Source organism: Hemiscyllium ocellatum, chromosome 15, assembly GCF_020745735.1.
Source record: "Hemiscyllium ocellatum isolate sHemOce1 chromosome 15, sHemOce1.pat.X.cur, whole genome shotgun sequence".
NCBI lineage: Eukaryota > Metazoa > Chordata > Chondrichthyes > Orectolobiformes > Hemiscylliidae > Hemiscyllium > Hemiscyllium ocellatum.
In genome coordinates, this window is record NC_083415.1 from 65,588,654 (window position 1) to 65,660,742 (window position 72,089).

The window sequence follows — 72,089 nt, forward strand, 5'->3', positions numbered from 1 at the left end:
AGCTCGGCGAACAGAACCACTACGACAATGAGTCCTTTTCAAATCTGCCAACATGAACTCTTTCACAGATTGGGAAGATTGCACTTTCTCTGGTCGAAGATGTTACAGATTTCTAACCAAACTCTCTTGAACCTATACTGAACCGTCAGCTGAAGTGACCACTATTTCCAAGACTAATCATCTTGTTAGCTAACTAAATAAAAAAATAAACATATGATCTATCAAGATGGTTTTTATTCTGGGATCTGACTTGTCCAATGATAGAATCAGCTGGGACCTGGATTATTTTGCTCTGTTTGTCTCTCTTCACAAATTGTTTCTCATGTAGAACATACTCACACACAGTTCACAGACAACACACACGCTGTCACGCAGACACACACACATAGATACACACATACCCACACACATACACTAGTTGATAGCCTTTAAATGCCCCGAGACATGAATGCTCAGCTTGTATCTTACCTGCAGTAGGTTAAAAAGGGCCAGGATCTAAAACACAAAAAATTATGCCCAGTAATTGTTTTGCAATACTGAAGAATAGACAGGCTGTCAGTCAACTTGGTGTCTGGTGGTTCAGACATGTTCTGCAATCAGAGGATTTTCAATATTTTACAACTAATTAAATGAATTGTTTTCAAGATATCTGTTTTGTTTTTGGCAATTGTAGATACTGCCTGATTGGATTAAACTACGCCCTAATTCTTCTAATGTTTCTGTGTGTTTCAGTTTGTGATTAAAACATTTATTTCAGTCAATTGATACTGTTCATTACGGTCAGATCACAGCTGCAGTGTCAGCACACACTGTAGGTGGCGATGCTGACTTCATTGTCCTCCAATGGACCAACAGTGCCCCTAACAGGACATCAATGGGACTGCAATCCTTCCAATCAATGGTCAGAAAATAATAAATAAATCTAAGAACTATGAATTTTGAAGATCTGAACCAAAAACAGAAATTGCTGGAGAAACTCAGCAGGTCTGGCATTCTGAAGAAGGTTTACTGGACTGGAAACGCAGAGAGTTGTGAATGCATGGAATGCGTTGCCAGTGGCAGTGGTGGAAGCAGAGTCATTAGGGACATATAAGCGACTGCTGGACATGCTCATGGATAGCCGTGAGTTGAGGGGTGCATAGGTTAAGTTATTATATTTTACATTAGGATTAATCCTCAGCACAACATTGTGGGCCAAAGGGCCTATTCTGTGCTGTACTTTTCTATGTTCTATGAAACGTTAACTGTCTCTTCACAGATGCTGGCAGACCTGCTGAGTTTCTCCAGCAATTTCCCCAGCAACTGTTCATCATGTGAAGAGTTGTGATGAAGAATCACTGGATTCAGAATGTTAACTCTGCTTCCTTTCTGTTGATGCTGCCAGACCTGCTGAGTTTTGTATCTTCCTCATTCGCAGATCTTTGTTTAATTTCACTAAAATAGAACAAACATTGATCTGAAACATTGATGCTGATCCTCCATTACCATCTCAGCAGATTGACTCACCTGGGTAGCAGCCATCTTTATGGTCAGATTTCCGAATCTGGCCTGTGCCAGCTGTTTCTATTGTCGGAAACAGACTTGGAATCAACTGAATGCAAGATCAGTGTCAAAGGACACGATGCTGCTGTTTTTAAGCCCATTGCTGTCACATTCCAGTATTGTAATGTAAACTGTGCGACTTATACAGGTATCCCCCACTTTTCGAAAGTTCGCTTTACCCCACTTAACATTTATGGAAGACCTGAATTAGTACCTGTTCTCACTGACCAAAACAAATCCAAAGAGGATTTTTGCTTTTATGAAAAAAGACGAAGGTTTTCCCCATATAAGCTAATGTTTCTTCACTCTATGAAAGGATTCCTGGGAACACTCTACTTTCGGATAGCTGGGGAAGCTTGTATTTGTTTTGTTTTCATATTATTTATCTAAGTTTGGTTTCTGGTTTACTGAGTTGGCAACCTATGAGTTTTCTGTGTGTCTGATGTTCATAATCAAGAATTAGAATTTTTAGAATTAGAATCCTCACAGTGTACAAACAGGCCCTTTGGCCCAACAAGTCCACACCGACCCTCCGAAGAATAACCCACCCAGACCCATTCCCCTAACATACATTTACCCCTGTCTAATACACATGTAAGTACATTTGTAACCCTGAGAAATTCTTTCAGAACAGTGTTTGAGACTACCCTTGAGAATGAATGGGTTTTAAGACCATAAGACATAGGAGTGGAAGTAAGGCCATTCAGCCCATCGAGTCCACTCCGCCATTCAATCATGGCTGATGGGCATTTCAACTCCATTTACCCGCATTCTCCACGTAGCCCTTAATTCCTCGAGACAACAAGAATCTATCAATCTCTGCCTTGAAGACATTTAGCGTCCCGGCCTCCACTGCACTCTGCGGCAATGAATTCCACAGGCCCACCACTCTCTGGCTGAAGAAATGTCTCCGCATTTCTGTTCTGAATTGCACCCCCTCTAATTCTAAGGCTGTATCCACGGGTCCTAGTCTCCTCACCTACTGGAAACAATTTCCGAGCGTCCACCCTTTCCAAGCCATGTATTATCTTGTACGTCTCTATTAAGTCTCCCCTTAATCTTCTAAACTCTAATGAATACAATCCCAGGATCCTCAGCCATTCCTCATATGTTAGACCAACCATTCCAGGGATCATCCGTGTGAATCTCCGCTGGACACGTTCCAGTGCCAGTATGTCCTTCCTGAGGTGTGTGGACCAAAACTGGACACAGTACTCCAAATGGGGCCTAACCAGAGCTTTATAAAGTCTCAGTAGCACAACGGTGCTTTTATATTCCAACTCTATGTGCCACCAATGGATTATATTGTTTTGGATTATTTAGGTGGTTGGAAGGTCACTGATGTGGTCTTGATGGGTTATAGTTATCCAGGAGTTAGAGCAGGCTTTATTCCTCTAACCTTTCCTGATTAACTATTAAGATAAGTCAGTCAGAACCGACTGAATTCTCTGATCTATCTCCGAGTTGAGGACCTTTGTAAAGCGTTCCAGATGTTGGATAATTGTCCATCAAATGTTTTAGCTTCCCAGATAGTCAGTGTGTCAGGATTTCATGGTATTTATCTTTCAGAGTATGTCACTCTCTCTCTGACTACTTGGAGCTTAGTGGATCTGAGCCATGGGCCGTTGCTATTTTCTCCCATCCTTTCTGTCCCACTAAATAATTCCAGTGTCTTCTGTTGGTAACCAGTAAGGTAAAGGGAATTGACCAGAAACCTCAATTCTGTTGATTGAGTTTCCCTCTCCAGTGAGTTTGTTGACTTTTATTCAGTCACATGATGAGTGTGTCACTGTCTTGGTTGGTATTCACTCCCCACCCTAATTGTCCAGAGTGGCAGGTAAGGGCTAACCACATCACTGTGGGTCTGGAGTAAAGACAAAGATTTCCTTCTCTAAAGACCATTAGCAAACTAAATGGGTTTGTACAACATTCAGCAATGGTTACATGATCACCATGAGACGAGTTTTTTTTATTCCAGAATGTAATTGGATTCACATTTCACCACCTGCCATGGTGGGATTTGAACCACTGTCCCCACAGCAATAGTCTGGGTTCTGGATTGTAATCTAGCATTTCCAGTTTTCTTTCTATGTTCCTGAAGTAGATTGTGGTTTAATTGGAGGTTTCAGTCTGGATTCTGAGCCCAAGATTCAAACACCTAACTTTCTGCCTCGAATTGGTCTTTGTGCAGAGCTCTGCATTGTGCTGCAGTAAGGCCAATTTTCCAAAATAATCATGGTCTTTACAGTCCCAGGTTTTGAAAGTGACTCCAAAAACAAAAAAACATAATGTATACTTTTGTGATGGGTTCAGGCACAGATTTAGCAACCTTCTCTTTTTAAATGAGTTTTCACAGTTATGAATTTTACATTAGGTCAGGAAGGTCTGAAGAGAGAGCAGTGTGTGAATGTGACTGAGTCAAACAAATTAAACTCTTCACAAAATGTCAGCCTGGTTTCACTCGCCATTTAAACTCATGAAACAGACATGAGGAAGGTAAACTACTCCTTGAAAGCCAACTGACAGAAGACAGTTTAGCGTACAGATTGTGCTTTGTAATTATCTTCCATTTTGAAGATTTAAATTGAATTTCTTTGGTAAATTTATACAAATTCACACACAAGAACCTATTGGTTATCTGGAGCTCTCTCCTCCGAATGTCCCTGAGTGCAGAATGTCGAGTGAAATCAGAATATACAGCAGGAAATCGGGGGCAGAAAAGGTTGGAATTATTCAGAAAGCCAGATAGAAACTGTAGAGAGAGAATCAAAGTTCATTGCTATTTGTGTTGGCCCCCTCAGGCCTGAAATGATTGAACTGTGGGTGAGAATATCCACCTTTCTGGTCTAACTAGAATAATCCCCACTGAGTAAACAACAGGACGTTTATTGAATCACTGAAACTGTTTACAGATTTCATGAATATTGCCTTCATCACTACAGAGCCTGAGGTCTGTCTCCATTAAGACCAATTGAAACAGGAGGAGGCCATTCAGCCCCTTGAGCCTCTCCACCATTCAACAGAATCATGGCTGATCAGACCTTCCTCATGTTCACTTTCCTGTCCATTCCCTGTAACTCTTCATTCCCTGACTGATCAAGAATCTATCTCAGCCTTAAATACACACGGACTCTGCCCCCACAGCTCTCCCTGTGGCAAGGAGTTCCAAAGACTCACAACCCTCTGAGAGAAGGAATCTCTCCTCTTCTGAGTCTTAAATTGGTCCCCCTTTATTCTGAGACTGTACCCCCTGGTCGTAAACTCTCCCATGAGGAAAAACATCCTCTCAGCATTGACCCTGCCAAGCCCCGTCAGAATCCGATACGTTTCAATGAGATCACCTCTTATTCTTCTAATCTCCAGGGATTAATCTTTGCTCATAAGACAATCCCACCCACACCGAGGATCATCCTAGTGAACCTTCTCTGAACGGCCTCCAGTAAAATGATATCTTTGGTAAATAAGGGACCAAATTTGCTCACGTATTCCAGAAACAAAATCAGAAATTGCTGGAAAAAATTCAACAAGTTTGACAGCATCTATGGGTGAAATCAGAGTTGACATTTTGGGTCCAGTGTTTAGATTCGAGTGGTGCTGGAAAAGCACAGCAAGTCAGGCAGCATCCAAGGAGCAGGAGAATCAACGTTGATTTTCCTCCTTCTTGGATGCTGCCTGACCGGCTATGCTTTTCCAGCACCACTCTGATCTAAACTCGGGTTTCCAGTATCTGCAGTCTTTACCTTTGCCCATTCTGGGTCCAGTTGATGCTTATTCGGTTCTGACCACTGTCTTCTCTCCAAAGATGCTGCCAGATCCACTGAGTTTTCCCAGCGATGTTTGCTTCAGATTTCCAGCATATGTCGTTCTTTGTTTTTGCACAGTATTCCTGATGTGGTCTCACCAGCACTTGGTCCAGTTGTATTAAGATTTCCCTACTCTTATACTCGAACCCCTTCGAAATAAGGGCCAACATTCCATCAGCCTTCCTGATTATCTCTTCCTTTACTCTCTCCAATTCTCCATGATATCAATACAGTGCAATGGTGCTTACTGCTGTGTCATTCTCTGAAGTATTCTTATGTGTTGGGGTTTGCTATTGGCAGCCAATTGAAGTATCTGTTTCTGTTGGAGCCTTTTTTTTATCTTGAAGATCTGGAGTTGAATTTTCTTTGTTGGCACCATTTAGATATAGCACCGGCCACCACTATTCACTGAGTTGTGTCAGAGGCCATTATTGTCACCATGTTGGATGTACAGAGGGATCTGGGTGTTCATGTACACCATTCAATGAAAACAGACAGTCAGGAGCAAGGAGCAATGAGGAAAGCAAATGGTAAGTTGGTCTTCATTGCAAGATGATTTGAGTTGTGAAGTGAGAATGTGAGAATGAAAGAACAGGAGTAGGTCACTCTCTCCTTTGAATCTGCTCCACCATTCAGTAAGGTCATGGCTAATCTGATTTAACCCTCAACTCTACGTTCCTGTATTTCCCCAATAATCTATTATCCCCTGGGTCATCAAGAGTCTATCTCTCTCTGCCTTACAAATATATAAAGGTGCTGCATCCGCTGCCTTTTGAGGAGGGGACTCACAACCCTCTGAGAGAAAACCATTCTCCTTTTCTGCTTGAAGTGGATGTTACCTTATTTTGATTCTCTGACCCCATGTTCTAGAGTCTCCCACAAGAAGAAACATCCTTTCCACATCCAACCATTAAAGACCCATCAGGATCTAATCTGTTTCAATTAGGTTACCTCTGACTCCTCTCAACTCCAGAGGATACATGCCTAGCCTGTCCAGCCTTTCCTCATAAAGCAATGCCTCATTCCACAGATTAGTCTAATAAACCTTCTCTGAACTGATTCCAATAACATCCTTCTGTAAGTTCAATGACCAGTCCTGTACACCATGCTCCAGATGTGGTCTCACCAATGCCCTGTATAACTGAAATATAACCTCCCTAATTGACATTCAATTCCCCTTACAGTAAAACATAATATCCTACTAGTTTTCCTGATGACTTGCTGTACCTGCAGACTAACCTTCTGTGAAACATGCACTGGGACACCCAGCTCCCTCTGTATCTCAGAGTTTCACCACTTCTCACTGTTTAGGTAAGACTCTTCTTTGTATTCTTTTTGTCAAAATGGACAATTTCACACTTTCCCACAAAGTACTCCATTTGCTAGATCTTTGTCCACCCACTGACCTGATCGCCATCCCTCGGTAGGCTCCTTATGACCTCTTCTCAACTCACTCTCTGACCTACCTTTCTGCCATCATCCAAGTGAGCTTCCAGACCTTTGGTGTTTCCATGCCGTACTGTAGCTATCCCGGGTCTTGGTGAGACCACACCCGGGGTATTGTAGGTAGTTTTGGTCTCTCGACTTCAGAAAGGCTATACCCACCACAGAGGGAATGCAATGGAGGTTCACCAGGCTGATACCAAGGATGGCAGGACTGTCCCATGAGGAGAGATTGGTGCGACTGGGCCTGTACTCACTAGAGATTAGAGAAATAAAAAGGGATCGATAAAAAGATTGACAAGTTTTTAGATTTTAAAAGCATGAAGGAATATGGGGAGAAAGCAGCAACAAGGCATTGAGATAGAGGATTAGCCATGATCATAGTGAATGGGAAACCAAGCTGAAAGGGTCAACTGGCCCCTCCCTGCATTTAGTTTCTATATTTCTATGTTGTTATTGAGCATGTTTTCTGCGTTATCTCCTTCAAACCCAAAGTGATCTAGCATGAATGAGGAACGCCATTTAACTATCGCTGGTTTAACTAGAAGAGTTTTATTGAGCTCATAATTGTCCATTAACAACAGCCTTCTAATTACAATTTGTGGGCGGCACGGTGGCACAGTGGTTAGCACTGCTGCCTCACAGCACCAGAGACCCGGGTTCAATTCCCGCCTCAGGCGACTGACTGTGTGGCGTTTGCACGTTCTCCCCGTGTCTGTGTGGGTTTCCTCTGGGTGCTCCAGTTTCCTCCCACAGTCCAAAGATGTGCAGGCCAGGTGAATTGGCCATGCTAAATTGCCCGTAGTGTTACGTTAGGGGTAAATGTAGGGGCATGGGTGGGTTGCGCTTCAGCGGGTCAGTGTGGACTTGTTGGGCCGAAGGGCCTGTTTCCACACTGTAATTAATCTAATCTACAATTTAATTGCAACCGTAGCTTTATATCTTGGCTCCTTTTAAGTTGAACGCATTCTTATGGGAGGATGAGTTACAGAGATATTAGGTCAGCCAGCACATATTTCAGAGAAAGAACTACATTTTAAGGAGTTTTTTTAAAGCTGGAGAGACATCATTGTCTAAGGAGGGAATTCGAGAGTTCAGGAACTGAAACCAGGGATAGGTCAATATAAAGAGGTGATGGTGAATACAGCAAAGGTATCTCAGAGACTGTGGTGTTGGAGGAGATTGCACAGATAGGAAGTGGTGAGGTCATGTGGGGATAGGATGCACAGAGGTGCTATGGGGAGTTACTAGTCTAGTAATATAATTGCAAGTCTGTTAATCCAGAGATGGTGGCAATGTTCTGGGAATCTGAGTCCAAGTCTTAGTTAGCTGGTGGAATCTGGATTCAATTTTTAAAAAGATCCAGAATTAAGAGTCTTATGATGACAATGAAACTGTTGCTGGAGAAATAGCCATTTGGTTTATGAATGTCTTTAAGGAAGGAATCTGCCATCCTCATCTGGTCTGGCCTACATGTGACAGCAATGTGTTTAAGTTTCAACTGTCCTCTGGGCAACTAGTGATAGACAATAAACATTGGCCTAACCAGTGAGATTCACATGCCATGAATGAATAAAAATGAGCAATAATGAGATTTTACAAGTTGAAATGTTGTTTAACTAGGGGCTAATGTATCTCGATGTGGGACTTACCTTGAGTTCTCAACACAAGCAGCAGAGTTTTGAAGACCTTTACTTTATAGGAGGGAGAGTCTGGGAGACTGGGAAAAGCGAGGCCTGCAGATGCTGGGAATCAGAGTCAACAAGTGTGAAAAGCACAGCAGATCAGGCAGCATCCAAGGAGCAGGAGAGTCAACGTTTCGGGCATAAGCCCTTCATTAGGAATGCTCCTTGGATACTGCCTGATTGGCTATGCTTTTCCAGCACCGCATTTTTCGAGTTTGGGAGACCAGTCAGGAGTGCAACAGAAATATCACACCTCGAGGCAACACAGGCACAGTGAGGGTTTGAGCAGCAGATGAGCCTTGGCTGGTGTTAGAGTTGGACAATATTACCGAGGTGGAAATGGACAGCATGGGGATGACTGCTGGAAAACCCAGCTCAGGCTGAGATGTGACTCTGTCTTGCCTCTCAGGTGGATTCCAGGATTTTATTGCAAAAAAGAGGATGTGACATCTCACTGGCGTCCAGGCCAGTTTTATCCCTCAACCAGCATCATCTAAAACACATTACCTGGCTATTTGCACATTAATGTTCATGGGACCTTGCTGTGCACAAAATGGCTGTCACATTTCCTGTATCTCAACAACGATGGCACTTTGAAACTATTCTGAAGTTGTGAAAAACTGCAAAATACAAATGTGAATCCAAAAAAGTCTGGTTGAAGACTTGTGAAATGTGAATCCTTCTATTTTCTTTCCCAAAGGATTCAAAGCAGAGGAGTTGGTGCTACAGCAGTAAAGTCTGTTGGTCACTAAGCTCAAATCCTGGGCTGAAAATCTGGGGAAATGGGTTCGTACATTATTACAACTGTACAGCACAGAAACAGTCCCTTCAGTCCAACACATCTGTGCTGACCAGATATCCAAAATTAATCTAGTCCCACTTGCCAGCACTTGGCCCCTATCTCTCTAAATGCCACCTATCCAGGTGCCTTTAAAATGTTGTCATTGTACCAGCCTCCACCACTTCCTCTGGCAGCTCATTCCATACACATACCACCCTCTGTGTGAAAAAGTTGCCCCTTAGGTCTCTTTTATATCTTTCCCCTCTCACCCTAAACCAATGCCCTCTAGTTCTGGACTCTCCACCCCAAGGAAAAAAACTTTGTCTAAACCATCTTATTCATGCCCTCATGATTATATAAACCTCTATAAGGTCACCCCTCAGTCTCCAACATTCCAGGGAAAACAGCCCCAGCCTGTTCAGCCTCTCCCTATAGCTCAAATCCTCCAAACTTGGCACCTGCTTGTAAATAATTTCTGAACCTTTTCAAGTTTAACAATATCTTTTCTGTAGCAGGGAGACCTGAATTCAACGCAGTATTCCAAAAGTCTCCTTGTACGACCTCAACATGACATCCCAACTCCTATATTCAATGCATTGACCAATGAAGGCAAGTATACCAAACACCTTCCTCATTATCCTGTCGACCTGAGACTCCACTTTCAAGGAATTTTCAAGGAAGCTGTGCCCCTAAATGTCTTTGTTCGTCAACACTCCCTTGGACCTTACCATTAAGTGTATACATCCTGCCTGATTTGCCTTTCCAAAATGTAGGACATCACATTTATCTAAATTAAACTTCATCTGCCACTCCCTGGCCCAACTGGCCCATCTGATCAAAGTCCCACTGTACTTTGAGATAATCCTCTTCACTGTCCATTACATCACCAACTTGAGTGTCATTTGCAAACTTACTAACCATACCTATATTCACATCCAAATCATTGATATAAATGATGAAAAGCTGTTCAAATCTCACCACAGTATCTGGTGGGATTTAAATTCAGTTTCAGTCAACAGCCTGGAGCTGAAAGTTGCAGTGCCATGAGTATGAGTTGGTTATGAATTGTCATAATTGCCCACATGGCTCACTGATTCCCTTTTGGGAAGAAATCTGTACATTTACTTGATCAGATTCCAGTCCACAGCAAGGTGTTACCCTCTGAAATGGCCCTAGCGAACCATTCAATCCAATCTCAACAAAAGATGAGCAATAAACAAATCACCCTGTCCCCTGAAGGAATAAAGAAAGCATTGTACATGAACAGCCTTTTAAAAGTCAGTGCATCCTCCAGGGGGCAGTCTCCCTCCATACGAACAATAAATGTAACAGCGTTAGGGAAGTTAAATCCTTTATGCTGTTCCATGTTTGGATACCAGTTCCTTTGACCTTCCAGGTCACGCGAAAATGTCAAATAACTAAAAACTTATTAATGACTTAGTGATAATATTGCAAGGACATCAAGGAGGAGGAGCACCAGCTCAGTTGAGAGCTGGGAACATTCTCCTTCAAATGAAGATTTAGTAGGAGTGTTTTAAATCCTGAAGAATATAAAATAAAGCTAACAGGGAAAAGGATATAAAATAATGTTAGCAGGGTGAAGGATATAAAATAACAAATAACATTAATAGGGTGAAGAATACAAAATAACATTAATAGGGTGAAGAATACAAAATAACATTAACGGGGTAAAACTGTTTTCAGTGTCAGGAAAATTGCTATTGCTAAGAAAATTGACAAAAGGAAACAGTAGTCACTTTTTTTTATACAGTCAATGGTCTATCATTTGTCAGTAAGGCTGGTTAAGGCAAAGTTATGAAATGTTTTAAAGGATGACTGAATAAGTACTTGAAGGGAAAAGCTTTTACAAGGTTTTGGGAGCATGCAGAGAATGAGATTAACTGAATCTTTGTTTTTGCAGATAGCCAGTACAGGTATGATGGGTGCAATGACCTTCTGTGTACAGTGAGACAGGGGAGATAGGTGTAATTAGTAATGCAGAGGCCAGGATAATTCTCTGAGATGTTCAGTTCCAGCCAAGCTGGTGGGATTTATATTCAATGAATAAACCTAGATTTGAAAGCTAATCTCAGTGAAGATGACCATGAAAGTATTATCAATTGTTAAAACCCATTTGGTTTTCACTCATTTCCCTAATGGGTAGAAATCTGCCTTCCTACCCAGTCTGTCCTGCACGTGGTTCCAGACAAGCATCGACGTGGTGGAGTGGACGACCCTCCAAAATAGCCCAAAAGAGTCACTCAGTTCAAGGATAACTAGCAAAAGTCAACAAATGGCAACATTGCTGACAACCACTTCCTAAGAAAAAACCTTTTAAAAATATTCTATGAAGTATTTTTTTTTACTCATGGGCTCTGGGTGCCATTGTTAGGAAATCAATTATTGCCCACCCCTCAGGGTCCTTCCGCTGAGATATTTCACAGGGCAGTCTGCTGTGGGCCGCAATGCTCTGGGCCTGGAGTCACATGTAGGCCAGACCAGGGAACATTGGCAGATTTCCTTCCCTGAAGGACATTAGTGAACCAGATGGGGTTTTTAATGGAAATCAACAATGGTTTCATGGATCATCATTAGACCAACTCCTATTTATTGAATTCACATTTCACCATCTGCCATGGGGTTAGATTCAAAACAATATCCATAAAACTATCAGGCGTGGGAGCAGAATTAGAACATTCAGCTCATTGAGTCTGCTCTGCCATTCAATCATGGCTGAATTGTTTCTCAACCCCATTGTCCTGGCTTTTTCCCATAACCTTTGATCCCCTGACTAATCAAGAACCTATCAATCTTTGTCTTTAATGCTCAGAACATCAGCCTGAGGTTCTGGGTTACTGATCCTGTAATCGTGCCACACAACCTCCTTAGGAAGACATTCAAATCAACTTGCTGAAACTACTGAGTTGGACAGTACAGTTATTAATGTGGGAGTAGCAACTTACAAAGAAACATTGACGGAAAAATTAAGTGGACAAAACTACGAATGAAGGAATTCAGTGTGGGAATGTGAGATCATCCACTTTGGAGCCTATGACTTCACCTGACAAAGGAGCAACGCTCCGAAAACTTGTGATCTCAAATAATCCTGTTGGACTATAACCTGGTGTCGTGTGAGTTCTGACTTGATCCTAAGATAGATCAACCAGGTACTTTCCAAACAAAGAGAAGCTGAGAACAATCAGAATGGAATGATTGAGGTAGACAAGTCATTCAAAAACTTGATGGAATATTGATCTTTACCTCAAGGGTCTGAAATAGGAAGAGGAATTCAGCAGAGATATTTGGGACTCCTAGTGCATAAAACACAAAAAGTAAGCATCTAAGTTCAGTGACAAATAGGGAAGGCAAATGGAATATTGACTTTTATTTCAAAGGAAATGGTATAAAAGCACAGGAAGGTCTCACTAAAACTGTGCCAGGCACCAAGTCAGATCACAGCTGGGATACTGTGAACAGTTTGGTAACTTTAACAATGGAAGGATATGCTGACATTAGATACAGGCCGGAGAAAGTAGATAGCAGGGATGGAGGGACTGCCTGCCGAGGAGAGGTTGAGCAAGTTGGGATTGTACGTGGAGTTTAGAGGAATGGGAGGGAACCTTGTTGAAGGCACAAGGCTTACAGGGACCTTCGGGGGTAAATATGGGGAGTTTGTTTCCTCTTGTGGGGGAGTTGGACCAGAGGGCGTAATCTCAGAGTAGTGTGTTACACACTTAAGGCAGAGATGATGAGGAATTTCTTCTCTCTGAGATTAGTCAATCTGTGAAATGCTTTACTATGAGGACTGTTGAGACTGGGTCATTCAGTATGTTTAAACTGAGATGGACAGATTTTTAATCAGGAAGGGAATCGAGGGTTACAGGGAGAAGGTAGGAAAGGGGAGGGTTATCAAATCAGCCCCAATCTCGCTGAGTGATGGAGGAGACTCGATGGGTTGAATGACTTACTTCTGCTCCTATATCGTATAGTCTGCTGGAGGACAAGATGTTTTAGTTGTACAGAGCTTTGTCAGCCCCATATAACTGGTTTCAGATTGGGGTCCCACACTCCAGAAGGAGATATTGGCTTGAGAGGGGGTGCAATGCAGATTCCCAAGCACACTTTGGATTGTGGTTAGAACATAGAACACAGAACATTATAGCACAGTACAGGCCCTGTGGTCCTCGATGTTGCACTGGCCTGTGAAACCAATCTGAAGCCCATCTATCCTACACTATTCCATTTTCATTCATATGTTTATCCAATGACCATTTAAATGCCCTTAAAGTTGGCGACTCTTCTACTGTTGCAGGCAGGACATTCTACACCCTTACTACTCACTGAGTGAAGAAAATACCTCTGATATCTGTCCTATATCTATCAGCCCTCAATTTAAAGCTATATCCCCTCGTACTAGCCATCAACATGCAAGGAAAAAGGTGCTCACTGTCCACCCAATCTAATCGTCTGATCACCTTGCATGTCCGTATTAAGTCACCTCTTAACCTTCTTCTCTCTAATGAAAACAGCCTCAAGTCCCTTAGCCTTTCCTCATAAGACCTTCCCTCCATATCAGGCAACATCCTAGCAAATCTCCTCTGAACCCTTTCCAAAACTTCCACATCCTTCCTATAACGTGGTGACCAGAACTGTACACAATAGTCCAAGTGTGGCTGCACCAGAGCTTTGTGTAGCTGCAACATGACCTCATGGCTCCGAAAATCAATCCCTCTACCAATAAAAGCCAACAAACCATATGCTTTAGGTAAAAACAAGGACTGCAGAGGCTGGAAACCAGAGTCTAGATTAGAGTGACCTGCTGTGCTTTTCCAGCACCACTCTAATCTAGACGCTGTATGCTTTAACAACCCTATCAACCTGGGTGGCAACTTTCAGGGATCCGTGTACATGGACACCGAGATCTCTCTGCTCATCTACACGACCAAGAATCTTACCATTAGCCCAGTACTCTGCACTCCTGTTACACCTTCCAAAGTGAATCACCTCACACTTTTCCACATTAAACACCATTTATCACCTCTCAGCCCAGCTCTGCAGCTTGTCTATGTCTCTTTTTAACCTGCAACATGCTTCCACACTGTCCTTAACTCCACTGACTTAAATTATAAAAATAACAAACAGCCATGGCCCCAAAACAGATCCTTGCATTACCTCACTAGTTACTGAACTCCAGGATGAACATTTCCCATCAACCACCCTCTGTCTTCTTTCAGCTAGCCAATTTCTGATCCAAACCGCTAAATCACCCTCAATCCCATACCTCCATATTTTCTGCAATAGCCTATCATAGGGAACCTTATCAAACACCTTACTGAAATCCATATACACCACATCACCCACTTCACCCTCATCCGCCTGTTTGTTCACTTCTCGAAGAACTCACTAAGGTTTGTGAGGCACAACCCATCCCTCACAAAACTGTGTTGACTATCCCTAATCAACTTATTCATTTCTAGATTATTATAAATCCTATCTCGTATAATCCTTCCCAATACTTTACACACAACCAAGGTAAGCCTCACTGGTCTACAATTACCAGGGTTGTCTCTACAGCCCTTCTTGAACAAGGGAACAATGTTTGCTATTTCCAGTCTTTTGGCATTGTTCCTGTAGACAATGATGACATAAAGATCACAGCCAAAGGCTCAGGAATCTCCGCCCTGTCTTCCCAGAGAATCCTGGGATAAATCCCATCTGGCCCATGGGACTTACCTATTTACATGTATTGGATGGTGTTGGTGAGTTTTTTGCAGCAATGGCTGGAATGCAGGGTCAGTGGTCACTGAGAGAGTATTAGGCGATAGAGGTACCTAGCAGTCAGGAGGCTTCCCTTTGTGACTCTCACATCAATAAAATGAAGGATGCTTCACAACTGGGAACGGGCTGGCTGGATGTTCACTTCCTATTTGATCCCAGGTTTGTTTCTGTCCATACTTCCTAATTAGAACAGAGAACAGTACAGCACAGGAACAGGCCCTTCGGCCCACAATGCTGTGGCAAACATACTGCCAAGTTAAACTAATCCCTTCTGCCTGCCCTTGGTCCATATCTCTCCATTCTCTGCATATTCATTTGCTTGTCTAAATGTCTCTTAAATGGTCTTATTGTGCATGCCTCCAGCACCAACCCTGATAGCACACTCCACACTCCTACCCCTCTCTTGTAAAAAACTTGCCCCTCACATCTTGTTTGAACTTTCCCCCCTCACCTTAAATGCATGTCCCCTAGTATTCACATTTCAATTCTGGGAAAAAGATTCTGACCATCAACCCTATCTATGCCTCTTATGATTTTATAAACTTCCATCAAGTGTCCCCTCAGCCTCCACCGTTCCAGAGAAAAATAACCTGAGTTTTTCTAGCCAATCCTCATAGCTGATTTGCTCTAATCCAGGCAGCATCCTGATAAATGTCTTCTGCACCTTGTCCAAAGCCTCCCCATCCTTCCTGTAATATGGTGACCAGAATTGAACACAATATTCCAAGTGGGGCCTAACCAAAGTCTTATGAAGCTGCACCATGTCATCCATGACATGAAAGGGTGGACGCCAGGAAATTGTTTCCGTTAGGCGGGGAGACTAGGACCCGTGGACACAGCCTTAAAATTAAAGGGGGTAAATTCAGAACAGAAATGCGGAGACATTTCTTTAGCCAGAGAGTGGTGGGCCTGTGGAATTCATTGCCGCAGAGTGCAGTGGAGGCCGGGACGCTAAATATCTTCAAGGCAGAGATTGATAGATTCTTGTTGTCTCAAGGAATTAATGGCTACGGGGAGAATGCGGGTAAGTGGAGTTGAAATGCCCATCAGCCATGATTGAATGGCGGAGTGGATTCGATGGGCCGAAAGGCCTTACTTCCACTCCTATGTCTTATGGTCTTATCCTGACTCTTGTACTCAATTCCCCGACCAATAAAGGCAAGCATGCCATACACCTTCTTTACCACCCTGTCTCCTTGTGGGGCCACTTTCAGGGAGCTATGAACTTGAACCCCAAGATCCCTCTGTACATCAATGCTGTTCCGGGTCCTGCCGTTAATTGTATAATGACAGTTTTGTACACCCTTCCACCACGACCCTCTGCCTTTTACAGGATGTCAGCCTTCTCCACCGACCATGGCCCACCTGTGACTGAAACTGCATTGTGGTTATTCTGCATCAACTGGATTATTCAATGGTCTCTCCTGAGACACCAACTCCCTTTAGGTTTCAGCTTATCACTGCTGCCCCTCCAACTTCCTCCAACTCCCATTCCCCTGATCTCCCGGTCTGGTTACACCTCAACCTACAGATTCCCTTTCCCAAACCTTCCCCACTGCCTATCGCTCTCCATTATTGTCAGTTCTAGTGGTCCCAGACTATTCTTAGTACTGTTGTATTGACAAATAATATTGACCAAGTCGGCTGAGGTAGGGTGAAAACAATTCCTTTTATTAGCAAACTTAACAACAGTGACAGCATCTAACAGAAATTAGGCTATAAGGCTATTGGAGAGCAAGATTGTGATCATAGGTTGCTACATCATTCCCTGTGCTGATGTAAACTGTTTTCTCTGTCTGTGTCACACTGTAACTCCATGTACCCAGGCCTCTTCCAGCTCCCCTGTGTTATTTAAAACAGTTAGTGTCTGAAAGGATTACCTGTCATGATAAGATAAACTCCACACATCAGGCGATAATGGACTGGTGCTGGGAGGAGATAACCAATTCTGTGCTAAATCCACGTCAGTTCTGACAAAGCCTCACTAGACACATGCCATTGACTCTATTTCGCTCTCCACAGCTGCTGCAGGACCTGCTGAGTTTCTCCAGCACTTTCTATTTTTGTTTCAGATCTGCAGTTCTTTGTTTGATTTCATCAAGCTGCTAATTGTAATGTGTAATTACTCTTAAGTTAAGAATCTTGGAATCATAGAATCCCTATAGAGCAGAAAGAGGCCATTTGGCCCATCGAGTCTGAGGTTGCAGAAGAAATGTTATGCTACTCAGGTGTACATAACTAGCTGAAAATGTGTTGCTGGTTAAAACACAGCAGGTCAGGCAGCATCCAAGGAATAGGAAATTCGACGTTTCGGGCATAAGCCCTTTATCAGGATTATGCCCGAAACGTCGAATTTCCTGGTCCTTGGATGCTGCCTGACCTGCTGTGTTTTAACCAGCAACACATTTTCAACTGTGATCTCCAGCATCTGCAGACCTCATTTTTTACTTGTACATAACTAGCTACTGAGTCTTAAAAATACAGGTGAACATATAAAATGGGAGCAGAAGTAGACCATTCTGCCCCTCATACCTGCCCTTCCATTCATGGAAGATCTGTTGATGCTTTGAATTCCACATCCCCATCTACCCCCAAAACCTCTTCACACCTTAATGCTGAGCCCGGTATCACTGCTGCAATGTTCCAGTGAAGCTCAACGCAAACTGAAGGAACAGCGTCTCATCTTCCAACTAGGCACGTTACAGCCTGCCGGTCTCAACATTGAATTCAACAACTTCAGATCATTTTATTTAATTTATTTTATTTATTTTATTTTATATTTTTTTTCACTGTTCTGTACCTCTTATTTCTTGATTGTCTCTCTTTCTCTCACTCCCCACTCTCTCATCAACTTTTTCCTCTTCTCCTCCTCCTTTGCGACCCCTCTCCCCTGCTTTCCATTTTGCCTCTGCTTCACCCATCCCCCCCATCCCCACATCTTTTGGCACATAGCACTGGCTTCAGCCTTGGTCATTCACAGCTCCTACTCTCCCTATAATCTCTCTATGCACTGTCATTATCACCTCTTTATTGCTACCTTTGCCCTTTGCTTCTGGGACCATGACTCACCTTCTCCCAGCCGAGTATAAACACCTCCCTATTTCTCCCCTTTTTTTCAGCTTTGACAAAATGTCAGTGAGACTCGAAACATCAGCTCTTTTCTCTCCTTACAGATGCTGTCAGACCTGGTGAGATTTTCCAGCATTTTCTCTTTTGGCTTCAGATTCCAGCATCCGCAGTAATTTGCTTTTATCCACAAGTTAGATATCATTCTTCCAGTTAAAGGAATCAAAGGTTATGGGGGAGAAAACGGGAACAGGGGACTGAGTTGGATGATCAGCTATGATTGTATCGACTGGGAGAGCAGGTTCAAAGGGCCGAATGGCCTACTCCTGCTCCTGGTTTCTACATTTCTATATATTTAGTTAAAAATGGATTATTTGTTCTTTGTTGTCAGGGTTTTCATAAAAGTGTAAGGCCATTCAGCCAACTGATTCACACTGGATAAGTCCCCTCCCACCACTTGGTTTCTCACTCTATCAATATATACACCAATCCTTTTTTCCATTGTGTTTTTATTCAATATATCTACTTTATTCACTTCAACTACTTACTGTGATATTCAGTTCCACATTCTCACCACTCTCTGAGTAAGGAAGTTTCTCCTGAATAGATTTTTTGGTGATTATGTTTTATTGTGGTCTTCTTTCTGCTCCTGCCCACGAGTGGCAACAACTTTACCGTGTCTAAGCCATTGAGTCCTTTTGTAATCTTAAAGGTTGTTTCTTTTGGCCTTCACCTTTCCAAGGATGTGGAAGTGGGGGTGTTGGCCTGGGGTGGACAAAGTCAGAAGTTACACGACACCAGGTTATAGTCCAACAGGTTTGTTTGAAATCACAAGTGCCTGATATAAAGTCCAGTGAGCCTTTGTCAAGTGAAGCAGTGCTTCGAAAGCCTGTGATTTCAAACAATCTGTTGGACTATAACCTGGTATCATGTGATTTCTGATTTTGTAAAGGAAGTCCTGATCGTTTTAACCTTTCAGTTCAACTTGTGTATGTTTTAACAGTTGTGATATAACAGTAATGTCATCTAATATTTACAGAAGAGTAAAATGATATTTCTCTTGCCCAGACAATTCTTATCTTCCTTAATATAGTTTCCAACAACTGGGAAGTGATGGGCAGGTGGAGACGTGGGTCAAAGTAACAGTCCCATCACTCCCATCGAAGTGGTCTATCTTGCCATGGGTTTGTTGATGTCTTTCATTCTCACAGCATTCCCGCCATCCAAGGAGGCAGGAAGAGGCCCAGCGTTCCCAGTACGCAAATTAAAATAAAAATCCACAGGAAGATACGGTCAATCACCATGCCAACGTACTTCCAGTCTTCCTTCACCTGAAAACCAGAGAACATCATCAATCCTGAGTAAAAGGGCAAACCACAAGGAACACAAGAGATTACTGCCTTGGGAAGGAGGCTTTGGGACAAACCGTGAGAACCCCATCCTGACCTGCCCGATCTCAGCAGTGACAACACTTGCTATGACTCAACACAAAACAGGAGCAAGGTGAACATTGAACCGTAGGAAATAAATAGTCCAGTTTCAACTGAGCGACCTATCACTGAACACAGAATATTTCATTCAACCAATAAGGGATCATCTTTTCAACTAGTTAGGAAGGTTTAAGCTCACTTGGCAAGGGTGTGAAAACCAGGAGATAATAATAGTTACACCACATATACAGAATACCGGGTGAGATGGATAAGCCTAGGGTAGGAAATAGGATCAAGAGTGTGTTGCTGGAAAAGCACAGCGGGTCTGGCAGCATCCGAGAAGTAGGAGAATCAATGTTTCAGACCAGAGCCCTTCATCAGGAATCATCCTGCCTGACATGCTGTGCTTTTCCAGCGCCACACTCTTGACTCTGATCTCCAGCATCTGCAGTCCTAACTTTCTCCTAGGGTAGGAAATAGCAAATTATCAGTGAGTTCTGCAGAATTGAGAGTGTACTACAGTCACTGTGATAGATGCACAGAGTGTGCTGAGACCATAAACCGTCTAAGCAGCCCATCTGCTCTGCCAGGCAATGAGATCATGGCTGTGATAATATTCAGCTGCATTTTGCTGACAATTTCCTAAAGCCCCTTGATTCCTTTCCAGACTAAAGACTCTCTCTCTAAGCCTTAAATAAACTGAACAGCCCAGCTTTAACAACCCTCTGTGGTAAAGAATTTCAAAAATTCACCACTTCCTGAAAGAAGTCATTCTCTTTATCGCTGTGCAATTACGTTTTGGAACACATTGGTCAATAAGAGTTTACAGACCCAGATTGCCAGGTATAAATATGAAGCTATGGCAATCATGGAGCTGCGACTCAAAGATTAGATTAGATTACTTACAGTGTGGAAACAGGCCCTTCGGCCCAACAAGTCCACACCGACCCGCCGAAACGCCACCCACCCATACATTTACCCCTTACTTAACACTACAGGCAATTTAGCATGGCCAATTCACCTGACCCACACATCTTTGTGACTGCGGGAGGAAACCGGAGCACCCGGAGGAAACCCACGCAGACACGGGGAGAACGTGCAAACTCCACACAGTCAGTCGCCTGAGGCAGGAATTGAACCCAGGTCCCTGGCGCTGTGAGGCAGCAGCGCTAACCACTGTGCCACCGTGCCGCCTGCAAAGATAAAGTGGACTGGGTGTTAAATACCAAGAGACAGGGAATGTTCCAGAAAGGTCAAGGACAGAATCAGTATGGCTTTGGTTAAGAAATAAAAAAGGTACAATCATATTGCCCACTGCAGTCTAGGAGCTACTGACGAGTGAGAAATGTACAGAGGAACCAAACTGCAAATATATTGCAGAGAGATGTAAAATTATAGAATGGGGGCACTTTAATTATTTGCATGTAATCTGGGCTAGCAGTAGAATAAAGGGAGAGAAGGGAAGGAGCTCCTGGACTGCATATCTCCAATTCAACAATAAAGGCGATATTGATTCATGGGAATGAAATGGGGGGAGTGTTTAGAAGACAACGATCTTTATATTGCAAGGTCTGTAAAAAGACAAAGAACTATCCAGATTAAGAATAGTTAACAGAGGGGAAAGTCAACTCCAGAAAGGAACCAGCCTCGGTACATTGTACCACAGGTTGGCAGCAAACAAGGAGCTAAATGAAATACAACCTTTAAAGAAATGAGAGTTCAGGTGCAGCCAAGGAAAATTCTCTGGAAGGAGAATGGCAAAGCAAACAGATCCAACAATCCAGATGAGTAAAAGTAGAAGGGTTAAAATGGAGATGAATATAATGCTTTTGTCAGATGTCTGGCAGGAAGCAAAGCAAAATGCTGCAGATGCTGGAGATCTGAAATAAAAACAGAAAGGCATAGAGACCATCAGAAAGTCTAGCAGGTTCTGTGGAGGCAAATAGTGTTAATGTTTTGAGTCCAATATGGCTTTACTTCAGGTGGTTAAAGTTGATCAGGAGGATGATAGCCTGTGTATACCTACAGGTGATTAGGCACTAACACTGGGAGGGATATGCCCAATGAAACTGAGGGAAAAGAGAATTATAGTTTGTAGAGGTACTGGCTATAATCCCTCAGTCCTGCGTTGACTTAGATCGATGACACAGCACTGGGGAACAACAAAGTTTACATCTTTGTTCAAAAATAGTGTGAAGTTGAGTCAAGCAACTACAGGCCAATCAGATTAACCTGGCCAATGGAGAAACATCTAGAAATATTAATTTGGGACAACACCAAAAGTCACTTAAGCAAATATGGTTTTATTAAGGACATCCAGAAAGGAGTTGTTCAGGACTAATGATGTCTAGTTAAATTACTTGAGAGTTTTTTGTTAGAGGAATGCTGTGGATGTGGTGCATGTGGACTGCCTAAAGATATTTTTTATTTATTTGTGGGATGTGGGTAATGCTATTTATTGCCCGTCCCCAGTCGCCCCTTGAGAGGGCGGGGGTGAGCTGTACTGTGCTATAATGTTCTATGCTCTACCCACAAATTTCATTAAGTGCTTCTTCTCAGTGCTGGTGCTGTGCCCCACAAAACCTTTCCACCTTGATCACTCACACAATTGAGAGCTTTGACTTTGTCAACTTTGAATAACCAATGCAGGTTTCTCATCAAACACTCCATTTCTTCAAGTTTCACAAAGTAAACCGTTTTTCTAACTGAAGCAGCTTGTTTCCTTAACTGATCTGAACAAGCTCCTTTCTCGGGGGAGAAAACAATACCTGCATCTAAGTTTAGTCGAGTTTTGTTTTGGATTAGATTACTTACAGTGTGGAAACAGGCCCTTCGGCCCAACAAGTCCACACCGACCTGCCGAAACGCAAACCACCCATACCCCTACCTAACATTACGGGCAATTTTAGCATGGCCAATTCACCTGACCCGCACATCTTTGGACTGTGGGAGGAAACCAGAGCACCCGGAGGAAACCCACGCAGACACGGGGAGAACGTGCAAACTCCACACAGTCAGTCGCCTGAGGCGGGAATTGAACCAGGGTCTCTGGCGCTGTGAGGCAGCAGTGCTAACCACTGTGCCACCGTGCCGCCCACATTACCTTAGATTCCCTATCCAGGCCCATTTCCCTCTGACTGATGTACCTAACACTACGGGCTACTTAGCATAGACAGTTGCCTAAGCTGGAAGTGGACCTGGGACCCTAGTGCTGTGAGACAGCAGGGCTAGCCACTGTGCGACCCTTACACTGATGTTTCTATCAGGTTATCTCAGTTTCTTTCAAGTCATCCAAATGCTTTCCAACTCTGTGTTTTTCTACATTAAAATCAATCCTTGCTTATTCTAAACACAAAAGCAAGCTAATGTCTTTCAATATTTTCTGCTCCTGCCACAATCCTGCTCAAAATAAACTTCCATTAACACTCCTGGAGGCCAGGAGAAAGTGAGGACTGCAGATGCTGGAGATCAGAGCTGAAAAATGTGTTGCTGGAAAAGCGCAGAATCCAAGGAGCAGGAGAATCGACGCTTCGAGCATAAGCCCTTCTTCAGGAATCTCCTGGAGGCCATACAGGTTTAAAATGGTGGATCTGAGAAGAGTGACTGAGGTAATTTTTAAAGCTCAATCAAAAAAATTAACAATCATCACATATGACTAGTTTGAAATTAAAACTCTAAAAGAATTGACATTTACGTATAGAAATCACACACTTTTCATGACAATAGAGGAAAGATGTATGAGAGTGGTTTCAGGGATGAGGAACATCAGTTATATGTATAGATTGGTGTCCATAGAGAAGAGAAAGCCGTGACAAGATTTTATAAGATGTTTTAAGATTGAGGGATGAGGACAGAGTAGAGGAAAACAGTTTCTGGATCAGTGGAGCTGGAAGAGCACAGCAGTTCAGGCAGCATCTCTTGCTGTGCTCTTCCAGCACCACTGATCCAGAATCTGGTTTCCAGCATCTGCAGTCCTTGTTTTTACCTAGAGGAAAACAGTCCCTGGTCACAAAGGAATTGAGAACCTGAGAGTCATGATAGGACGGGCACAGATTTGAGATAATTTACAAAAGCAAATTAATTGATGACACCAAAATTGGAGGTGTAGTGGACAGTAAAGTAGGTTATCTCAGAGTACAAAGGGACCTTGATCAGATGGGCAAGGAATAGCAGATGGAGTTTAATTTATGTGAGGCACTTCATTTTGGAAAGGCAAATCAGAGCAAGATTTATACACCTAGAGCCTGGGGAAGTGTTGCCGAATAAAAAGTGCCTTGAAAGTAGAGTCGCAGGTAGATAGGATAGTGAAGAAGGCATTTGATATGCTTTCCTTTATTGGTCAGAGCAGTGAGTATAGGAGTTAGGAGCCTATTTTGCTCTGAAAAAAGACATTGGTGAGGCCACTTTTAGAACACTGCATTTAAATATGACCTCCCTGTGATTGGAAGAATTAGATTAGATTACTTACATTGTGGAAACAGGCCCTTTGGCCCAACAAGTCCACACCGACCCTCAACCCACCCAGACCCATTCCCCTACATTTACTGCTTCACCTAACACTACGAGCAATTTAGCATGGCCAATTCATCTAACCTGCACATCTTTGGACTGTGGGAGGAAACCAGAGAAAACCCACACAGGCAAATTCCACACAGTCAGTCGCCTGAGGTGGGAATTGGACCCAGGTCTCTGGCGCTGTGAGGTAGCAGTGCTAACCACTGTGCCACCGTGCCGCCCACAAATTGTTGTGGAAGTTGAAAGGATTCAGAAAAGATTTGCAAGAATGTTGCTGGGGTTGGAATGTTTGAACTCTAGGGAGAGGTGGCATAGACTGGGGCTATTTTCCCTGGAGTTTCGGAGGCTGAGGAGTGACCTTATAGAAGTTTTTAGAAAATCATGAGGGGCATGGATAGGATAACTGGACAAGGTCTTTTCCCTGGGGTAGTGGAGTCCAAGACTGGAGGGCATAGTTTTAAGGTGAGAGGGGAAAGATTTAAAAGGGACCCGAGGGGCAACATTTTCACACTGAGGTGATGTGTGTATGAAATGAGCTGCCAGAGGAAGTGGCGGAGGCTGGTACAATTATAGCATTTAAAAGGCATTTGGATGGGTATATGAATAGGAAGGGTTCAGAGGAATCTGATACAAAAGCTGGCAAATGAGACTAGATTAATTTAGGATATCTGGTTGGCAAGGACAAGTTGTACTGAAGGATCTGTTTTCATGCTGTAATTGATGACAGAAGGAAAACATTGTGGTGATTGAGATCTGTAATGCTCTGCCGAAGAGGATGATGGAGGCACGTCAAATCGAGAGGGATTCAAGAGGAAATTGGATTATTATTGGAAAATGAGGGGAGATGGTCAGTGGCGAGACCTTCAGTGTGTTGCTAGTTCTGAGGGCTGGTATGAATAGAATAGAATAGCCCTTATTGTCACTTGAACGAGTTCAATGAAAAATTTGTAATGCTGCCCCTCACGCCACCTTATACCTCCTGTACCATGTAACCATTCTGTTGATACAGCGAATAATCACTGTCCCGAGGATAATCTGTTGAACTGATTCTTTAACCACAACACTGGTGGATAATAATTCACACAGCAGCCACACCAAAGGCAAACTCTAGCAATGTAGCAACTCTGCTGAAAGTGGTATAAGAGAATTACTATAGAATTACTCCCTTAATGCAATGATAAATCTTTCGGTTTGTAATTATACATTATGTCTGTGGCACCAATCTTGTACAAATTTAGCACACAGTCCTCTGTAGTAAATTTCAGACATTGATTGGTCATTTTACCTCTTTTAAATCCTCCTTGTTTAATGAAACAACCTTAATATTACACTGAATGTTGCTGGCTCTCGAAAATCCAGTAAGAACTGAGGGGAAACACTGTTAGTCAGTGAAGGGTGGCAACCCATTTCCACAAGGAATATTTGAGGTGAACGGTGTTGATAAATATAAGAGAAAGATAAATACAAAAGACAGACAGATGTAGAAGGTTATGCTGATGGGTTGAGAGGTGATCTCATTGAAACATACAGGATTCTTAAGAGGCTTGACAGGATAAACGCTGAGATGGTACTCCCCGTCATGGGAGAGTGTAGGACCAGAGGGCACTGTCTCTATAAGAATAAAGAGGTGCCAATTTAAGACTGAGATGGGGAGGAATTCCTTCTCTCAGAGGGTTATGAATATTTGGAATTCCTTGCCACAGACAGCTGTGGGGATAGAGTCCTTTACAGATTTAAGGCTGAGATTGATAGATTCTTGATCGGCCAGGGAATCAAGGAGAAAGGGCAGGAAAGTGAATGTGAGGAATGTTGTCAGATCAGCCAGGATCGTAGTAAATTGGGGAGGGGCCGAATGGCCTACTACTGTTTCTATTTCCTATGGCCTTGAGATGAAGAGGGTGGAAAAAGACTTGTACAGAGTAGAATCCTCAGCGCAGACCAACTGGATCAAATGGTTCATTTCTGTGTCACAGATACTATATAGAACTTTGTCAGACTTTGTGATATGATTCACAAACTCTGCTTTTAACCTTGAGAACCATAGGTATTGTACAGGTCAGAGTACTGCTGAACTACAGGGAGCAACGCAATATCTTGGTCATTATATTACAGTCACCTTACAGCACAACACAAACATTTTTAAAAATCCATTCACAGGATGTGGGCATCACTAGCTAGGCCCAGCATTTATTACCCATCCCTAATTACCCAGAGGGCAGTTAAGAGTCAGCCACGTTGCTGTGGGTCTGGAGTCACGTGTAGGCCACACCAGGTAAGGATGGCTGTTTCCTTCCCTAAAGGACATGATTGAACCAGATAGGTTTTTTTTCCTGGCAATCAACATCATTAGACTCTTAACTACATTTTTAAAAATTGAATGCAAACGTCACCATCTGCCATGGTGGGTTTCAAATCCAGGTCCCCAGAAGATTACCTGGCTCTCAGGATTAACAGTTCACAGTGGTATTACCACTAGACTATCATCTGAATTCTTTGCTAAAGTCAGATAGAACTGAACTGCCATCAATGCTCATTGTTCAATGTTCTGATCCAACAGACGCTTTGTCTCAAATTTGATCTGATGTAAGGTATCTGTACAAAAATTCTGTGTGGGTCACCTTTGAGAAGGGAGACTATTTCTGGAGACTGGATAATGCATATGGCCTCTGCTACACCAGGCTTTATGTCAGCTCATTATATTCGGCTTAGGAAATGCTTCAATCCCTACTGGAGGGCACAGAGGGCATTCGATTCTGCCTGGTCATGACAATCAGCATTTTCTGATACATTATATCTTGCTCAATGCTGTCTAAATATACTTTCCAACTGCTGTAGGAATTCAATATATTTCTCAGCCCATTTAGCATAACAACTCTCACCTTAAAAAGGGTAGATTGATCTTGGAGGAGTATAACATAGGTTTACAAGAATGATACCTGGGCATCAGGAGTTATGTTATGAGGAGAGATTGTACAAATTAGGCCAGTTTTCTCCAGATTTTAGAAGGTTATGGGGTGATCCAATTGAAGCTTTCAAGACGTTAACAAGACTGGATGGATATATAATTTAGGGATTCTAGAACTAGGGATGTAAACTGAGAATGAGGGCCAGAGCATTCAGGAGAGATGTTAGGAAGCATTCTACACACACAGGGTGGGAGAGATTTGGAATTCTCTTCCACAAATGGCAGTGGATGCTGGAGTAGTTGATAATTGTAAATTGGAGATAGATGAGTCTTTTTTGTTCAGCAAAGATTTTAAGGGATATGAGCCAAAGGCAGGTCTATGGCGTGAGCTCATTGAAGGGTGGGACAGGCACGAGGGGCAGAACTCCTGTTCCTATCTCCTATCGTCGCTTGGCCTTGGTGTCATTTGCTCTTGGTTGTGAATAGGTTGCGAAGGGCATAATGTCACATTTGACGTTTGGGTGAATTTAGTTCAAGATTTATGGGCGGCACGGTGGCACAGTGGTTAGCACTGCTGCCTCACAGCGCCTGTAGACCCGGGTTCAATTCCCGACTCAGGCGACTGACTGTGTGGAGTTTGCACGTTCTCCCCGTGTCTGCGTGGGTTTCCTCCGGGTGCTCCGGTTTCCTCCCACAGTCACAAAGATGTGCGGGTCAGGTGAATTGGCCATGCTAAATTGCCCATAGTGTTAGGTAAGGGGTAAATGTAGGGGTATGGGTGGGTTGCGCTTCGGCGGGTCGGTGTGGACTTGTTGGGCCGAAGGGCCTGTTTCCACACTAAGTCTAATCTAAAATTACATCAAATGATTAATCTGGAAATGTGATATCGTCACTGACAAGGGAGAACAAAGCATGAGCTAAGAAATTAAAATTTTATCCAAGGATTAACATTTGAGAAGTGGGCTTAAACACTGAACATTTTAAGATGGTGTTTTCCATAATTTGTTTGCAGATCCCTCAGATAAAGATTAAGAGACAGTTCATCAGACATCAGACTTGATATAGTTCTATACTAACGATGTCCTTCAGAGCTAAGTTGTCAACCTTGATGTGGATCTGTGTAATGTAGCACTTTGTGACCAAGTTCATTGTCCCTGACAGGCTCAGACTGACAAAGGCAGGATGACAAGTTGACAGCAGATTGTTTCAGAGCATTTTTATTCATGGAACTTGCCTGTTGCCGTGAATTAAATCAAAATGCTCTTTTACTCACACTGCCTTTACACTTCCTGTTGTGCTGCTCCCATAACTAACAGGAATGTGATGGAACCCCAATAACACAGGTTCAGGCACAAATCAAGGGGGAGAGCCAAGAACACTCAGGGACCAAAATGTGTCCCTGTCCAAATAGACCTCTCCCACGGAAAAACCATCAAGGTTACAGAAAGAGAAAGACTTGCATTTATATAGCACCTTTCATGATGTCAGGAGGTCACAAAATGCTTTATGTTCAAAAACATAATCACTATCAAATGTTGTGACCAATTTCTCCACCAGGTCCCACAAAAATGTGATATAGACCAGATTATTTATCTGTTAGTGACGTTTGTTGAGAGATAAATATCAATCAGAACACGACGGAGAGCTCCATGCTTTTCTCAAATAGTGGCCTCTGGGAGTGTGTACATAACTTTAACTCTTCATCTGTTTGATAGTTCCTCTGACAGTGACGCACTCGATCCGCACTGCACTTGAGTAATTACCTGGAAGATGTGCTCAGTTCTCTGGAGTGATGAAAAATAAGATGTTCTCCTCAATACTAAGTCTCTTGTGACTTTCATCTAACCCCATCAATATTTCCCTTTTGCTTCCTTCTCCCTCATGAGCTTCTCTAGCTTGCCCTTTAATGGTTCAATCTTATTCAACTCACCCACACCCTGGCAAGTTCCACGTTTTCATGGCTGAAGTTTCTCCTGATTCCTTACTGGGATGCTGCACAGAATCATAACATTGTTACAGTGCCAAAGGAGGCCCTTCAGTCCATTGCATCTGCGCTGGCTCTCTGATTGAGCGTTATGGCCTAGAGTCAATCTCTTGCCTTTTCCCTGTGACCTTGTTCATTGTTTCAATTTAAATAATTATCCAATGCCCTCTTAAATGCCTCAGTGGAACCCACCTCCACCTGATTTCCGCACCACTCATTGTGTGAATTTTTTTTGTCACATTGCATTTACTTCTTTTACCAATTACTTTAAATCTGTGTTCTCTCATTCTCAATCTTTTTACAAGCAGAAATAGTTTCTCCCTATTTATTCTGTCCAGGCCCTTCACAATTTTAAAAACTTCTGTCAAACCTCCTCTTGCCCTCTCTGTATTACTCCAATCTTTCGTCATTATTGAAGCTTCTGCTCCCTGCAATCACTTCCATTAACCTTTTCCTTCATTCACTCATAGGACGCAGGTGTCACTGGCTGGGCCCAGCATTTATTACCCATCTCTAGTTGCCCCTTGAGAAGGTGAGAGTGAGTTGCAGACTGTGTGCTGTAGGTAGATCCACATTGCCCTGAGGAAGGGAATTCCAGGTTTGTGACCCAGTAACGCTGAAGGAACAGGAATATATTTCCAAATCAGAATGGAGAGTGGTATGAAGAACTTGGAGGGAGTAGTGATCCCATTTACCTACTCTCTGTATTCTTCTGGATTGAAATGGTTGGGGTTTGGAAGGTGCTGTCTGAGGTGAATTTCTGCAGTGCATCTTGTAGATAGCACACACTGCTTCTGCTGAGCATCAGTGGAGGAGGGAGTGGATGTTTGTGGGTATCAGTCAAGCAGGCTGCTTTGTCCTGGATGGTGTTGAGCTTCTTGAGTGTTGTTGGAGCTGCCCCCATCCAGGCAAGTGGGGAGTACTCCATCACACTCCTGACTTGTGCCTTGTCGATGGTGGACAGGCTTTAGGGAGTCAGGAACGAAGTTAAACACTTCAGGATTCTGGCACTCTCTCTTCTATCTCATTTCTGAAATCTGGAGAGTAGAACTGGGCACCATACTGAGCTTAGTTCTGATTAAAGTCCAATTCTTCATGAATGCCTTATAGTTCTGGCCCCTTATTTTTTAAAGATTTGTGAGTGAATACCCTGAGACCCTGCTGTTTGTCTTATCACATTTAATCTTATCTTCTAAACAACATGTGCCCTCCTTTTTGCTGCCAGCAATATAGATGACCTCCTGTCAATACTGAAAGTCATTTCTGTTTACATACCATTCTGTCATCATAAAATGTTTTTGTTATTGTGTTATTGATAAGGTTTGATTAGAATGTGAATGACAAGAAAAAACTGACTGAATCTATGTCTATATTGAAGTTCAATAACATAACTACTTACAAGGAAATCAGCATCCTCTGCCCGTAAGTGGTTTGCAATGTAATGAATACTTTCCACTGCCAATTTCACAGCTGGGGTTAATGTCGCTTTCTTCTGCTCTCTGCGCTTGGCCACTTTTGACTCTCGCTTTGTGCCTGAGGCTGTTCTCTTGACCTTGTTCCCATGTTTGCCTCTACACAAAGATGGAGCTGACTGGGGTGTATTTCCATTCTCATGGCATTGCTGAGTCTCTCTGGGTTGTCCATTCGAGCAGGGTAGATCCTCATGTAGATGGCTGTACTGGATTCTGCGGGACCTACAGTGGATATTGGTCTCTGGCGAGTCATCCTGCCTGCAAATGTATTGAGGACTCAATGACCTCCCTTTGGGCTGTTCCTTGATACGGTGGTGAGGGAGGTTGGTGGGTGAAGAACATGGATAGTGAGGTTGGGACTGGTCCTCCTGGCAGGATTGTGATGGGCACTGTGCTTTGGGCTTGCCCTGGTCTTCCTGAAGATAACACAGAGTCGTCAGTGATGTGTTAGTATCTGATTGTTGGTCTGATCCTTGGGCCAAGATTTGGTTTTGCTCTTCCTTACCTTTGGGAGGGTACATCGGAAAGCTCGAGGCTTCATGTATTGGCATGATCAGTTCATTACAGTTTGTGATCACAGCCATTGGCCGTTGCATGAAGAGAACGTGAGGAAGAAAATCCAGAAAGAATCTTCGGACCCACCCTGGCATGGTGTGTGTGTGGGGGGAGCGATGGTGGACATTCAACACAAACACCGTGATAATAATGGATAGTGTGACAAATATCATTGTGAAGAGAAGGTATTCCCCAATCAGAGGGATGACGAGGGATGTGGATGGAATAATCTCCGTTATAAGGAGTAGGAAGACAGTCAGAGAAAGTAACACAGAGATACAAAGTGTGATCTTTTCCCCACAATCTGAGGGGAGGTAAAAGACCAACACTGTTAAACATGATATAAGCAAACAGGGAATGATGAGGTTGATGGTGTAGAACAGAGGGAGACGCCTTATCAGGAAGGAGTAGGTAATATCTGAGTAGACTTCACGACAACATTCGTACTTTTTGATGTTGTAATTCCCAACTGCACTGATAATGACCCATTCCCCACTTTCCCAGTAGTCCTGCTGGTCTACATGCCTGGCCATGCTGACCAGGTCTATCTTGGCTTTGTCAAATGTCCATGATCCAAATTTCATGGTACAGTTCTGCTGGTCAAACGGGAAGAAAGTCACGTCAATACTGCAGGAGCTCTTGTAGATGGCAGGAGGAGTCCACTTGATCCTGCCACTGTGGAACAGGTGGGCCTTGGTCAAGTGGGTGATGGCAAAGTCTCCGTCGGCACTGCAAGTAAAGAGAACTAGGACTGAGATTTTTCTTAATTTTTCTTTAGATATGATTTCTGTTATTAACATATGTGTCAGAGTATGGCAACTTAAACACTTTTCACTGTAGTTTTTATAAAAATACAAGTGACAATAAATTACTATTCAATTCTATTCTCGTACCTTTCCCACAAAACAATCTGAGCTAGTGCTGAAAGCAAAAAGCAGAATGTTTTAAGAGAAATACCAGGGGAGATAGAATAGAATCCATACAGTAAGGAAGCAGGCCATTCAGCCCATCATATTCACACCGACACTCCGAAGCATCCTACCTAGACCCATCCCATTCCTGTAACCTTGTATTTCCTCTGGCCAATTCACCATAACCTGCACATCTTTGGACTGTGGGAGGAAACTGGGGGACCCGGAGGAAACCCACACAGACACGGGGAGAATGTGCAAACTCCACACAGATAGTTGTTCAAGAGTGTAATTGAATCTGGGTTCCTCTCCTAACCACTGAGCCATCATGCTGCCCAATGAAAGAACCCAGATTCTGGATTACAGTGGTGCTGGAAGAGCACAGCAGTTCAGGCAGCATCCGAGGAGCGGGAAAATTGACGTTTCAGGCAAAAGCCCTTCATCAGGAATACAAGCAGAGTGCCTGAAGGGTGCAGAGATAAATGAGAGGATGGTGGGGGTGGGGAGAAAGTAGCATAGAGTTTTCAGGAACCCAGTCATGGAGTTACATAAATGACATAAAACATGGCCCATTTGGTCCAACCAAGTTGGTGTTTTCCTCCATTCAAGCAATAACTGTTTCCTAATCCCACATACTCACTCCACTCCTATGTTCCTCTCTTTTGGAACATAGTAACATTAGCAGCAGGAAGAGTCCACTCAGCCTGTCCTGCTAGTCAATTAGCTAATGGCTGCTATGCACCTGAACCCTGGTTACCCCACCTATACTGCATGTCGCCCAATACCTTTAACAGGCCAAACCATGTACCACTGTGGGTGGAAAACTCCAGTATCTACAGGGAAGGAGAACATCGAGGTTTTCCATTGTCCTTTGTATAAAAGAGTGCTTCCTGATTTCACCCCAGCATTGTGTCCTCTGGCTTCATAAATCAAGGGCATCATGGACTCTATTCTCTGCTCAGTGAAATAGTTTCTTCACATCAATTCTATTAAATCCTTTCAACATCTTAAAACTTTTTATTAGATTATGCCTCAATCTCCCGTAGTCAATGGAGTACAAAATAGTTTTATGCAACCTGTTCTCCCTAACTAACTTCACCGGCTGAAGGAGCAGTGCGCTGAAAGCTTGTGATTTCGAATCAACCTTTTGGACTATCACCTGGTGTCGTGTGACTTCTGACCTTGTCCACCCCAGTCTAACATTGGCACCTCCATCACCTAGCTGTCTAGACCTTGTTATTCTTCTGGATGGAATGATAAGATTTTCTGCCTCTGTTACATTTTTGCTTTTAGCCTTTCTTTATAGAAATCAGGAATTACAATAACAAATATGTATCACAGAAGGAGTCTCTTCAGCCCATTGTGTCCATACTAGCTCCTTGAAAGAGTAATATAATCAGTCTCATTCCCCTGTCATTTCCATGACACTATCAGCTTTACTGTTTGAACTTGTTTATCTAATTTCATTTCTGCAAGTTGCTAGTGAAAAGGTTCCTATGTCCTCGCCCTCACAGCTCACTGAGCGAAAGGCTGAACTGTTATAGATGATATTTCAGTTGAATTATTCCTGAAATGTTTGTGTCACTTTCTGAGAGCTCAAGTTCTCGGGATCTAATGTTGGGAAAGGTTTTGTTGCCATTTAGGAAATCCTCAAGTCATTCAGGTTGTCATGGTGATTTACTCCTAAGAATTATATGTAAATCCATGGGTTGGTCTTTACACTGGGTGTGTTTTACTGGGTAGAATGGATGGAAATGGAATTGGGGGATGTGCAGGTATTATTGATATTTAAATCAATAATTAGGATCAATACAATTTGTTAACCTCAATTCACCCCAAGACTACTCTATAGTACAGCAGTGTGGGCTGCTGGGGGGAGAGAGCAGCCCAGTTTTAGAAAGGTTTTGCAAAGGTTATGAAGGAAGGTGGGGTTACTATCTTTGGCAGGTCTCTATACATCAGGGGCTTCCTCACCCTGACATTAGTAATTCCCATTTGATCCTGCCCCTCATCTGCACATTAGTAACCATAACTATTTCTCTCCACATTGACTTTGAAACCCACCCCTCTTATGCCTGCCTCCGAGGTTCCCAAACTCTGTCCACCCAATGGCCCTGACCAACAGGATGCAGAATCCACTGGGGCCTTTGCCCTGGGCCCTGCTGCAGTCCCGGCAACCACCACTGCAATGTGCTACACCACTAAAAAATAGCCAAGTTCAGTACCCATGGGGATGGCCTCAACAGGGACCTTGGGTTCATGTCACACTACAGGTGACCCCACTGTACCCCCCACACACACACAGACACATACACTCCCACACACAGACACTCCCACACACACACACAGACACTCCCACACACGCATGTGCACACACATACACACGTGCACACACATACACACACACACACTCAGGCAGACTCTCATATGCTCACACATACATTCCCGCACACAGCCTCTCACAGACCTATACCCCTTTACACTCACATACACACACTCTCTCACAGACACTAATTACCTGCCCCCCCCACCACACACAGACACACACCCAACCACATGCACACATACACATGTAAGTCTGTGGGATGAATTTGTACTTGCAAAATTACATGTTACTTTGCTCAAAAACTGCATTAATCCATGTAAGATTCTGTAAATCTGTTTTTCAGATTAGAATCAGTCTGACTATCGTGGGACAGACAGCCCACAGGGAAGCTCACACCTTCAATACAAAGTTAAAATTCACAACACCAGGTTATAGTCCAACAGATTTAATTGGAAGCTAGTGGTGCTTCCAATTAAACCTGTTGGACTATAACCTGGTGTTATGTGATTTTTAACTTTGTCCACCCCAGTCCAACACCGGCATCTCCAAATCATGACCTTCAATACATTATCTGTGCCGACATGATACCAATTGTTATAGTTCACTTGAGAATGCAACTTCTAAAATAAAGTTTTGTGATTTACAGATGAAAGAACTGAATCCAACATGGTCATTCTAAAAGATGAGAGATTTAACAAACAATCCAGGTCTTTTTCAATATATAATTTCAGTTACATCACACTGTAAATTCTGTGTCTTACAGTCTTATTCTCCACAACCTCCTGATGAAGGAGCGTTGCTCCGAAAGCTAGTGCTTCCAAATAAACCTGTTGGACTATAATCTGGTGTTGGGTGATTTTTAACTTTGTATGAAGTGCTGGCACTGTTGGGGACTGCCTGCCCTTCCAGCCAATCAGATTGGCTGGCTAATCCAAGGAAGCAGGGTTCCTGGGGCAGCTCTGCATTAATTTAAAAACTGAAAGAACTGAAGATGCTGTAAATCAGAAACAAACACAGAAATTGCTGGAAAAGCTCAGCAGGTCTGGCAGCACCTGTGAAGAAAAATCAGAGTTAACCTTTCGGATCCAGAGACCCTCCCTCAGAATTGATGGTAGTTGGGAAAATGTCAGTTTATCTGCAGAAGATCAGATGGGGGAAGGGGGTAAGGAGTAAACGATAGGTGGGGATAGAGTCCAGAGAGAGAGAAGGACAGTTGGACAAACAAAGGAGTTGGTTTATCTCTCCAACTGTTCTTCTCTATCTTTGGGCTCTATCCCTATCTATTGTTTACTCCTCATCCCTTGCCCCCACACGATCTTCTGCAGATAAACTGACATTTTCCTAACTGTCACCAGTCTGAGGAAGGGTCTCTGGACCCCGATACGTTAACTCTGATTTCTCTTCACAGGTGCTGTCAGACCTGCTGAGCTTTTCCAGCAGCTTCTGGTTTAGTTTCTGCATTAATTTAGTCGCCTGCAGCACATTATGCCTGGCACAGGGGACTAATTCCAATCCACCACCTTTCTACTATCACCTTTGGAAAGATTATTGCACCTAATCCAGAGCTTCAACTTATACTATGTATAAATGTATACGGTACTGCAAGTGTGGTCTAAATTCAGATTTGATATAATTCGCCTTTCAATTCTAATGTTTACATATGAACTCCAGCTCTCCCTTAGCCTTGGTGGGCGGCACAGTGGCTCAGTGGTTAGCACTGCTGCCTCACAGCGCCAGAGACCTGGGTTCAATTCCCGCCTCAGGCGACTGACTGTGTGGAGTTTGCACGTTCTCCCCGTGTCTGTGTGGGGATGCTCTGGTTTCCTCCCACAGTCCAAAGATGTGTGGGTCAGGTGAATTGGTGATGCTAAATTGCCCATAGTGTTAGGTAAGGGGTAAATGTAGGGGTAGGGGTCTGGGTGGGTTGCGCTTCGGCGGGTCGGTGTGGGCTTGTTGGGCCGAAGGGCCTGTTTCCACACTGTAAGTAATCTAATCTAATCTTATTGAGCCTTTAATTTTAGGGATTCTTGTATCCCAATAATTAACAGCAAACAAGGTCAATACATTCATTTGGTGTGACCCACTTGTTGTAGAGGACAATATCAGGTCTCCAGAGAAACTCCGAGGGGACTCTAATTGAGGTGACATTCCCATATTCCAAGGGATTCCAACGAAGTTTAAAATCATGCCATTCCTGAAAATCAAGAGAAAAGGTAAGATATTGGACAAATAAAACATGGGGACTTTTCATAGAAACCAGTGAGACAAAACAATCAAAGTTGATTTTTTTACCAAAACTTACCTGTTTGATCCAGACATTAGTGGTCATCATTTGATTCTTTTCATCCTGTGTAGGAAGCAAACAGCATTACTTTTTTTATAAATTAACTGATTAATTTGCACAACGTCTTATTTTGATGCAGGAACATAATGGAACATCCTGGGGAGCTCTGACATTCAGTCACAATGTTAGGTCAGGTGTCCAAAAGCCTAGTCAGGATTGCCATAGTGGATGGAAGGGAGTTACAGAGGTGGAGAGTGGAGGATATTCCAGAGTTTAGCAATTATTGTAACTGGGAATATACAAAAGACCAGAATTAGATGAGTGTGGATATCGGAGAGGATCGTGGGTTGGGGAAATCAGTGCGAGATCATGGTGAGATTTCAGAGCAAGCTTGTGTCTTCTGCAAAGCATTGAAAGAACCTGGAAACTAGGGAAATGGAAAACAGAAGGTCATGGGAAGCAAAGGGGTCCCTTCATCTGGTGGAGTTGAATCATATTTCACCAGTACTTTTTCCTCCATCTATTACACCCATATTTGTTTATTTGTTTGTCTGTAAGTGTGTGTATGTGAATGTATGTTAGAGCACGTATGTCAGTATGTGTGAATATAAGTCTGTATATCTATGTGTAAAAAGTGAGGTCTGCAGATGCTGGAGATCAGAGCTGAAAATGTGTTGCTGGTTAAAGCACAGCAGGTCAGGCAGCATCCAAGGAACAGGAAATTCGACGTTTCGGGCCAGAGCCCTTCATCAGGAATCATGATTCCTGATGAAGGGCTCTGGCCCGAAACGTCGAATTTCCTGTTCCTTGGATGCTGCCTGACCTGCTGTATATCTATGTGTGTCTGTCTGTGGATGTCTGTGCATGCGTTTCTGTGCATGTGTTTGTGTGTATGTGCGTATGCATTTGTGTATGTGCATGAGAGTATGTGTGTGTGCTTGAGAGAGTATGAAAGAGTGTGTGCTTGTATGTGTGTGCAAGAGCATGTGTGTGTGTGTGTGTGTATTTGTGAGTGTGTTTGTGTACGTGTATATGTATATATGTTTCTGTGTATGAGTATTGTGTGTGTGTATGTGTATTTGTGAGTGCATTTCTGTACGTGTATATGTGTATATGTTTCTGTATGTATGAGTATTGTGTGTGTGCGAGTGTGTTTGTGTATGTGTAAACGTGTGCGTGTATATGTGCATATGTTTCTGTGTGTATGAGTATTGTATGTGTGTGTCAGAGTTTCGGCTGTAGAGTTATCTGTTGACGATTCATATTTTGTTTTCCGGATTTCTTTGTAATAAAAAGTAGTTCTTGTTAAGTACAGAAACCTTGTCGAGGTTTTTTAAAGAAACTCTCCAAAACAGTCACTAAGAAAATTCCTTAACCTTCCATCATGGAAACCTGAAATCTATTGAGATATTTTCTGTTCTTCACACCATTCCTGGGCCACAATATTGTAATCAGGATTGGCACCAAATCATAGAACTCAAAGAGCAGAGTCCAATACACTGCAGCATTCAACACCAAACAAAGGAATATTAAAGCAGGTTAACACAGAAATACTAGACAAAAACTGAAAGAAGTACAGATACTGGAAATCTGAACCAAAAACTGAAATTGCTGGAAAAGCTCAACAGGTCTAGCAGTGTCTGTGCAGAGAAATCAGAGTTCATGTTTTGGTTCCAGTGACTTTTCGAGCTGGGAAATCCTTGGTTGTGGAAGAAGGTGGACACTTCGGAGGGTCCTTTGTCGAAGTTGGCATCATCAGACCCTTCTGAAGAAGAGTGATGCGACCAGAAACATTAACCCTGATTTCACTTCATGAATGCTGCCAAACCTGCTGAGATTTTCCAGCAATTTCTGGTTCTGTAACAACAAAACATAGTACAGTGAGTGAGAAACTCCAACATTGACTTTCAGGGCAATGATCGAATTAAAAATTCAACCCTGAATAACACAGACACAGCAGGTAATTCTGGTTTCACTTGGGAGTCGGTGAGTCAAAAGTTAAGAGTCTACTTTATTTATCCTCTAGAAAAATAGTTTTGGATCAAAAATACTAGAAAATGTTCAATATTTATGTACTTGGACTGTTTCCAGTTGTTGATTCTGGGTAGGGTGGTTTGAATGATATTTCTTGACATTGACTTTGTTACACGTTACTTTGGTAATTGTTTCACGTGTACCTTAACTTAACTGTTATCTCTTTCCGTGTCTTTTAACACAATATCTCTCTGTATGTAACAATATAACATTGCTTAATATCGTGGGTAAAGTATTAGAGGTTAGTTAACAAAGTTGAATCGGTGAGACCACCATTGCTGGACACTCTAATTTCTTGCACGTACCACATCCACAAGTTGTGCAATCGACAAGCCAAAATGGACGAGCACAGTGTCAGAGGAGTTGATCACGGGTCGGGACAGTTTATTGTAGCCAGTGAAGAGAGTTTTCAGCAGCCGTTCCTCAGCCTGAGCCTGAGATTCCAGCTTACAACAAACTGGGGGAAGGAAAAAACACCAGAAAAGTTCAGTTGTTACAGACCTCAGCTCTGCACAGAGAATAAGGCAGAACTAGCAGGAGGGGACGCTGGGTCAATGGATAATTTTAAAGCTGAACTGAATAAATTCTTGATGCAAGAGGGAGTCAAAGGTAGAGGAGAAAGTGAAGATCATGAACAGATCAGTCATGATCTTACGGAATGCTGTAGCAGGCTCAAGGGGCTGAATGGCCTCCTCTTGTTGCTAATTCATCAGTTCATATACATGTATTTTAGCTGCTGTGTCCTAGTAGATGAGTCAGAAAGCTTGTGTGGGATTAAAGTTAGAAACTGTCCCAGGGACAGATTATGAATGGACATTCTTAAATACCTTTCTGTCCTGCCCCTTCCTATCCTTGGGATATCCTTCAACCCTACAGAATAATAATAATAATAATAATAATAATAATAACAATACAGACCTGCCTGATGTGTCACAGACCCCTCCCTCCCCAACCCCTGGAGTTGTTTCCCTCAACAGCTTCGATCTTCCAGGCTGTTAGTTTATTTAGCTTGGGGCTCATTTTCCTCACAACACCTCTCGAGAGGACCATGGAAGTTTAACTATTCTCCATTTTACAAGTAGTTGGTCTCTTGGTGGTTGACACAGATTTCCGCTGAGCTGTGGTTCCCCCGCTGGGATTACACTGAATGGCTGCAGGCTTCTCAACCACCTGATCTTCAATTTAAAACAAACTACATTCTCCCAACTTAAAATGCATAGCATTAACAAAAGACTTTAACGTAAAGGGGATGTGATGGCCTGGTGGTGTTATTGCAGGTCTGTTCACCCAGAGACTGAGGTTCAAATCCCAATGATATCAGACAGTGGAATTTGAATTCAATAACAATCTGGAGAGTGTCAGGGGGACATCCCATCTGGGTCACTGATGTCCTTCACTAAGTGCCATCCTTACCTAGTCTGGCCTACATGTGACTCCAGACCCACAGCTGCCCTCTCGACAATGAGGCAATTGTCAAGATTAGCGTGGTGCTGGAAAAGCACAGCAGGTCAGGCAGCATCCAAGGAGCAGGAAAATCGACGTTTCAGGCAAAAGCTCTTCATCAGGAATGAGGCGGGGAGCCTCCGGGGTGGAGATAAATGGACTGCCCACCACCTCCCCGCCTCATTCCTGATGAAGGGCTTTTGCCCGAAAGATTGATTTTCCTGCTCCTCGGATGCTGCCTGACCTGCTGTGCTTTTCCAGCACCACTCTAACCTTGACTCTGATCTCCAGTATCTGCAGTCCTCACTTTCGCGTAATGAGGTAATAGATGCTGGCCTAGCCAGTGACCCTCTTCATCCCATGAATGAATAAATTGTTTATTCTAAAAAAAGGCATTAATCTCAACACTGGAGCTTCCTCTCTCTGGTCTTTGATGAGAACTGAGCACTCATTTAAATAATGCTGAGGTCATTTATCTGAGAGGGCAAGTGAGTAGCCAAAAGGTAATATTGTACAAGGGGTTCTGATTTTTGACCACCTACACTTACAACATGATCCTACACAGGGGGTAAGAACACATTCCTGCAGATGCTGGAATCTGCTGGAGATCACAGCGGGTCAGACAGCATCCATGGAGGGCAAGCAAGCTAATGTTTTGAATCTAGCTTGACTCTTCATCAGGGCTGAAGTGAAGTATGGACAGGACAGCAGTTATACTATAGTTCGGCAGGGGGCTGGTGAGGATGATGGGTGCCGGGCGATGGGAATGTGAGAATAGCAGAACAATGGTGGGTCCCTACCAGACTGGACAGGACAGTGAGTGGGATGGGGGAGCAAGCTGATAGAAATCAGTCCCAATTTGTTGAACTCAATATTAAATCCAAAAGGTTGTAAAGTGCCTGGTCTGAAGAGGAGATATTGTTCCATCCAGTTTGGGATGTGAGAATAGTTTGAGCAACCCCCAAGATACCAACATTTCTTGCTTGCAAGTGGTTCCTTTCCATTGTCTTGCATCGTGTTCTAACTTGTGGTTCACAGCCCGGGCACCCTCAGGAGCAGAGCTATCAATCTGATTGATGTGCTCATGTCTTGCCCATTCCACGATCCAGGTTAACTCACTTGGGACACGGGTTCTATCCCACCCGGGCCAACTTAGAAACTTGTAAAAACTCAATCAATGAATCTGGAATTGAGAGCTTGCCCATGAGAAACCACTGAGGGTTGTAAAACCCACCCTGGTTCAGGGGTACAACTGGGGGATTTGTTTGAGAGCGGGTGGGGTTGTTGGGATAATGATAAGGATCAGTTCGGGTTCCCCATCACAATCTGAACTGAACCGCATGCAGACAGCTCATCAGGGACAGTGGCTGTGGGAAGCATCTCGAGTTCGGGACTTAGAAAGTTCGTTCAGTTTGAGGGAACCGACAGAATTCGGCGTTTGTAGCTGAGAGATCCGTTTGGCTGCTTACTGGGGTCAGTGAGAGGGTGAAACAGTCTGAAGGTAATCCCCACCACGGGGGGCTGTTTATCACATCAAAGGGCAGAAACTCATTAAAACGTAACTTTAAAAAAAGACCAAGACAGCAAATTGGGACAGGTAATATAGTCAGAGTATGAGAGTGAGGGAGAGAGCAGACTGGGAGAGAGTGAGTGTTATAGAGAGAGAGAGAGAGCAGACTGGGAGAGAGTGAGTGTTAGAGAGAGTGTGAGAGAGCGCAGACTGGGAGAGAGTGAGTGTTATAGATAGAGAGAGCAGACTGGGAGAGAGTGAGTGTTAGAGAGTGTGTGAGAGAGAGCAGACTGGGAGAGAGTGAGTGTTAGAGAGAGTGTGAGAGAGAGCAGACTGGGAGAGAGTGAGTGTTATAGATAGAGAGAGAGAGAGAGCAGACTGGGAGAGAGTGAGTGTTATAGATAGAGAGAGAGAGAGAGAGCAGACTGGGAGAGAGTGAGTGTTATAGAGAGAGAGCAGACTGGGAGAGAGTGAGTGTTAGAGAGAGTGTGAGAGAGAGCAGACTGGGAGAGAGTGAGTGTTATAGAGAGAGAGCAGACTGGGAGAGAGTGAGTGTTATAGAGAGAGAGCAGACTGGGAGAGAGTGAGTGTTAGAGAGAGTGTGAGAGAGAGCAGACTGGGAGAGAGTGAATGTTATAGAGAGAGAGACAGCAGACTGGGAGAGAGAGAGAGTGTTAGAGAGTGTGAGAGTGAGGGATCCGCTCTCTGGGGTTCCGGCCTGGGCTGTGGGGTGTGGGCTGTGGGGTGAGAGCTGTGGGGTGTGGGCTGTGGGGTGAGAGCTGTGGGGTGAGAGCTGTGGGGTGAGGGCTGAGGGGTGAGGGCTGTGGGGTGAGAGCTGTGGGGTGAGGGCTGAGGGGTGAGGGCTGTGGGGTGAGGGCTGTGGGGTGAGGGCTGAGGGCTGAGGGCTGTGCTGATGGAGAGGATGGCTCCGGGATGTCCCCTCCCTGAGTCAGTGAGACCTTACCTGGACACAGCAGGAGCAGCAGGACAGAGTCACCCAACAGAAACGGCTTCATACCGGAGGCAGGTCCCTTGCCTACCCCCCCTCAGCGCTGCCTCCTTTCCCCCTCTCCCTGCTCTCTGTCCCCCGGGAATATCCAGCTCATTCCTGGCTAACCCACAGCTGGAAGTGAGCCGCTCCTCCGTCTCTCTCACCCTCACCCTCACTGTCCCCCTCTCTCTCTGTCTATTTCTCCCTGCCCCTCTCCTTCTCTCTCCTCTCTCTCTTTCTATCCCTCTCAGTCTCTGCGTCTATCCCTGTCTCCCTCTCGTTTTCTCTCTTCCTCTCTCTGTATCTTTCTCTACACTTGTCTTTCCCTTTCTGTCTGTTACTCTGTCTCTCCCTCTATCCCTGGCTCTCTCCTTCTGTCTCTCTTACTTTCTCTGCTTCTCTCTCTCTCTCTCTGTGTCTTCTCTCGCTGCTCTGAGTTATCCCAGTCTCTGAGAGGAAACGCCTCCTTTCCCATCAGGGTCTGGTCCTCTGTCTGTGATAGCCCCAGTCTCAGTGAGTCATTGCCCGGGGAAAACGTCAGCAGCGGGAGGGGGGCGGGAAGAAGGGGGACAGGGAGGGTGGGGAAGGGGGGACAGGGAGAGAAGAAGGAGAGTGGGGAGAGATGGAGGGGGGAGGGTGGTGAGTGAGGGAGAAGAGAGGGAGAAGGGGAACAGGGAGGGTGGGGAAGGGGGGACAGGGAGAGAAGAAGGAGAGTGGGAGGAGATGGACGGGGGGGTGAGTGAGAGAGAGGAGAGGGGGAACAGGGAGAGGAAAGGGGAGAGAATAGGGAAAGGGGGAGGAGAGAGAGAGGGAAGGAAGGAGGGGAGAGCAGGGGTAATGGAATGAGAGGGGAAGAGAGAGGGAGGGGGAGGAAAGGGGAGGGTGGGAAGGGGGGGTTAGGGGGGTGGTGGAGAGGGCTATCCTGGGGCCAGCAGCACTGAGCCCAACTCCCTCGAAGTCTCTGAGTCCCTGGTTGGGCCTGTGTGAGGTCACATTAACACAAAGAGCTGAAGCACAGCAAACCATCAGCAAGGGCACCCTCCCCGGGAGGATCTCTCTGTCTCTCAGGGTACCCGGAGCTGAGGGAGGGCTCTTGAAAAGGACATTATCCTCGAGTGGCTAAACTGATTCACTGTCGGTCTGCACAACTGTGGGTAAGCCTCCATATTCCCTCGTCTCCTGCTTCCAAAGATAGTGCAACAATACACAAACTGGGTAAGTGAAGAGTCACAACCGAATTACTGTGTCTGGTCATGGGCAATGCACCAGAGATCTCAAGGATCTCTGTGACCCCTGTGATCTTAAAGCACTGATGAGGCAGGAATTGGAAGATTTCGATGTGGTGACACTGAGTGAGGTCAGGGTGGTGAGTGGTATGCAGGGCAGCTTGCAGGTGCGTCTGCTGCCTTTCTCCTGATGGCTGGTGCTACTTGCAAATCCACCAGCTCACATCACCATGAGTGGAAGCAGCAACAGTGTTGTTTTATAAGCAAGATGTGTGTCACCGGTTAAACAATGCAATGTAAGGTCTGATATTCAGCCATGTTGGAGCTGGAAGGAAAGGAACTGGCAGAATATGGAGCTGAACATGAGCTTGAAGCTGTCCAGGTGAGAATCAACCATCACCTCCCTGCTGTCTCACGGAAAGCAGCACCATTCTTCCCAATAATTCACATCAGTTTGTTGGCAAAAGTGTGTGGGTGTAGGCCCTTGCGTGATCCTGTGAACATTCTGCCATGCCAATGGTTATCAGATGAGAATGCTTGTGAGTATGAGCACAGAAAACTGCCCACCCAGTGAGCTCTTATTTAGAGAGTGGAATTCACAAAGTACACTTCCTGACCTGTTTTATCATTCTTATATTCCCCACGAGATGTGGCAGACTGAGTTGACCAGGTCTGGGTTGATAAGAAGTTTGTTTTGTCAATGTTTAAGGACAGGACAAGCTTCTTTGATGTAGAATTGAAGAGGTCAAGAGTAGCCTTGACACTGCAATCATCTGCAAAATGTTTATCTGTGGTGGTCAGTTTAATTTTGACAAGAACACAACTGAGGTTAAAGAGGTTTTCCCCGAGGCCAGATTTCCAGTTAAACCAAGGATAAAGATCAAAGACACTCGATAGAAATGTAACTGTATTGACAGGGATGATTTGCAGGAGTTTCCTATTGATTGTTCAGAATATGATTGTTCAAGCTGAGCCCACACAAGGTCACGGTGAGGCACAGCAGCAGCAGAGAAAAGGAGGGATGGTCTACTCTCCCGCTCACATTGTTCTGGAACATACTGCCCCATGTATCCAATCATTTGTGAGTCAACAATTCGATTGTTCAGTCACAAGACCCACAGCAGATAGTCACAATGCTGAGTAGATATCATCCTCAAATCAGGGGACAGCCAATGACCATATAGTCTTCATCTCAGTCTATTTGTCCTGAGTCTTATCTATTTCACCTTGAATTGTATAATCTCACTAATCCAATATCTCATTCCTTCATCCCTGCCTCTCCTTCCCTCTCATTCAGTTCTTTTATCATGGAATCCACACAGTGGTGAAAGCAGGCTGTGAAAATCAGTGAATTCACACCGCAGACCAATCCCATCCTGACCCACCCCACTCCCCTATCCCTGTAACCCTGCATTTCTCATGGCTAATCCACTTGGACAGATTTTAACTGTCCCTTATTTTCTCCCTCACCCACTCTATCCTTGCTCCTCTTTCAGGTACTGGTAATTTGTGACTTAACAATGGTTTCTCCGATTGACAAACACGCTCACTCTTTCAAGGTCCTTTGCTAAAACCCCAATGGTCCTGATAATTTGTAACCCTATTTAAGAATGTTGAGTTTGTGAAAGGTAGTTGGGGTGATGCTTCTCCAGTAATTCAGCCACTTTCAGCTCAATCAATAAAGTCTTGAAATAAAACAGAATGTGAGAGGGAGTTTGTCAAAGTTTATATCATTTCAGGGGTTAAATGTGCTTGAAAGAATGAGATCTCATCTAAGTCTCTTGATAAAAATACAGATTTACTTATCCAATAATTAACTTCAGAGAAAGTTTCCAGTTAGTTAAATCTCTGATAACTGTTGCATTTTGTAAATGACTCAGCCCCTTTCCTCTTAAACTTAGGCTCTTTGATTTTAATTCAATTATTATAACAAAGATATAAAACCTGTGTTTATATCATACCTTAAGTAACATTCATGCCACACAAAGGACAGGCAATGACCATCTCCAGTCAGAGAGAAACTATTAACATTCATGAATCACCCACTATCAATATCCTTACCATTGACAAGAAACAGAACAACTGGACTCACCACAGAAACACAGTGATGACAAAAACAAGTCAGAGGCTAGGAATCCTAAAGTGAGAAACTCGCCTCCAGACTCCCAAAGCTCATCCACCATTTACCCGGCATGAGTTGCCTGTTTTGGGGGGTTTTAGCTAGAAAGAAAGGTTGGAGACTGGGTTTGTTTTCACTGGAATGCAGGAGGTTGAGGGTGACCTGATAGAAGGTTATAAGATTGTGAATGGTGTGGATAGAGTCGGATGTATGAGGCTTTTTTCCAGGGCGGAGGGGTCAATTACTAAGGGACGCAGGTTCAAGGTGCGGGCGGAGTCGGGGGGAAGCTTAAAATAGATGTGCGAGGCAAGTATTTCATACAATGGGTGGTGAGTGCCTGGAACATGCTGCCAGAGGAAGGGGTGGAAGCAGACACAATAATAGCATTCAAGAAGCACCTGGACAAACACATGAATAGGAAGGGAATAGAGGGATAGGGATCCTGTAAGTGAAGACAGTTTTAGTGTGGAAGGGCAAAATGTGTCAACACAGGCTTGGAGGGCCGAAGTGTCTGTTCCTGTGCTGTAATGTTCTTTGATCTTTGTCAGAAAGGAGTTGGAATGCTCCCCCCTTGCCTGGATGGGGGCAGCTCCAGCAACACTTAAGAAGCTCAACACCATCCAGGAGAGAGCAGCCACACCCTTAAGTATTCAGTTGGTCCATCATCAGGAGCAGTAGGGTGCGCCATCTATAAGATGTACTGCAGAAATTTTCAAAAAATCCTCAGACAGTATTTTCCAAACCCATGACCACTTCCATCTAGAAGGACAAGGGCAGCAGATACATGGGAACACCACTCCCTGCAAGGTTCCCTCCAAGCCACTCACCATCCTGACTTGGAAATACATAATCGTTTCTTCAATGTCACTGGGTCAGAATCGTGTAACCCCCGTGATGTTGATAGTGCAGGTTTCATCATTTGTAATGCCACGGGGCAATGATTAGATTCTCCCTTGTTGGGGATAGTCATTACATGGTGAAAATTTTCTTTACCTCTCGAGAGAGACAGAAGAAGCAAAGTTCAAGAAGTGGTGAACAGACAATCTCTGGGAGAAATCTGAATGTTGAGATGGAGAGTGGACTGAAGTAGATGAAGGATTTCATGTTTTTGAATTCCTATGAAACATTACGTTAGTGTAGGAAAATCTCTGATAACCTTTGATTTTAAAAGTAAGAGGTTGAAGGTAAATGCATGATGAACACAAACTTAATCTGAAATGATAGAAGTGTAACATTCGCACAATTATTCGATGTTCCACATTCTTCCTCAGACAAATCTTGTCCAATCATTGTATTTCTTTGTACATTTGGACTATTTGAATACTTCAAATTGCATTAAACACAGCCTGAAAAATCTTTCTCGATAATTGTTTCAGTCGCAGTGATGCCTTTCAGAACTGCCAACCTCAATAAGCTAATGCTAATGACAAAAAAAATGCATTTTCTTCTGCCAACCTTCCTTCTTCAGCTACATTTCTGATGGTTTCCATTCAGTTATATTTAAGCATGAATAGAAAGACTTATCTCTTGGCCAAGTCATTGCTATTCAATAGTTCAAATCCACAGAATACTTAATGGACTCACAAACTCTTAACATTCACCTGTACCTGTGTTTTTGTTTTTGCTGCTGTTTACCTATAATTTACTATCTCTGCTACTTAACTCCGTGATCTGCCTGTATTGCTCGCAAGACAAAGCTTTTCACTGTGCCTTGGTACACGTGACAATAAATTCAATTCAATTCAGTAAATGTGATTACTGCTCCTTGATGTATTGCCTATTATTGATATCTGCTCCCTTATTCCAGACAATCAGCTTCAGGCTGTAATCTGCTCTCACAGCTCCACAGTAATCAGACCTGCCACATTTAAACATCATTATTCATTTGTCTCCATTCTGTGTTTATGCTCATTTTGCCAATCTCTCTCTCTCTCTCTCTCTCTGTCTCACACACACACACACTCTCCTCAGTTGATCTCCTGGTGCACATTGTTCACTCCATTCATTGTCAACACTTCCTTGATTTTAAGGTCAGTTGAGTTCAGTAATCTTCACTCTGTTGGTTGCATTCTGTCTTCAAAGTGAAAAGTTTAGGAGTCCATTTTCCTGAAAGACACATTGGTGTGGATGGTCCCCATGATGTGGAAGTGCTGGTGTTGGCCTGGAGTGGACAAGGTCAGAAGCTTTCAGAGTGTGACCCCCTTTGTCACCTGAACTGACGGTTGGACCATAAGCTGGTGTGATCTGACCTCTGACCTTGGCATGGAGATAGGGCTATACAGGCAGAGATTCAGGGTAGATTTTCATTTTAGATCAGAGTGGTTCTGGAAAAGCACAGCAGGTCAGGCAGCATCCGAGGAGCAGGAAAACCAATGTTTCGGGTAAAAGCCCTTCATCAGAAATGCTCTGATAAAGGGCTTTTGCCCGAAACATTGATTTTCCTGCTCCCCGGATGCTGCCTGACCTGCTGTGGTTTTCCAGCACCACTCTGATCTAAACTCTGGTTTCCAGCCTCTGTAGTCCTCATTTTCACCGAGTAGATTTTCATTTTGACCTCTGCTTGTGAGTTAACCTGGACCCTTGCACCTCATATATATTCTTGGTGATCTGTTGACCTTTCTTTCCCCTCTACAAAGGCCCCAAAGACACCATTGAGATCCCTGATCCCTGCCATTCATCTAGGAAAGAGTGACCCTCTCCAAGCCACGATGATGTTCCTGCTGACAGACCCTGGCAAGTCCTGCCCTTTCAGCAGGTCCCAAGGCTGATAACAAATTGCACATCCCCCAACTGTTCTCTGATCTCTGACGCAACTCTTCAGCTATTGTCTGGTCAGGTTGGCCAATCCCCGCTTTGGAATCTAAGCCCAATGTTGGGTTGGTGCAGTGCTAGCATAGCACAGGACAAACAGACAGGTCAAAACAATGACTGCAGATGCTGGAAACCAGATTCTGGATCAGTGGTGCTGGAAGAGCACAGCAGTTCAGGCAGCATTCAACGAGCAGCGAAATCGACGTTTCGGGCAAAAGCCCTTCATGGCTTTTGCCCGAAACGTCAATTTCGCTGCTCGTTGGATGCTGCCTGAACTGCTGTGCTCTTTCAGCACCACTAATCCAGGAAAAACAGACAGTCTTTCGAAACAGGACAGATCCCACCACTCAGAAAACGTCACTTATACCTTTTTAAGCTCTTCAATAAAGCATATCCAATACAGCTACTTGCTTTATCCACTGTGTGGTAAGGTGGGCCAGTGGTTAGCACTGCTGCCTCACAGCACCAGGGACCTGGGTTTGATTCCAGCCCCAGGCAACTGTCTGTGTGGAGTTTGTGCATCCTTCCCGTATCTGTGTAGGTTTTGTCCCACAGTCCAGATGTGCAGGCTACATTGTTTGGCTATGCTAAATTGCCCATAGTGCCCAGGGGTATACAGGCTAGGTGAATTATGAGGTTATATGGATAGGGTGGGGTTCTGGGTAGAATGGTCTTCAGAGGATAGGTTGGTGCAGGCTCAATGGGCTGAATAGCCTCTTTCCACACTGTAGGGATTTTACATTCTCCCAGACTCTCTCCTTATGACATTTTGTTTTGTAGGTTCTCAATTTGAAAGTGAAAGTCAAACCTGGTTCAGAGAATGTTTAAAAATAACTGAATGGAAGCTGTCAGAAATCTAGCTGTAAAAAGAAGATCAGATGAAGAATGTGAGCTCTGATTATAGCAACAACTTACATTTATGTAGCACCTTTCATGTCAGAAAATAACCTAGGCTCTTCACAGGTGTTTATCAGACAACATTTGAAACCACCGTGAGCCACGCAAGGAGACTCAGGGACAGGTGACCAAAGGCTTGGTTAAAAGACAGTAAATTCCAGAACTGGGCAAGGCTGCTTGTGGGATCTAGCTGTGCATAAGCTGACTGTCATGCCCTGGCACTTCAAAGTGATGTATTGTGCAGTGCCTTGAGATGTGGCTGAGTGCTGTGATATGCACATTGTATAATTAGAAGCCTCTATACGTTTAGCGATGAGTCTTCATATCCATCTTTTCACTGTTGTTGGACTTTGTTACAATCTCACCTGACTTCCCTTGACTGCAGCTTATGAGATATTTACCTCACTGAAAGCTGCTCAGTTTTCCTCATGACTGTTTAAAATATTTTAACAGGCATAATTTTCAACATGCTCCAGGGACTCCTTGATTCAAGGCAAGAACAACAACAGAGACACAGAGAGAAGGCCAAGAAGAAACTGAGAAGTTACTGCAGCTAGAGGATGGATAAGACTGGAACTGAGTGAGAGCTGTTTCCCCCACTCCACAGCCTTAGCCCCACCCCCGTATGGGTGATGGTGGAGATAGATTGTAGCAAGATGAAGCATTATTATTCATTATTTATCAAATGCAAATCACCAGAAACAAGCAATTGTCTCATTGACAAGTGCAAAGCCCACATCTTTTTACATTTGATTGTGGGCTAACATGGAAAAAGGACTATTATAATAACCAAAAGAAGGAATTGCTGCACTTTGAAAACAAGTTACTAGAACTTATTGTGAGTTGTGTTTACACAGCTGCTTAGGAAGCATTGCCAACTGAGATGTAAGACATCACTGCACCAGGGAGGTAGGCACAGGGTGAGATTCACCCGGCAACTGATTGCTGATTGATTTGTGCAATTGTGACCCAGTTGTAGTTTCCAGAAGTTATCAACATGACAACGATTCTCTAAGTATCACCTGGGCAGATGAACAGCCAGAACGTTTATAATGGAGAGGGAGAAGCATCTGGAATGCTGAAGGAGAAAGTTCGGTCTCTGCCTCGATACAGTAAAACTAACTGACGTCTGAAGGAAACCAGCTATTTTCTTCCACCAGTTGCTGTCAGCTGATGTCTTTAACCAGTAACTAAGAGGCTTTATAATTAGAGTGCCAATCATCCAATGTCTCCTGGAAATAATTGAATGAAGCCCAAAAGGAGATTGGAAAATAGAAAGACTTGGGAAGTAAAAGGAGACTGGTGCTTTAAACTGTATCCCCATCAGTGTATTTTTTTTTCTCCACCTTTTTTTTGTGTGTTCAGTCTTTACAGAGGCCTAGTCACCCACAAAGGGCCAGGCCTAGTCACCCACAAAGGGCCAGGCCTAGTCACCCACAAAGGGCCAGGCCTATCCACAGGAACAGCTTCTCTGGAACGGTGCATTTTCTCAGAGGGGCTCAGTCCAAACTCCAAAAAAATAAAAACACATGCAAAAAAAAAACAAAAGCAGAGTGCATGGACTAAACCCTACCACAAAATCAACATTGTCCTTTCCTCAAAGTGAAAGAGAAAAGAGTAACACATAGTGAAACAACAGTTCCCTAATGAGGACTGAGTTACACCGAAACACATTGATTGTTCAAGTCAGCCAGTTTAAAAATCAGCCCTCAATAAAAAGGAATACTAGTTAACAAACTGGCGATATGGTTCAGCCAGTTCAAGAATCAGGTTTCCTCTAGAAACAAACAGAAACCAATAGCATCAGTACACACTGGATGTGGGCAGTCAGTCCCCTCCGTACCACAAAATGGAGAGTCCTTAACCCTGATCCAGCTCCCTCAGAGCCAGCTCTCAGAGTGAACAGAACCTCTGACACTCCTGTTTCTGTCTGTCAGCCAGGGCTCCCTGATTGGACCAGGTTAACAGCCCCATTCAGGGAACACATACTCTCTGAGATCCAGCTGGCTGACCTTGTTACAATCACTACAAGTGTGCTCTGTTAACTTGATTCCATCAGACACATAAATAGGGGACTTTGTGAACTTTGATTAAATCATTAACTTTAATGCTGACCCCCATAGTAAAGATGATCGAGAATCAGACTCGTTTCCATGACATCGTCCTGCCATTGGGCTTTTTGAGGGGACACTCTCAGGTAAAGTCTTATCTGAAAAGTGCATCAGGTAGTTGCTTTGAGGTCCCAGTGATTGGGTTTGACTGCTCAGAGGCCCCAGCTAGGCCTGAACTTGTCTAACAAGGACCACTGTTGCCGTGGTAGCTCAAGCCTTCAACTTGACAATGGGGTTTGTCGCAAAGAGGATGAACTCTGTGGGAAATGTTTGCTGGGCCTCTTGTTGAGATATTTGTACTGCTGATAGTCACATGTGAGGTGCTGGAAGACTAGAGGTTGGCTAACGTGGTGTCACTGCTTAAGAAAGGTAGTAAGGACAAGCCAGGGAACTATAGACCAGTGAGCCTTGACTTCGGTGGTGGGTAAATTTGGAGAGAATCCTGAGGGACAGGATGTACATGTATTTGAAAAGGCAAGGAGTGATTAGGGATAGTCAACATGGCTTTGTGTGTAGGAAATCATGTCTCACAAACTTGATTGAGTTTATTAAAGCAGTAACAAAGAGGATTGATGAGGGCAGAGCAGTAGACGTGATCTATATGGACTTTAGTAAGGTGTTCGACAAGGTTCCCCATGAGAGACTGATTAGCAAGGTTAGATCTCACGGAATACAAGGATAATTAACCGTTTGGATACAGAACTGGCTCAAAGGTAGAAGGCAGAGGGTGGTGGTGAATGGTTGTTTTTCAGACTGGAGGCCTGTGACCAGTGGAGTGCCACAAGGATCGGTGCTGGGTCCTGTACTTTTTGTCATTTATGTAAATGATTTGGGTGTGAGCATAAGAGGTATAGTTAGAAAGTTTGCAGATGACACCAAAATTAGAGGTGTAGTGGACAACGAAGAGGGTTACCTCAGATTACAACAGGATCTTGATTAGATAGGCCAATGGGCTGAGAAGTGGCAGATGGAGATTAATTTAGATAAATGTGAGCTGCTGCATTTTGGGAAAGCAAATCTTAGCAGGACTCATACAGTTAATGGTAAGGTCCTAGGGAGTGTTGCTGAACAAAGAGACCTTGGCATGCAGGTTCATAGCTCTTTGAAAATAGAGTCACAGGTAGATTAGATGAGATTCCCAACAGTGCGGACACTGACCCTTCAGCCCAACCGACCCTCTGAAGAGTAACCCATCCAGACCCATTTCCCTCTGACTAAGGCACCTAACACTATGGGCAATTTAGCATGGCCAATTCACCTGACCTGCACATCTTTGGATTGTGGAAGGAAATCCATGCAGACACAGAGAGAATGTGCAAACTCCACATAGACAGTCACTGGAATTGAACTCATGTCCCTGGTGCTGTGAGGGAGCAGTGCTAACCACTGTGCCACCCCCTGTAGATAGGATAGTGAAGAAGGTGTTTGGTATGCTTTCCTTTATTGGTCAGAGTATTGAGTACAGGAGTTGGGAGGTCATGTTGCAGCTGTACAGGACATTGGTTAGACCACTAATGGATTATTGTGTGCAATTCTGGTTTCCTTCCTATCGGAAGGATGTTGTGAAACTGGAAAGGGTTCAGAAAAGATTTACAAGGATGTTGCCAGGGTTGGAGGATCTGAGCTACAGGGAGAGGTTGATTGGGTAGGCTGTTTTCCCTGAAGCATTGGAGACTGAGGGGTGACCTTATAGAGGTTTATAAAATCATGAAGTGGATAGGGTAAATAGACAAAGTCTTTTCTCTGGGGTCCAGAACTAGAAGGCATAGTTTTAGGTGAGAGGGGAAAGATATAAAAGAGACCAAAGAGGTTTCCTTTTCACGGAGAGGGTGGTACGTGTATGGAATGAGCTGCCAGAGGAAGTGGTGGAGGCTGGTACAATTGCAACATTTGAAAGACATCTGGTTAGGTATATGAATAGGAAGGGTTTGGAGGGATATGGGCTGGGTGGTGGCAGGTGAGACTGGTTTGGGTTGGGATATCTGGTCGGCATGGACGAGTTGGATCGAAGGAACTGTTTCTGTGTTGTACACCTCTATGACTATGACTGTAATTGGACTCTAATTTCCCCAGTCACCTGCTGATGAGGCTGTTTACAGTAAAAAGCAAATAGCTCCTTGTGGAAAGTATAAAAGGATGCCACCAGAAATGAGAGATTAAAGCCATCAGGGAAGATTGAACATATCACCATTCTCTTCAGGAGTTTGACTTGATAGGGGTCCTCATTATTATGCATGTGTTTGGCAGGATCAACGTGGAAAGATTGTTTCCAGTAGGGATAGATTCCAAAACAAAGGCCTATGAATACAAGACAGTTAGTCATAAATCCAACAGGGAGATAAAGGGGAATGCCTTTACCGAAAGAATGGTTGGAAATATGGAACTCACCACCACAGGAAGTGTTTGAGAAAAATGACCGAGATGATTTCAGAAGGAGCCCAGAGAAGTGGATGGAAACAGAAAGAGAGGCTGACAGGCTGAGAGCTGGTTGGAGTCACAGTACCTCAAAGGAAGATTGTCGTGGTTGTTGGGGGTCAGTCATCTCAGCTCCAGAGCATCTCTGCAGAAGTTCCTCAGGATAGTGTCCTGGGCCCAACCATCTTCAGCTGCTTCATTGAATATTTTCCCTCCATCATAAAATCAGAAGTGGGTTGTTCACTGATGATTGCACAATGCTCAGCATCATTCAGCCCTCTCTAGGCATTGAAGCAATCCATGTTCAAATGGAGCCAGATCTGGACAATATCCCCATTTGGCCAAAAAGTGGCAAATGGCATTCATGCCATCAAATGACCATCTCCAACAAGACAGAATCTAACCATCACCCATTGACATTCAATGGCATTAACATTCCTCCATCCTCCACTGTTAGTATGCCAAGGGTTACCATTGACAAAACACCAGCCATAGAAGTACTGAGCAGGTCACATAGCAATTATCTCACCTCCTGACTCCCCAGAGTTGGTCCACCATCTACGACACACAAGTCAGTGATGGAATACACCCCAATTGTGCAGCTCCAACAACACTCATGAAAGTCAACACCATCCATGATGAAGCAGCCTATGGTATTGACACCTCATCTACCCCTGCATCCATTGCCTTCATCACATTTCCAGGCAGCACAATCCATACCTTAACTACTCGCTGTGTGAACAAGTGTTCCTCATTTCATCTGTCTTCTTTTGCACATCACATTCAAATTGTGTCCTCTCATTTACATTCCCTTTACAAAAGGGAACAGTTCACTATCGACCCTACCAAAGTGGCTCATGATTTTGGGAATGTCTATCCAATCTCCTTCTCAATCTTCTTCTCTCAGGGAGAACAGTTGCAACTCCTTCAATCTATCCTCATCACTCATTCTCATTCCTAGAACCATTCTTGTCAATTATTCAATGTGTTCATATCTTTCCTACAACTGTACACAATACCCCTTATGAGATGTAGCAAGTGTCTTAGACAAATTCAACATCACCTTATTGTTCATGTACTCTGTGCTTCTATTAATAAAGCCCAGGACACAGCATGCTCATTTTACTGCTCTCCGTACCTGTCCTGCCACCTTCAATGATCTGAGCACATACACACCCAGGTCCCTCTACTCCTGCACTCCCTTTAGAATTGCACACCTGATTTTATGGCTGGACTTGTTCCCCTATCTTCTCATTCAATCTGGCAACAGCTTGATTTTAAAATGGTCATCCTCCTCTACAAGACCCGTGAACAGTGGAAGGGAAACATGATTCTATCTGACAGGACAAAGGGGTTTAGGTGGGCCGTTACAGTCAGAGAAGATTTAATGTGCAGTCTGGCCTCAGAGACAGTATAATGCAGGGGAAGTCTGTACAACCAACCTGGAGGGAACTTGACAGAAACCAGGAAGCTCGAGTGTGCCTTGTGAGTGGTTCATGGCCCGTCACAGAGCACAGGTTGTAACCTCATGCCAGATGCTGGAGATTTGCAAAATCTGTGTAATTGTTGCTTAAGCCGGCAGATCGAATAAGCTGCTTAAGTTCTTCCTGCAGTGTAATAGTTATTGAGCAATCAGTTTCACCAAGCACTACAGCGTTAGCACAAAACAAGCAGGAGTCAGATGTGGTTCAGCAGGTAGCTGCTGCAGCTCTGAGTCAGGAAGTCATTGGGTTACTGCACACACTGTGATTTCAGCATCTAACCCAGCCAGCACCTTCTGGCGATTTTAGCCAGAGAGTTACGCTATTGGGAGAAATGAGGTTTCAGGGAAAATTGAGAGCCATCAGCTTTTGCAGGTGGATGTCAAATATCCCATGATGCTGTTTCAAAGAATAGCAGGGAGTTTCTCCTTAGTTGCCCATTCAGTTTTCATCCTTTTGCCAACACTAAAACTTGCCATTATCACATTGCTGTTTTGTAACATCCTGCAGTGTGCATTTTTCTGAATTTACCTTCAGTGGGCGGCATGGTGGCACAGTGGTTAGCACTGCTGCCTCACAGCGCCAGGGACCTGGGTTCAATTCCCGCCTCAGGCGACTGACTGTGTGGAGTTTGCACGTTCTCCCCGTGTCTGCGTGGGTTTCCTCCGGGTGCTCCGGTTTCCTCCCACAGTCCAAAGATGTGCGGGTCAGGTGAATTGGCCATGCTAAATTGCCCGTAGTGTTAGGTGAGGGGTATGGGTGGGTTGCGCTTCGGCGGGTTGGTGTGGACTGTTGGGCCAAAGGGCCTGTTTCCACACTGTAAGTAATCTAATCATTACTGATCACAAAACCCAGCAGACTTCAAAATGTATTTCATTGGTTGTAAATTACTGGAGATTGTGTAAGTTATTTTTTGGAAAATCTGTAAGCTTTGATATGACTACCTCCTCTGTATCTCTTGTGCCCTTTCTCTGACATTTGTAAGATCATTTTCTTTCAGCTTGATGGTTTCCCTGACCCTGTTTATGGACCATGTCAGCTACACTGCAGGAATGAAGATTTTTAACTTCGGGAGGCATGTGCTGCCTATTTTATTGCGGGAATTAATTCTTTGAACACTTTGCACTATGTGTGGATTGATTCTTGAGCAGCACAGACAAGTTCCCTGCAGACGATTCATTCCTCATCCATTAATAGCTCCATAGAAAGAAAAGAGAGGCAGCCTGATTAAAGTCTGATCAAACTTGTTATGTTTGACAAGTTCAGATTTAGTACGGTCACAGTGATTTGACCGCAGAAGATTAACCGAGGATTAAAGAAATCCTCATGATATAAAGATGTCGGAGCATATTGAAAATTTTCCGGTGATAAGCCAGAACAAGCAATGGATCTCTCAAATAATTAATGGAAGGATTTCAGGATGGAACACAAGGTCACTTTACAAAACAATCGATGAATCCTGGAGCACAAGGACAGTGGCTGGATGATTTAGGACAGGAGGAACTGGATAGAATTTTTTTTAAGAAAACCTAAAAGATAAAAGGGAAGATAAGAAAACAAGTCATTTTATTACAGCTAAACAAACTTATAGTTGGAAGACAGAGTTTGATAGAGAATGGGGAGTCAACGGGTGTTGTGGTATTATCGCTTGAACATTAATCCAGATGTTAGGAGAAAGTGAGGACTGCAGATGCTGGAGATCAGAGTTGAAAAGTGTGGCGCTATAAAAGCACAGCAGGTCAGGCAGCATCCGAGGAGCAGAAGAATCGACTTTTCAGGCATAAGCCCTTCATCAGGATAAGCCCTACTGCTCCTCGGATGCTGCCTGACCTGCTGTGCTTTTCCAACACCACACTTTTAGACTACTAATCCAAAGACCCAGGTAATGTTCTGGGGACCTCGGTTTGATTCAATTTTTTTTCAAATCTCTGAAATTATAATGACCATGAAGCCATTGTTAATTACCAGGAAATCCCTGTGTGGTTGACTCATGCCCTTTTGGGAAAGAAACTGCCATCTTTACCTGGGATAATATCTTTTATTGTCACATGTACAAAATACAGAGAAAAGTGTGTACGGTCTCCCTATATAGGTGCCATTCATATTAACTTAGCACTAAGTTAATATTTTTATTACTAACATTACTAACACTAACTAACATTTTTTAAAATAACTGAAATATGCAACTCTAGACACACAGCAATGTGGGTGAATATTGCCCTCTGGACAACTAGGGATGAGCAATAAATGCTGGCTGAGCCAGTGATGCCCACATTGCAATAAAGAATGAAAGGAAATAATTCATACATGTCTTCAGCAGCCATTCCAAACTCTGTTCCCAAACTACCAACCACATCCCTTTCCCAGCAACCCTCAGAGTTCTTGGTGTCCCACATTAAACCACTCCAACTTTCTTCCTCACTCCTTCTCATGGAGTTGTGAGGGGTAGGAGGGCACAATCTAACTTGGCCAGGCAGCCACAGTGTGATGTCAGTGCCATAGGTTCAATCCCCAAATCAACTGTGCCCATTCAGCCTTGTCTCATGCTTATATAGAATAGAATATAGAACAATACAGTGCAGAACAGGCCATTCAGCCCTCGATGTTGTGCCGACTTGTGAACTAATCTAAGCCCATCCCCCACACTATCCTATCATCATCCATGTGTTTATCCAAGGATTGTTTAAATCTACCTCATGTGGCTGAGTTAACTACATTAGCTGAAAGTGTGTTGCTGGAAAAGCGCAGCAGGTCAGGCAGCATCCAAGGAACAGGAAATTTGACATTTCGGGCATAAGCCTGACCTGCTGCGCTTTTCCAGCAACACATTTTCAGCTCTGGTACTCCAGCATCTGCCGACCTCACTTTCTCCTCGATGAGTTCGTTCCGCAGATGCTACCAGACCTGCATTGGCAGGCAGGGCATTCTACGCATGCTTGTGAATGTGTTCATTTTTAATATTCATTTGTGGATATGGGCATTGCTGGGCCAGCATTTATTGCCAATCCAGGGCAGTTAAGAGTTAACTACATTGCTGTGGGGTCTGGAGTCACATGTAGGCCAGACCAGGTAAGTATTGTAATTTCCCTTCCCTAAAAGACATGAATGAACCAAATGAGTTTTTCGGCACGGTGGCACAGTGGTTAGCACTGCTGCCTCACAGCACCAGAGACCCGGGTTCAATTCCCGATTCAGGCGACTGACTGTGTGGAGTTTGCACTTTCTCCCCGTGTCTGCGTGGGTTTCCTCCGGGTGCTCCGGTTTCCTCCCACAGTCACAAAGATGTGCGGGTCAGGTGAATTGGCCATGCTAAATTGCCCGTAGTGTTAGGTAAGGGTATGGGTGGGTTGCGCTTCGGCGGGTCAGTGTGGACTTGTTGGGCCGAAGGGCCTGTTTCCACACTGTAAGTCTAATCTAATCTAATAATGGATTGATGGTTATCATGGGCAGCACTGTGGCTCAGTGGTTAGCATTGCTGCCTCACAGTGCCTGGGACTGGTTCGAACCCACCTTTAGGCAAATGTCTGTGTGGAGTTTACACATTCTCCCCGTGTCTCTGTAGGTTTACTTCGAGTGCTCCGGTTTTCTCCCACAGGGATGTGCAGACTCGATGGGTTTACCGTGGTAAATACTGGGTTATAGAGATAGGGTAAGGGGTGGGTCTGGGTTGGATGCTCTTTGGAGGGTCAGTGTGACTCAATGTGCTGAAATGGCTGACTCCCACTCAGATGATGGTTCTACAATTAGACTCTTTATTCAAGTTTCACCATCTGCCGTGGTTGTGTTCAAACCCAGGCCCCCAGAATATTACCTGGGTCCCTGAAATAACAGTTCAGCGATGATATGACTAGGCCATCACCTGAAACTATACATAACCAACCATCGCTCTGTAGTAATGGCAAGAGGTCTCTGCTCCTTCCAGGATTATGGGTTATTACCATTAACACTTCTATCAATGCCTTATGTGGCTTGGTGTCCAATCTTACTTCGATCACACTCCTGTGAAGTACTTTGAGATGTTTCATTAAATTAACAGTACCGATATAACGATAAGTGGTGGTTCTTATCACCCGATATGTTGGCAGGATCCTATATGCTAAAGCTCCAAAACCTTCCCCAGTCATTGTGTCTAAATGTAACTGGGGTCTATTTTCACTTTTTAGATAAAGCTACACATCATTCAAGATTCAGGGACGTGGGACTAGACTTGTTGGTGCTAAAAGGATTAATGAAATCTGGTATTTCAAAGCAGGACCCCTGTTGTTGCCTGTTGGGGGTAAGCTGCTGAAAGATATTAGAAAAGAATTTAATTAGAATTTAAATGTCATTATGTACATCAACTTTTTAAATTGGGAAAGGAATCAATAACATTAAGTATGGATATGAATTGAGAGCAACATCAAGAGGATTCCTGGATAAAAGCCCACAGGACAGCAGAGCAGAGACACTTTTATTTCACAATAAAACATGTTTCCATTGAGGGAACACTCATGTCTGAAGGTGCAAAATTCAAATCCCATGACATGAGGTTTCACGGAATAACCCAGATTGACACTCAGAGTTCTGAGGAAGGGCCACTGGACCTGGAACTCTGCTCTCTCTCCACAGATGATGCCAGGCCTGCTGAGTTTCTCCTGTAATTTCTGCTTTACATCTGTTTCTGTCTCTGCTTTGGTTTGTTTCAGAACTTGACTATCTGTAATTCTTTGATTTACTTTATGACATTCAGAGTGCATTATTGAGGGAGTACTGCACTTCCAGGTGAGTCTTTAACCCCAAACATTATCTCAAGTGGGTGCTAAAGACAGAAACGAAAACAGAAATTGCTGGAAAAGCTCAGCAGGTCTGGCAGCATCTGCAGAACAAAGTCAGAGTTAATGTTATGGGTCAGTGATGCTTCCTCAGAATGGGTGGTAAAGGTCTCCTGGTAGTGAGTTGGAAAATAACAGAGATATTTATGGCCAATTAACATGTTCCAACATAGGTGAAGGGTTTATGCTCTACAGATCGACTCTCCTGTTCCTCGGATGCTGCCTGAATGGCTGTGCTTTTCTGGCTCCATACTTTTCAACTCTGATCTCTACCATCTGCAGTCCTCACTTTCTCCATGTTCCAGTGTAGACCAGGCAATGGCCAGTTTTCACACAGTGAAGTCTCACAGACAGAAATCTGATAAATGGCCATTTTCTTTTTAATGATATTGGTTAAAAGGTGAATATTGGTTACAACACCAGACAGAGTTCCAGACGGCGTGTCAGTTTAATGCCTAAGCTGAGAGCAGCAACTCCAACAGTGCAGCTCTCCCACAGCATTCCCTCAGCAGCCAGAACGGGCTCACGTCCATGGAACAGGATTGCTCCTCTGAAATTGAGACAAAGGTTTAGCTCATTGAATGTCTAATTGTGGTTTCAGGAATTCTTAAAGTGCTCTGTGCTCAGTTCCCATGAAAAACCTCTTGGTGCTATTTGATGTTGTGCTCTGTCTGACACCATGAGCACATCCTGTAATGAGCTCATTGGTGCTGCCATTCTTGGTTTCTGGGATACACAGGTAACACACTCTGCAAAAAGCAAATTGAGATTTGTGAGTCAATACACTTGGAAAAAATCAATGGAGCTGCACAACATGAAGACTTTCAGATGAATCTTGATGGAAATTGTGAGAAAGATCTCCAGGAGAGTGTGATGCCCAGCGACAGGGCTTGGTACAGTTTGAAAAGAATTTAAGAAGATTAACTGAGGCTAGGGTCCTGAAACTTAATAAGGAAAGTTTATGATTGTATGAGGCGAGAGTTGGCCATGATGGATTGGGAAATGTTACAGAAAGGAATGATAATAGATAGGCAGTAACAAACATTCCTACAGCAAGTAGGTGAATTCCAAACATTGTTTATTTCTATCTAGTACAAGAGTACGAAGAGAACAGTGGCTGACACGTGGCTTCGGAGGGAAGTCAGAGGTAGTATTAGATGCAGAAAAGAGGCATTCAAATTAGTACAAGAAAACAGGAGACCTGAGGATTGGGAACAATTTAGAAGTCAACAAAGGAGGACCAAGGAATTGATTGCGAAGGGCAAAATAGAGTGTGAGAGTAAGCTTGTGGGAGACATCAGAACTGACTGTAAAGATTTCTATAGGTATGTAAACAGAACGAGATTGATGAAAACTAATATCAGCCCCTTACAGCCAGAAAGGGAGGCAAAGAGAAAACAGGAATTATAGACAGTGACTCTGACATCAGTAATGTGAAGATGCAGGGCCAATATCAGGATTAGGGTCAGGGTCCGCGATAGGGTTGAATTAGGGTTAAGGTCAGTATCAGGACTTGGGTCGGGGCCAGGGATAGGTTTGGGTTAGGGTTAGGGTCAGTATCATGATTAGGGTCAGGGTCAGGGATAGAGTTAGGGCTAGGGTCACGGTTAGGGTTAGGGTCAGAGTTCAGGTTAGATCACAGCAGTGAAGGATTCAGGCTGTTTGAAGTAGACGTGACTGCAGTAGACAGACCACAGGTCGGGTGGAGACAGAGCACCTAATCTGGGAGGAAGAGTGGCAAAGATTGATCAGGAAATGGAGAAAGATGATAAAGAGAGAAAGAGGAGAGTACAGGGCACAAGGCAAAAAGCAGGGAAGGTATGGAGAAAGCATGGAGAGAGGCAGGATGGGAGAACAAAGAAGTAGGCACCTTCATGGATTCAGAAAGAAAACTGGAAAAGGAGACATGGACATAGACAGAAGGAAGGAGCCAACATTAAGGAGACAGCAAGGAATAAGACGAGCAAAGACATTCTGTAATCCAAATTTTATGTAAGAAATGCAACATTTATTTCTGTGGAATTATATCCAGTTTTTCTACCCATGCTATTGCTTCCTTATTTTGTCATTTCTCCTTCAATGTTTTTTGGGGAATGCTACAGCCGGGAGGAGCATGACAACGCTCTGGAACACGGTGTGTTGTGATTAAGGTCTATTTCACACCTGCCAAGTCCTGTTCTCTGCTCTTTGTAAATACACTCCCAACACCTGGAGAAATCTACCTCTGCATCGATCTGTCATTTCCCTCGCTCAGTTACGAAACAAGTATCATGGTGGCAGATTATTAGCTGAGGGTCTGGATGGGAGAGCTTTCTCAAAATAATTTATTTTTACATTCTGGCACAGAGGTGAATGTTACAGATAAGGCAGGCAATTGTAGCTCATCACTAGTTGCCCCTTGAGAAGGTGGGGGTGAGCTGCCTTCTTGAACAGCAGCAGTCCATGTGCTGTAGGTAGATCCACAATGCCCTTGGGGAAAGAATTAAAGGACTTTGACCCAGCAACGACTTCACATTATGTTTAAGACGTGTCCCAGTTAGAATTAAACTGAATAATCTTTAAATAATGTCAGGACACCCCATTTCACATCTGTTATGATAATGGCAAACACAGACGATCAATATTGTCTGATTTTAATTGTGAGAATTTTTTGGATGAAAGTGATTTTCAAAAAGGACAAATGGTTGCTGTGATCACCTGACCGTAAGCCCTTTGAACCCAGTGTGAGATATGCAAAATCCATCTGTACTGAAATTGCCATTTCATCTGCAGGCAATTAAACCAGCTGAGAAAATCAGGTCAAGAAATTCTCTTTAGTTACACTTGCATGATAAGTTCAGATCATGGAAAATGAAAACCTTTCTGTGGAATATTCAACTTGTGAAAATAATGAAGGCAAACTCTGGCATACATAAATGGACCTTATTTCAGTCAACTTTTATTTTACCAGCAGAGAGAGTAAAAGTTGATTTGTATGGAAGAACAGGAAGACTTTCTCTCTCTCTCTCTCCCTCTCTCTCCCCACCGTATCTCTCTCTCTCCCCCTCCACCCCACCCCCGTCTCTCTCTCTCTCTCTCTCTCTGACCTCCTCTTTCCCTCCTTTCTTTTTTCTCTTTGCATCTCAAAAATAGTGTCCAGCGGAAAAAAAATTTGGAAAGGAATGTTCACTGAGAACTGAGGATTGGACAGCAGCTAAACAGACGTGTACTCTGGCTTCGGTCTCACAACTTAATGACCCTGAGAACTTTTCATGTTCCTGTTTGCACTGAGACCATCCCCTCCTTCTTTGCAAACTGATGGTTGTGTGCCCGTGTCATGTTGTGTTTTTATTATTTTTTGCAAGATGAGTAGATAATAACATTCCTTTGTTTCACTTAGCCAGTTCCTTCAAACTGACTTCTTCATGTTGATTTGGTTTTAATGAAATGTGACAACCAGGCACTAAAACATAAATAAAAAGTATTTATTGTGACCAATCAAGAGGGTTAGAAAGAAGGGAGCTGATCATTTCTCTTGACTGTTTATAACAATCAGCTGAAAATGTGTTGCTGGTCAAAGCACAGCAGGCCAGGCAGCATCTCAGGAATAGAGAATCAGACCATTTTGCTCTAGACTTGAACATAATGTCATAAAAAAAAATCAAGAGTGGAAAATGCTGTCCTACCCATCAAAAACAACTGATATTTATGTGCTGCTTCTAATGAAGCTTCACACAAATGTTATCAGCTACAATATGACACTCAGTCACATCAGAGATAATGGCGTTTAGCACACTGTCACTCCCTCTAAAACATCTACTCGTATAACTGTGTCCTCCTTCATGTTCCTGTCTGAGAGGTATATAGATATACATTTCCTACAGTTAACTTGCACATCGTATCTTTCATTGAGCAAATGTTTGGAGTTTGACAGGAGGAGAAGTGGGTACAGAGCAATAAATAGGAGGGACCTGAGCAAATTCCTGAAAACATGATCAAATGTTTGGAGGAGGGTTTTGAAGATTGGAGAAGGGTTTCAGTGAGGAGGTCCCTCTGGAGAGAGAGAAACTCATTTGGGATTAAGACCTGATTCAAACTGACACTGTACAATGAATTACTAAAATGGAAGGCAGACACTATAATCGAGTTCAGGAGATAATTAAATGTGTTTCCTTAGAGGGTTCCTTGCTGTGACTCATACAGCAGGAGATCTATCAATGCACTGGGGCGGATCTCTATTCTATGTATTTTCTGTCTGATATGTAAAGGTTGACTGCTGTCAAGAAAAGTTCAGCGTCAACTCCCTGCCCCCACCCCCAAGTGGATCTGGTGTCACCTATTGGTCCAGACTGGATATAGGCATTAATCTCCTTCCCTAAACAACTATAGTAAACCATTTGAAGTGTAAAGGACATCCTAAAGGACGTAAAGAGTCCCAAAGAGTAGAGGATGTCAGCATGTCCCAAAGCTCCTTACCATTAATAAAATATTTATCACATTTAGTGACTATCACCATCATCATTGCTGTCAGCAATCACTCACTAACAATCTCATTGTCCACCTGGGAAACTCCGTGTCATTGCTCATGGGTTTTGTGTGGACTTGTGGAACTGATGAGTCTGATCCTAGAGCCCCTTCTCCCATCCACACACTGGGGAGGTTTGTCTGGGAGGTGGGAATGGTCCTTGGCCTTAAGATTGTTCCTATTCCTTTCACTGGTTCCTTTTCTGTACTTTCTCCTATCACTGGGCGTTCTCAAAGAACTCGGTCCCTTCATCCAGGAGCTTCCTTCAAGTCAGTTTTTCCTGAATGAGGGTCTCCCATACATTGACACCTGTGGTACATTTCTGGAGGGAAACCTCCAGGGAGTCTTTGAAACAGTTCCTTTACCCTCCTCTCATTCAAGTACCTTCCTGGAGCTGGGTGAAGATGATTTGCTTTGGTAGATAGAACTCAGGCATCTTAAATGGCCAGCCCAGTGCAGTTGGTTTCAAATGATCCTACCTTGATGTTGCTGCTATTGGCTGCTTCAAGGATTCTGATGTTAGCGCACCTATCCACCCAGGGGATGTGGAGAATCCATCTCAAACAACGTTGATGGGACTTCTCCAAGGAAGTCACATCTCTATATAGTCCAGGTAAGAGCCATATTGAAGAGTCCGAAGGATGACTGCCTCAGGCAGAAGGATCCTGGGCTAAGCACAGCCATCGCAGTCACTGGAGACTCTCATCCTGAGGCATCGGATGCTCACAGATTTGGAACTGTCATAATCACAGTGTGAATTTGTGAGTAACTGTCTCCGCCGTAGATGATAATGGGTACCCTGAACTGAAATAGAAATGGAGGATGAGGGATAGATATTGGCCAGGACCCCAGGGTAACTCCCCCACTCATCTTCCAGGGAGGACAGACAGAGGAGCACTTTAACATCTCATCCAAAAGACCATGCTCCGACAGTGCAGCACCACCTCAGGCATGTCTTGGGAACAGCAGCATGGATTGTCTTTGCACAAATGTCTACAACGCTCCCTGAACCCATGACCTCTGACTCAACGTTAGGAACACTGTGAACCAAGTCAGGAATGATGCAGTCATTGTACAAAATGAATGTTTCACCAAAGCACTCCGCTGGGGACTGAAAACCGCTGTAAAACATTGGCTAGAAGTTTCCACAGATGGTGAAGACAGCAAGTGACAAACCACAGCAGAGGGAAGGTGCTGGACTCTATTTCCACGATCAACTCAGTAACTGGGCAAGTAATAAAACATTAAAGCTACCTCTGTCAATCTCAGTAAGACTTACACAGATCCTTTACTGACTCGTTGGCTCTTTGGAAATATCGCACTGCTTTCTCCAACCATCGCCATGACCTCATTATTATCACAATCTGTCAGCCAGTAAACCAGAACAGCACGGTGGCTCAGTAGTTAGCACTGCTGCCTCACAGCACCAAGGTCCCACGTTTGATTCCAGCCTCAGGCAACTGTCTTGTGGAGCTTGCACATTCTCCCCGTGTCTGCGTGGGTTTCCTCTGGGTGCTCCGGTTTCCTTCCACAGTCCAAAGATGTGCAGGTCAGGTGAATTGGCCATGCTAAATTGCCCATAGTGTTAGGTGCATTAGTCAGAGGGGAATGGATCTGGGTGGGTTACTCTTCGGAGGGTCGGTATGGACTGGTTGGGTTGAAGGGCCTGTTTCTACTCTGTAGGGAATCTGATCTAATCTAAACAAGGGACTGTCCTTGGCTTTTTCAGTTAAGGAATGGAGCATAAAAGCGAGGAGACTATTCCCAAACCTTTCTAAAACTCTGGACAGACCTTAGATTGGATTCGAGATTAGATTCTCCTACAGTGTGGAATCAGGCCCTTTGGCCCAACAAGTCCACATTGACCCTCCGAAGAGTAACCCACCCAGACCTATTTCCCTCTGACTAATGCACCTCACCTATACACCCCTGAACACTATGGGTAATTTAGCATGGCTAATGCACCTAACCTGCACACCTTTGGATTGTGGGAGGAAATCGGAGCACCCAGAGGAAACCCACACAGACACAGGGAGAATGTTAGCTCGAGCATTAAGAACCTTAGCTTGAGCACTGTAGCCAGCCTGGCCCTTGGCAGGGTATGTAGGGCAGGACCGTACCTATTGGTGAAAAAATAAAGAACCAGAGGAGAGTGATTCAAAATTGTTAATAAAAAATATGACAAAACATATGTTTTCTGTAAAGTGAGTTGTTTGAATGTGAAAAGCAAAACCCTTCGGTTCTCAAAAAGGAATTGGATCTGCAGTTTTATAAAAAAACTTGTCGGGTCACTGGGAAAGGGAGTGCCCAGTGGGACTCAGTGCAGACGAGCAGCAGGAACATTGTGGCCTTAACAGCTTCATTCTGTGCTCTCAGTGATTCGAGTATTTTAAAATCAAGTCTGGGGATTGCACATTAGAAAGGAACATGGTTCTTTGAAGAAGCTGCAGAAGAGATATGTCAGAATAGTAGTGAAGGCTGTGAGACGTCCCCTCAGTGTCCACTGGGCACTATCCATTATTCCCACAGTATGCATTGGGAATTCCCTGTGGTCTCTGCAGTGTCCATTGGGCATTTCCTGTGGTCTCCATTGGGCATTTCCCGTGGTCTCCATTGGGCATTTCCTGTGGTCTCCGCAGTGCCCACTGGGCATTTCCTGTGGTCTCTGCCGTGTCCACTGGGCATTTCCTGTGGTCTCTGCAGTGTCCATCGGGTATTTCCTGTGGTCTCTGCCGTGTCCACTGGGCATTGCCTGTGGTCTCTGCAGTGTCCATCGGGCATTTCCTGTGGTCTCCATTGGGCATTGCCTGTGGTCTCTGCAGTGTCCATCGGGCATTTCCTGTGGTCTCTGCCGTGTCCATTATTGTATTGTGGCAATTTTGGGACAGCTTGACTGCGAGACTATTCCTGATGAAGGACATTTGCCTGAAACATCGATTCTCCTGCTCCTCGGATGTTGCCTGACCTGCTGTGCTTTTCCAGCACCACGCTAATCTTGACTTCGAGCCTATTAGATTGACTGGCAGCTCTCGAGGGAGGGATGTCCTGTTTCTGAGGCAGTGGGTGGGTGGGGCGGGGGGGGGTGGGGAGGAGAGGTGGGTGTGAAGTACTGCCCTTTCCTGTTGATACAGTGCCTCCCCCATACCAGGTCACTGTGTAACTGCTGGCCAACACTTCCACCACAGAAGGAGGTGAGGGCTCTGTGTTCCTTCTCTAAAGTTCACCCACAGTTGCCAGCAACCTCAGATCGTGGAACCAGACCAAGGGGAGATGAAGAGAAGTGTGTGAGAGAGTGTGTGCGTGTGTGTGATAATGTGTGAATGTGAGAGTGTGTATGAGTGTGTCTATGTGTGTGAGTGTGTGATGGTGTGTGGTTGTGTGAGTGTGAGAGTGAGTGTGTGCATGAGTGTGTCTGTGTGTGTGAGGGTATGTGAGTGAGTGTGTGTGTGAGTGTGTGGGAGTGTGAGTGTGTGCATGTGTGAGCGTGTGAGAGAGTGCATGTGAGTGTGTGTGCATGTGAGTTAGTGAGAGTGTGTGTGTGTGTCTGTGTGTGTGAGTGTGAGTGAGTGTGTGTCTGTGTGAGTGTGTGGGAGTGTGTGCATGTGTAAGCGTGTGAGAGAATGCGTGTGAGTGTGTGTGCATGTGAGTTAGTGAGAATGTGTGTGTGCGCGCATCTGGGTGTGTGTGTTTGTGTGTGTGTGTGTGTGTGTGTGTGTGTGTGTGTGTGTGTGTGAGAGAGAGATCTGGGACATGACACCTGGAAGGGCAGTGGGAGCAGATTCAACTGGGTCTTTCCAAATGGAATTAGAGAAGTTAATGACAGGGCTATGGGCAGTGGGATGAATTGGAGAGCACTTTCAAAGAGTTAGTACAGACACAATGGGCCAAGTGACCTCCTTCTGTGCTGTAAATTAAATCCTGAATGGAAACAAAGCGAAGTCAAATTGTTGAGAGTCTGTTATACTGCAGCCTAAGTATATGTTTGACCAATGGAAAGGTTAACTGCTTTCCTACTTTTTACAATCTAGTCTGAAATTATTGTTAAATTATGCAACAGTCTTACATTCTGTTATAATTCCCCACAGCTTTGGGAACCTTTTGTTTGACTCACCGTGTGCATGATTTGTCACTTCAGTGTTTGCCAGATGAACAGGGGCAGTCTCCCTCGTCAATATTTAATGCTCAGCTAAGTTATTTGGTCATTCTCTTATGCAGAGGCGGTGTCTCAGTGGCAATGTCATAGAATCAAGGGATGATCTAGAAATGTGAGTTCAAATCCAACCACAGCAGGTAAAGAAATTTGAAATAAACAAAAATGCAACATTAATGGCAGCCACTGTCAGTTGTTGTTTAAGAAGCTGGCTAGTTCACTAACATCCTTTAGGGAAGGAAATCGGCTGTCCTTACCTAGTCTGGCCTACATGTGACTCCAGACCCATAGCAATGTGTTGACCTTGAAGTGGCTGAGGATAACCGTTACATTTGAGGCAAGCAATGCCTTCAACTCATGCATGTTTTTTTTAAAGTCTCAAAGAACCCCTGCAGGCCATTCGGCCTAACAGTCCAAAGATGTGCAGGTCAGGTGAATTGGCCATGCTAAAATTGCCCATAGTGTTAGGTGCATTAGTCAGAGGGAAATGGGTCTGGGTGGGTTACTCTTTGGAGGGTTGGTGTGGACTGATTGGGCAGAAGGGCCTGTTTCCACACTGTAGGGAATCTAATCTAATCTACCAAAGAGCATTCCATCCATGAATATTCAAGGCTACAAGTGCTATGATGAAGGGCTTATGCTCGAAACGTCGAATTCTCTATTCCTGAGATGCTGCCTGGCCTGCTGTGCTTTGACCAGCAACACATTTGCAGCTGTGATCTCCAGCATCTGCAGACCTCATTTTTTACTACAAGTGCTATCGTAAGGACAGACTGACGGACAGAGGGGGTGGGGTGGCATTGTTGGTAAGGGATGATATTCAGTCCCTTGTGTGGGGGGACCTAGAGTCAGGGGATGTAGAGTCAGCGTGGATAGAGCTGTGAAATACTAAGAGTAAAAAGACCCTCTTGGGAGTTATCTACAGGCCCCCAAACAGTAGTCTGGATGTCAGATGTAAATTGAATCAGGAGCTGAAATTGGCCTGTCGCAAAGATGTTACTACAGTTGTTATGGGGGATTTCAACATGCAGGTAGACTGGGAGAATCAGGATGGTATTGGACCTCAAGAAAGAGACTTTGTGGAGTGCCTCAGAGATGGATTCTTAGAACAGCTGGTGCTGGAGCCGACCAGGGAGAAGGCAATTCTGGATCTAGTATTGTGTAATGAACCAGAATTGGTCAGAGACCTCAAAGTGAAGGAGCCATTGGGAAGTAGTGACCATAATACATTAAGCTTCAATCTGCAATTTGAGAGGGAGAGGGTACAGTCGGAAGTGACAGTACTTCTGTTGAATAAAGGGAACTATGGAACTATGAGGGAGGAGCTGGCCAAAGTTCAATGGTGCAATACCTTAGCAGGGATGACTGTGGAGGAACAATGGTGGATATTAGATTACTTAAAGTGTGGAAACAGGCCCTTCAGCCCAACAAGTCTACACCGACCCGCCGAAGCGCAACCCACCTATACCCCTACAGTTACCCCTTACCTAACACTACGGGCAACTTAGCATGGCCAATTCACCTGGCCTGCACATCTTTGGACTGTGGGAGGAAACCGGAGCACCAGGAGGAAACCCATGCAGACACGGGGAGACCGTGCAAACTCCACACAGTCAGTCGCCTGAGTCGGGAATTGAACCCAGGTCTCAGGCGCTGTGAGGCAGCAGTGCTAACCACTGTGCCACTATGCCGCCCACTTCTGTGTATAATGCAGAAGTTGCAGGATCAGTTCATTCCTAAAAGGAAGAAAGATCCCAGGAGGAGGCATGGGCGGCTGTGGCTGACGAGGGAAGTTAAGAAACATATAAAGTTAAAAGAGAAAAAGTATAACATAGCAAAGATAAGTGGGAAAACAGAGGACTGGGAAGCTTTTAAAGAACAACAGAGGATTACTAAGAAGGAAATACACAGAGAAAAAATGAGGTACCAAGATAAACTGGCCAATAATATAAAGGAGGATAGTAAAAGCTTTTTTAAGTATGTGCAAGGCAAAAAAATGGTTAGGACTAAAATTGGGCCCTTGAAGACAGAAACAGGGGAATATATTACAGGGAACAAAGAAATGGCAGAAGAATTAAATGCGTACTTCAGATTTGTGTTCACTGGGGAAGACACAAGCAATCTCCCTGAGGTAACAGTGGCTGAAGGACCTGAACTTAAGGGAATTTATATTTGCCAGGATTTGATGTTGGAGAGACTGTTAGGTCTGAAGGTTGATAAGTCTCCAGGGCCTGATGGTCTACATCCCAGGGTACTGAAGGAGGTGGCTCGGGAAATCATGGATGCGTTGGTGATTATTTTCCAGAGTTCGATAGATTCGGAGTCGGTTCCTGAGGATTGGAGGGTGGTTAATGTTGTACCACTTTTTAAGAAAGGTGGGAGAGAGAAAGCAGGAAATTATAGCCCAGTTAGTCTGACCTCAGCGGTGGGAAAGATGCTGGAGTCTATTATAAAGGATGAAATTATGGCATATCTGGATAGTAGTAACAGGATAGGACAGAGTCAGCATGGATTTATGAAGGGGAAATCATGCTTGACTAATCTTCTTGAATTTTTTGAGGGTGTAACTCTGAAGATGGACGAGGGTGATCCAGTAGATGTAGTGTACCTGGACTTTCAGAAAGCTTTTGATAAAGTCCCACACAGGAGGTTAGTGAGTAAACTTAGGACACATGGTATTGGGGGCAAAGTAGTAGATTGGATTAAAAATTGTTTGGCTCATAGGAAACAAAGGGTAGTGATAAACGGCTCCATTTCGGAATGACAGGCAGTGACCAGTGGGGTACCGCAAGGTTCAGTGCTGGGACTGCAGCTTTTTACAATATATGTTAATGATATAGAAGATGGTATTAGTAATAACATTAGCAAATTTGCTGATGATACAAAGCTGGGTGGCAGGGTGAAATGTGATGAGGATGTTAGGAGATTACAGGGTGACCTGGACAAGTTAGGTGAGTGGTCAGATGCATGGCAGATGCAGTTTAATGTGGATAAATGTATGGTTATCCACTTTGGTGGCAAGAACAGGAAGGCAGATTACTACCTAAATGGAATTAATTTAGGTAAAGGGGCAGTACAGAGAGATCTGGGTGTTCTTGTACACCAG

The 72,089-nt window shown here is 44.0% G+C and overlaps 1 protein-coding gene across 1 annotated transcript; it reads right to left on the reverse strand.

Annotated features, from left to right (window-relative positions):
- Positions 1–19,303: 19,303 nt before the first annotated feature.
- On the reverse strand, positions 19,304–36,543 carry LOC132822826 (neuronal acetylcholine receptor subunit alpha-4-like). Its single transcript, XM_060836183.1, has 5 exons — positions 36,499–36,543; positions 36,281–36,390; positions 30,832–31,688; positions 30,332–30,501; positions 19,304–19,429 (listed from the first exon to the last, which is right to left on the reverse strand). The coding sequence occupies exons 1-5, from the start codon at positions 36,526–36,528 to the stop codon at positions 19,304–19,306; spliced, it is 1,293 nt and encodes a 430-aa protein (XP_060692166.1). The 5' UTR covers positions 36,529–36,543.
- Between the last annotated feature and the right edge of the window lie 35,546 nt (positions 36,544–72,089).

Coding starts and splice junctions, on each gene's coding strand:
- LOC132822826 (XM_060836183.1), bottom strand. CDS start 36,528: ATGATGACCACTAATGTCTGGATCAAACAG. Junction 36,391..36,498: donor CTAATGTCTGGATCAAACAG/GTAAGTTTTGGT, acceptor CTTGATTTTCAG/GAATGGCATGATTTTAAACT. Junction 31,689..36,280: donor GATATTGTCCTCTACAACAA/GTGGGTCACACC, acceptor CTTTACTTGCAG/TGCCGACGGAGACTTTGCCA.